General features: G+C 49.1%; 1 protein-coding gene across 1 annotated transcript; it reads left to right on the top strand.

Annotated features, from left to right (window-relative positions):
• Positions 1–40533: 40533 nt before the first annotated feature.
• On the top strand, positions 40534–60605 carry RBBP8NL (RBBP8 N-terminal like). The gene is made up of 15 exons (XM_005524815.3): positions 40534–40619; positions 44660–44823; positions 47395–47537; positions 48838–48880; positions 49253–49348; positions 49695–49807; positions 50831–50903; positions 52149–52315; positions 52785–52873; positions 53788–53951; positions 55117–55897; positions 56314–56422; positions 58381–58442; positions 58762–58882; positions 60042–60605. The coding sequence occupies exons 3-15, from the start codon at positions 47471–47473 to the stop codon at positions 60158–60160; spliced, it is 2004 nt and encodes a 667-aa protein (XP_005524872.2). The 5' UTR covers positions 40534–40619; positions 44660–44823; positions 47395–47470; the 3' UTR covers positions 60161–60605.
• The last annotated feature ends 343 nt before the right edge of the window (positions 60606–60948 follow it).

Consider the following 60948-nt stretch of genomic DNA (forward strand, 5'->3'; position numbering starts at 1 on the left):
TTTTGGACAGTTTTCATGGTCAGACTTGGCAAAAAGCATCTTCACCTACAGTTTTCTACTGCCCTGGGACTGCTGGGGTTTACCAGCCTTTGCCTTTTTGTTGCAGGCTCTCCTTAACATCGTTAGGAAATGCATTAATATTGGAATTTCAAGAGAGATTTTATAGCAAGCGTTTCCACAGCAGCATTAAATGTGGCCAACAGCAGACCTTGACCATTGCGCTGTTTGAAAATGTTGGAGTCTGAGCTGCTTCCAGGGCAAATTTCTCAGCTGGTGCAAGGTAACACCACTCAGCAACTATCCCATAGAAACAATTACCCTCATAAAGAGGATGCTATTTGAATTTCCTGATGATCTAGAAGAAAACAGGAGGAAGTAGGAAAATTTTATCATTCAAGTAGAAGATTCTGTCTTGGTTTGGGTGCAAAGCTAGTTTCATGCCTGGGAAGCTTTGGAAGGCCTTGTATTGGGAATGAGTGCACATAAGCGTACATGGGGGGAAAGCTGGATAGAAAACAGCAAAGTGAGATTCTTCTTATGATTTTTTTCCTCCAAACCAAGCAAATGACTCCAAGCAAACACTGGTAGAAACTTCTAGCCCTTGCTCCAGTTTCAGCTGTGCTCACATTTCCCTTCCCTAGGGAAAGGCATGGGACTGACCCTTCTGTGGGACCACCTGAGAGACTGTTGGGAGAAAAAGAGAAGTGGGCACAGACAGGAGTGGAGCAGAGCCCTCGTGTCACTGTTATTGCAGGTGTTGGTGTCATTCCTCCCATCTGTTCACTCCTTGCTTGCAATAAAGAACAGCTCCAGTTCATTAAATGAATGGAAATGATGGGAATTTAGCCCCAGGAGCCCACTGTGACACCTGACTGGGGAGTGTTTAAGCAGCTTTTAGTGCCGTGGCCTCAGCCAGGGGGTTGGGAAACACTGCTGGAGACCCCACCCCTCCTGCATGAGCAGGACTAAGGTGAGTGCCAAGGTGGAACAGGAGTTAATCATTTACCCCTGGAGGCTGTAACAGACACTCCATGTGTGTCTGTAGGGATCTGCAACAGGAATGTTCAACAGGGAAGCTGCTGCTGCTCAAAGGGCACCAGAAAGTGGCCTTTTGGGGAGGCAGTTGATTCAGATCCACCTTTGTTTGCTTTGTGGGAGAACGTTCCCCATGCTGTCACTGGCAAGGCCATCACTGCATGGGCACTGCAGGGTGATTGCCACTCCTGAGCCTGACCTTGACATCTTTCCTCCCTGATTAATAATGTCACAGCACCAAACAGGAGCAGGGAACTTACAGGGACGGTGATAGCTTGTGGTGAGTCAGGAACGACGGTGGTGTTTAAGCCTCACGCCATGGGAATGGCTTTGGAAGCATTGTAAACTGGCTTTTCTGCTGTCCTAAAGCATTTTTAATGTATTAGGTCATCATGGATATAAAAATGTATATATTTCTTATTAAATAATACTGTCATAACAAGTTAAGGTTTGGGATTGAGTTGGCACCCAGGTGTAGCTGAGCATGTTGCCATCAACTTTCCTTCAGGAGGAAAAAAGTGACAAATACAGGCTGTCATTTCTCCATCTCTGCATTCATCTCAGCCAACAGCAACCCAGAACTTCCTGTCTTCAGCTTGGGTTTCTTCAGTTCATGCCCAAAACCATGTTTTCCTGCAAAGAAAACCTTTCCTCTATGTTGAGGTGCAAGAAGGATCTTGGAGTTCCTTGGGAGTCTGTAGAAAGCCCATGATAAAAACCAAACAGTAAAGGGACATAATTCCTGAATGTGTTTCTCTCTTGGTTCATTGCAGAGCTTGCTCCTAAATCCAACCTTGCACCCACAGAAAAGGCTCTGTGAGCACGAGCCTGGTGTGCCAGCTTCATCCTGTGCTCTGCATTCAGGGTGAGTGCAGTGTCTGTGGGTCACAGGACAGTCCCAACACTTGAAAGATCCCTCACCTTCTCTGGAAGGAGGCTGAGCACCCAGAAAAGCTGTTCCAGAAACATCTCTCCCAGAAGGAAAATTTGTCTCATCAGTATTCCTGCAGCAGGCTTTGCTACACTCCCAGGAGTGATTGACAGTGGCTTGAGCTTTGCTTTTAAATCATGCAGCTTTGCCTCATATTAACACGCGGCTAGAGAGGATTTAGCAATTTAAAATATTAATAATGGATAGCTCATTTCTGAGCAGACAGTTTTAATAACAGTTCTCCTTCTCAGATGGGCTGTGCTCTGAGGTCATTGACTCTGACATTGCTGCTTGCCCTCACCTCCTGACAAGGATGCAGAGCTGTGTCCTCATGTTCCTCCCTTTCCCTGCTGTGTGGGGTGCCCTGGGCACTCCAGTCTCAGGGACAGGGATACCTTTGTGGTGTTATGGGCACCAAACTTGGGGAGAGAAGAGCCACACCTGCCCCATCACCCCAAAGTCACAAAGCTGGGAGAGCAGAAGCACCCTGAGGTGCTCATGGGCGCTGGACCTGCCCTTGTTTCCCACCCCTGGAAATTTTAGACATATCTAAACCTAAGTAAAACAGGACTTTTATAAAGCACTACTCTATACCATTCTGGGACATCCAGCACAGACTGGAGACACCACGAGCTGCCTTCAGATGTTGGCACCTTCTCCTCAGGAGCTCCAGGTTTCAGAAGATCTTTGTGCTCAAACAAAAAGTTTTCTTAAACTTTATGAAGCCTCTGAAATGTCGATACCTCTTCACTTTTCTTGGCTTGCTTTGCCTTTGTGGCTTGGTTGGTGCCTCACCAATCATTTTGGCCACAGTGGTGTCAATGAGGCTTGGAACATAACCACAAAATCAGACACATTTGGAGAAAGCTGAGTGAGGTTACTGGAGATGGAGTTTTTAAAGGCAGCCTGGATAAATGGCAACCAAACCCTCTTCCACTTACAATAGGCTAAAGCCAAAAATAAAACCACAATAGTATCCACAATTTCTAAAATAGCTGGCTTCCACTCCTGTAATTAAATTTTGTTTTGATTTTTCAAAGAGCAACTGGCTAAAGATCAGTCCCTAATTCATGGCAAATTGGTTTGCATAAAATAGAAATCTACTTACCTCTTAATCAGAAAACAAATCCAAACAAAACCAGAATCTGATCTGAGGTTTATAAGCTTTTTTAAACTCAGTATTTAAGTGCTTCTGAATGTCTCACTGAAAGCCAAAACTAGGAGGGGAAAAAAAAATGTCAGGGAGAAATTGCTGTGGTTTCTCAACCTTACTCAGAAACAGGAAATCTGGGGACTTCCTCGGAAGGTTTCTTGGGAGACTGACATGCTTTTTGTTATCACTGATGCCTTTTATTGAAGTGCACAATTGGTCTGCAGAAAACACAAGGCAAAGGTTTAGGTTATTTTTCCCTCCTGAGTCAGGCTGCCCAAATGTGGTAATTCATTAAGCACATTCTGTTCCTGCTAATTGCCAGCTTAGGTCTAGGCCTCAGTGTGGAGCATATCCTTGGAGTGGAGGCTTATCTTGGGAGCTTCCTGAGTCTGCAGAATTGAATGAAAGTCTCACCAGGAAAAGTGGTTTGTTTTGCTTTTAGTTTGTTTTGTAAGAAAGCTGAGAATTTCCCTTCCCAGCCAAGGCTGAATTGACCATTGGGAAGCTCACAAATTTCAACGCTTTGGATCATCAGGCACTCTGGGCTCCAGAAGTGCTAAATACCTCTTGAAAAAGTATAGCTGTGCATTTTCAGTCCTCCACTGAAATTATTAATTCTGTTCTAATTTGGAAAGAGGCTGTGAATATGTTGCCTTGCTGTCAGTTGATTCCTTCCTTTCCCCAGCGAGATTTTTGGTCAAACAGAGGTAAAATGTTTAAACTCTATCAGACTTTCAAGCTTGGCTCCCCATCTTTAACTCCGTAGTTGTGAGAGCACTTTCTGGTGTCATCTTCATGTCAGAAGTCATCTGTCACATCCACATTTCATCAGTCATTGGAGCTGGCATGTCATGAGGCAAAGTGACCTGAGAAAGGTGCAGCAGGAGATCAGTGGCAGAAATGGCTCTGGTTACTTGGCTCTGGATTTTGTCATGGAACTGGGCTAAAACCAACACATATGATAAAGTTTGGATTGTGTTTGAGAAGTGAAACCACTGCTAGGGGACAGTGGGCTTGTCCTGCTGAGGGACCTGAATCTACAAACCCATCCTATAGTGGAGTTGAGCTGCTGCTGAGGAGCCCTGGCCACCCCTGCCAGCACCCAGCTGTAGTTCTCCAAAATCTTCCTAAAAAAGGTCATTTCAGGCTGAAAAGCAACAAAGCTTCTCCATTTCAGACCAAAAGGTGTTTTTCTGGGGGGATGTGGGAGAATAAACTAAATTTGGAAAACACTTAACCAAGTTGCCTTAGCTTAACAACAGCTTTTATTAGATTGCACTTGTCCGATGAGATTAATGGACATTTTCCTTTGAAACTCTGGGAGTCTTTCCTAGACACTGGGAATAAGTAGGTTCCTTCAAATGTTCTGCTTCCTACAGGATTTACTGGTGAAAGATTTAATACAATTCAGCACAAACATTTTAACCTTTCCATCTAAAATGCTGAATTCAACCGCTTCCTGAATGTGTATAATTTAAAGGCTCGTGTTTTCCTGTGTCATGCTCCCTGAAGCATTTTATGTCGCCTTGCTCCTATTGACTCTTTTAAGAAAACACTGCAGGAGTATACAGTCACTTTCAGATAACTCAGATTGTTTACTTTATGAATGAAGGAGGAAATTGAATACTCAAATGAAGTTATGCATCTAAGTGCCAGGAGCTAACTGCCCTCTTAAATTTGCTTGTCTCCTTGAAAGAGTCTTTAAATACAATTTATGACGTAAAGAGCCTTTCTGCAGTGCTGAGAGGGATCTCCACTGTCTCTGTTATAAATGGATGCCCTCAGCAGCTGCTGGAGTCTGGGCCAGAGACAAATGCTGGGCTTTCAGGAGCTCTTGTGCATCCCATTGATCTGTGTAGGGTGCAAATAAGCAGGGGCTGCTGCCTGGGCCACTGTTTGATGGAATTCTCTGGTACAGACTGCAGAAAATAAAGGAAAATAAGTTTTTCTAGCACCATCTAACCGTGGTCACACTAAACTTTAATACTAGGTTTAGATGTCACCCCTGAGGAAGGTGGTGTGTGACTGCCTGTGTGAGCAGTGCCATTTGTTGTCCTGTTTCTCCTGTCTCTGGTTTGGAGCTTTAATCTGGTTTGTATTTAGGGATATAACTCAGACCAGTCCCAAGTTATCCTTTTCTCCATGGTGTCTTAGCACCCCAGGTAATTGTATTTTCCTTAAAACAGCTGACAAACATGATTGAATTTGCGCTGAATTAAAAAATAAAGCAATTCCCCAGGGAATTAACCTTGCAGACTCCCCAGCCTGTTTCTCCACCCCTTTCCTTCGAGAGAATTTCTCTCAGGATCTCATTCCACTGCACTAATGAATTGCTACAATAATGGGAATATGATTGACATGTTAAATGTCCCTCCTTGAGCCAGAGTGGTTAGAGAAAGATAAATATGAGAAGCACATGTGGCCAGTTTGGCTCTAACAGCTACAGGCAGGGTTTTGGGGGAGGCTTTGGGGATGCCAGGGTGCCAGAAGGACTGAAGTGCAGCCCTCCCAGTAGAGATTCAAATTCATAAGCCATCATTTGGCACAGGGCTTTTCCAGGTTCACATCCAAGTACAGTGCTTTGACATATACATCCCTTTATTTACAAAAAGAGGAAAGATTCAGAGTCCCTGTTGGCTGGGATTTGATGGCAGGATGAGGGAACAAGGTGAATTTCATGGATCCCAGTTGGATGTGGGAGTTTAATGGCCTTTAGCTCTTTTCTCCTCAGTAAAGCTTTGACATGCTCAGAGGAGAGAGTGACCATGGAAAGCTGCCTTCTGATGTCCAACATCCTCATCCAGAAGCAGGACCAGGGGCCAAACCCTGCTTCACACAATAACCTTTGAGCCAAGGGCTGTCATCACCTGCACTGTGGGCAAGGAGTGCAGAGATTATCCTTGAATGGATTTTTCAGGCGCCAAAAAGGTGAGGTCCTTGAAACCTGGAGTAATTGAGAAATTGTAAGATAAAGGGCAGGAACCCAAATGAGATTGTGGCCTGCAGAATGGGGAAAAGGACCATATTTGGCAGGTGGAATGATGGAGAGAGGCACTGATTTGCATCCAACCTTCACTTCAGCCCCTCCACATCTCCCCAGGATAGAGTTCTCCACATTTCCCACATTCCTTCCTGATGTAAATTTGGGAAGCTTTTGGGGCATGAAGGGGACTTTGAGAGATCTGATTATTCCCATAATTTTCCATCTGATTCTCCTTCTTGAGAGCACTTTGCACAAGCTCAGTGACTGGGAAGGAGGTGTCCTTGACCTTCCTCTCCCCTCCCAAAGTCACAAATCCCCCTGTCTGAGGGAGGTGCTGGGGGCTTAAGGCAGGTGAGCCTCGCAGAGGTCACTCCCAAGGTGCCACCTCTCCCCCAGCATGGGCTGCAGCAGCAGCAGGACCTCTATCACACACTAATATTGGATTATGATCGTGGGACTCCACAATGTCACACTGATAAGGGTGAGGTTTTTTTCCCTGTACGAGCCTGTTTCATTTTAACACGTAGGTATGTCAAGTGAAGGGAATATTTTCCCTTCTGCATCAGACTCCAACTTTGCCGAGGTCGGTCATGGGAGAGGGTGTGCAAATGTCAGGGAGACATTTGTCTGGCAAGGAGAGCAGTTGTGGGGTGCAGGGTGCTCCAGAGCTGTGGAAAGGAAAGTGGCTGGGAATGGGATAATGTGGATCAAGACATGGTGAGGATAAATCTGATTTTCATGACTCATGATGGCAGAGCTGCCTGCCTCTGTGTTTCAGAGGTTTCTGCAATATTTACAAAGACAGTTAAATCATGAATAGTTACCAGTTTTTCCATGCTTATCCAGGCAGTGTTTCTGGAGTGTCTGGTAGATACCTTCACTCTTATTTTCTCAGTTTCTACTGAAGCAAGCAGGAGCTTGGTACAGCTTGTGAGGGTCTCTCACATCTCCATTTACATTGTCCATCAGTGGCTTCAAAACATCCTTCAAAGGCAGAGAGAGACCAAGAGTTGATGTTGGAAACATCATACTGCACGGACTGAATGAGAAAGCACTTTTTGCAATCCTAGATAAAAATCTTCACCAGAAAGTGATGATACATCACAAATACCCTGGGCACTGAAAGACTTGGTGCTGCTTTATCTTGAACACAGCCTGCTTGCACAGTGCACCCCCAAGCCAGGTAGTGTTTGAGGAAAGAGAGGTGGGGAGGAATTTAAAGGAGAAAAATACAGTAGCAAAAAGCAAATATTCATTTTTAAACTCCATTGTCTAGGGCTGCTCCCACACAGGCAGTGTGATCACCTCCTCTCTCCCTCCGAAAGCAAGGGTCCCTGGGGAAGAAGATAAAGTGGTGCTTGAGGAAGTGCACCAGTTTCCCTTGGGCTGAGCTCGAATTAATGAATTAAAATGCAGAAATGCATCACAGCTTGTGTTCCCTGGTCACTTCCTACTGAACAACCCCTGCAGAACCTCTGCCAGCTCCATGAGCATCCAAGTCAATACATGCACCAAAATGTCAGAGGGGACAATAGCAACTAAAAATAGGCAAAGACAGGAATTTGCCTATAATATTTTTAACCTTGGAGGATGGCAAAGTTATATATAGCTAATATAGAAAAATGGGGTTTGTTACTTAAATGAGGAAAACAAAGTGTGTCTGTTTAGTTGGGTTTAGTGTCGGTTGAATTTCAAAGCTAAGGACAAGTTTTGGCCCTGTACCCCTGTGCACTTCTCCTGTGTGGTGTGTGGGCTTCCTGGGGGAGCTGGGGAGAAGCACAGCTCACATCATAAAGGCACAGAGTGTTGGTGGAGGATTTCATCTCCTTGTCCTCTTCGCTGTTCAGCCAAGTGCGGAGGGCAGGGCTGGGTCTGCAGAGAGAGTTTGGAGCTGCACTCGCGCAGTTGCTGCTGCCTGGTCTCTGGGCAGGGAACCAAGACATAAGGTGGCTCCTGACATCATCTTTAGCTCTCCAGTCCGTGCTGGAAATTTGCCATCCATGCTGCTCCTTGGAGGGACAAGGAGACAGGAGCAAGCCAAGGCTGCTGCTCCATCTGCCGACCCCAGGGCGGGCGGGAGGCTGAGCTGGGGCGAGCTCCAGGGCTGAGACCCAGCAACGCCTGTGCCCAGCCAGGGTGGGAACCCTCTGAAGGAAGAGCTGCTTGCTAAATACTCAAAAAGGCACATTTGCCTCACAGCAGAAAGAGATGAATAAACAGGAAATAAGGGGTTGTGCAACTGCTCTTTTTTTTTTATGTATGTCTACAACAAGCTATGACTTTTAGCAAAGAATATCTTGATGATAAAGCATTCAGGATCCAGCTCCAAATCAAAGAAAATTTTACCATTTAATTTAATGGGAACACGTTCAAGTCTGTAATCTGCAACTAGAACTCTGCTTTTTTTTTTTTTTTTCCTGCAGATCTCTTTAATCCTTTAGCAATCGTGTATTTTCCAAAGATGTTTTCGGGATGTCCCGGGGGTATAAAATCACAGTGGGAAAGAAGTGCTGCTCATAACCTGTGAGCAACTACAATCCGCCTCCCACTCTGCTGGTAACACCCAGTGGATATTTGCTTCTCAGAGATTAGAGGAACAAAGCAAGAAGAGAGCAGCGTTCCATTATGGTGGAGCATATAATATTGTGATTATTACTCATGCCCTCTGTCTAATTAATCATTTTGTGTGTTATTTGAAGGCAAACAGGGCTTTTGGTTCATTATCGCTTATACATACACACAACTGGAGTCACTTCAGTGCTGTCAGACTTGGTTAATCCCTGCCTGGGTTTTGTACATGTCTGGGTATCTGAATCATGTACATGGCAAATGATCTACTAATATGTTTGCTCCACCAGTTTGTTCATATGGAGCCAAATATATGAAAGCATTCAAACTCCGGAAAGTGCAGATATGGTCCTAATGGATTTGACAAAGGCACCTAATGTTAAAGGTTATGAAAAAAGGGTTGCTGATGAAATGCCTCTTTTTTTTTTTTTCTTTTTTTTTTTTTTCTTTTTTTTTTCTTTTCTTTTCAAGTATTTTGTTTGTGTTTCTTTTATTATTTATATTTTATCTTGCTTGGTGTTTTAAACTGGGAGGCAGGAAAGGGCATCAAGAAAACTCTGAATTCTATGAAAACAGACTTAGGGGATGAAACCGTCAATTTAATCTGAAGTAAAGGGTGGTTGGTAAAGATGGGTGTTTTGTGGTACCCAATCCAGGAGCCATCCTCAGTTACCAGAGTTACTGGGATGCTGCAGTGGTGGAATAAAACACAGTGGCAAAGGTTATCCAGGTGCAGTTATCCTGCCTGCCCGCCCTGTTGGTGCAGTTGCTTCCATCCTGCCTCATTGCATGGCAGCACTCAGAAAATCTGGGCCATGAATTTTAAAATTTAAAGAATCTCTGTATCCTTTTTCCTCACTGCTCATTTGTACGAGAACAGAGACTGCTTTGAAGCTCTGCACTTGGAAGACTTCACATTAAGACTGTAACATTTTGATTACAAGTGATATAAAATGCAGTTCACTTTATTTCCTAATTAATGGCAGTACATAAGGCAACAGTAAACTCAATTGCTTCCAACAGCTTTTTATATTCACTTGGAGGCATTTACAGAAATATGACTCGTGTACCCAGCAAAATCTTCCCTTGACCAGATGTAGAAGGAAAGCAGTTTTATTGGCTCCATGATAATATCACTAAAGAGGAAACAAGCTATAAAAATAATAAAAAAACACAAGCCACACTGAATTTGAGTGTTGCTAAACTGAAAGATACAGTAACAAATACAGAGAAGATAATAAGGCCTTTTACTGATAGTGCTGTCCTGTGTAAATAACGCAGACACTGAATAAGTCCCTCTGCAGTGAGACTCATTAGAAACACGTACATCAGCCCTGAGCAATTACTTTGATGGTTCCCCAGATGCTTTTCACAATAAATGTCCTCAGACCCACCAAGGTTGGAGTCATTCAGCTCGCTGCATGTCCTTGCAGATATACAGCCATGCTCAGAACAGGGAACGGCCACGGATTTCCCACTCAGGATTCTTGGGCTTGTTGCTTTATAGAGCAGATTTTAGGAGAAGTGCTGGTCCAGGGGAGCTGATTAAACAAGACTGTTCAGACAGAGAATGAAGCACCCGTTTCCACAAGGAATGAGCATGTCCAAGGATTATATTGGTCCACGGCTGTCCGGCACATAGATCTTGCCTTGGGTTTGCATCTGAGGGGTGAAATGTTCCTGAAACATGTGGATCTTGTCCTTCTGGACATCAAGCCTGTTCAAAGATTACTCTAATTAATACTTTTTTGCTTGAAATTAGAGATAATGGAGTGCTGCACACATTGGCACTCCAAGAACTCAGCAGTGGATTCTCAGAGATGAGACTTGCCTTGCACATGTATGGCACAAGTACCCACACTGCAAATCATCTGTCTCCTGGGGGAGCTGCAAAAAGTCTAGAGAACTTTTTGGCTGAAAGTCAGCAATGAAAGCTAAATTTCCTAAGGTAAATTTTCTTTTTTTTCCCCTTGGTTTTAAATATTTTGCCTGGGGAAGGTCCAATGAAAGAATAAATTAACATGGGAGACTACAGCCTTTGCAGATAGAAATGTAATGTAATAACAAACATAAGCTGAAAGCCAGTCAGAGTGAAAATACATCCATTTGGGACACTTTTGTCTTTGTATTTGGTAGTTTGAAGGTAAGGACCTGAGTAAATGGTAACACCAAAGAAAGCAGAAACACTAAAGCTGATTCTGAGGCATAAAATTTCATGGGTGCATGGAAAAAAGGTGAGTGGTGAGAGTCAGCAATGAGCAAGACATCAAATAAATTTGTGTATCATTGTTCTTAGGTGACAATAAGCACCTTCTCTCCTCTTGCTGTCACAAGTTTTTTCTTCTCTACACAAGTTTTACAGAGGCATGGGACAAAGCCAGCCCAAAGACTTTCTTAGCAGGAATGCAGTGGCTGAATGTCCAGCTCCTGAAAAAAATTCTTACTTTGTCATGACCATCCTACCTACAGAAAGAAGGACACCGCCTTCAACAAGGCAGGAAAATGGGAACTGCAAAGCATGAAAATATATATGGAGAAAATTGAAGGGAAAGCAAAGAGACATCTAGGATTTCCTGAGATCCCCTTCCCTTGTGAGGCTGCAGTTCTTATGAATCAGAACAGGTATTTGCTCCAAAGAGTTAATCTTTATTAAGAGCCCCAGAATGCCCTTCAGCTGGTGCACAGCCTGGTTCAAAGGTTTTCCAGAAAAACAACATACCATAAACCAAAGGGCAACACTAATTGGAAGCAGTGTAATTCTGAAAACAGCAATACCTTTTTGTGGGTTAATAACCGGAAATTAAATTTCATGTATGTTAGCAAAGCCCGTCATAAAGCACCAGGTGAATGAGGGGCACGGGCAATGAGGGCAAGGGTTTGGAGCAGGCACAGTCACCATCCAGCAGCAACCCCTATTCCCTGGTCACAGCCAGTATTCCCAGAGGATTAGTCCTTAGCCTTGAACCCCTGGCTGAAGGAAATGATTTGCACCATGTGGCTGCTGGTTGTTGCTTTGGTGGTGGAACAAGGAGTGACATGAATTCAGCCACCCCCAGAAGCAGAATTGCTCTGCTCACGCCCATGTGGAGTCAGGGCAGCAGCAAAGGGCTGCTGTGACTTGTCCCTCTGATTTGATGTTCCCCCAGTCCAGGGCTCAGGCTACTGGTGCTGTGAAGGAGCTTGCCATCTGTGCTGGATACACAAATGAAGGACTTGTCTGAACAATTAATGGGGTTTCAATGTTAAAATGTCATGCAATGGAGAGCAGGTACAGGCGCATGCTGGGGTTGGGCTTGCTGCTGATGGCATTGCCTGAAATGGAAACTCAGCTAATATTTGGACTGCAGGGTGTGTGTCTCTTATTAAGGAAATGGCTTAATCTGGAAAAGGAGGCAGAAACACAAGGTCAGATCCTCTCTCCTCTGCCCTCATTTCCTCTTCTGGTTGCACTGGCTTCCCCAGCACTGCAGAGGAGTCAAGAGATTGATGTCTCCAAGACCAGGCTGACTCTCTCCAGGGATTCCTGCAGTGCAAGCCACCACCTCAAGCCAGGGCTGTGTGGGGTGGGTGCTGGGCAGGGATGTCAGATCACCTGGAGTTCACTGATATCTTGCAAATAGCACAACTCTGAGGAGACGGATCCCATCCAGAAGTTGTCCTGACCCTGCCTGACATAATAAAGTCATCTGCTGGTCAAGCCAGGCTGATCACAACTGGAGATACCCATGGACCATCTTCATTGCTGGGAGCTCATTTGTGAATAACCAGAGCTGTGGCTTCGGGCAGGTATTGTGTCTGATCCCCCACCTGGGCACTCCCTCCACATCTGTGCTTCTTGACACACTAGAGAAACATTTGCTGCTATTTGTTTTATTTCCAGCTCTTGGTGGTTAAGATGAAGAGAGGGAAAGCCTGAAAGCCAGCATATACCTGGGCAAGAGAAAAAGCTCTCAAAGGACACCACAGGCTGCAGAAAAGGATGGTGACAACCAAATGTCCCTGAGGAGGGACAGCCCTTTGCAGCTCTGAGCCACAAACTCTACTTGTCACAGGCTGCTGCTGCTCAGGGTCTATTTTACTTTTCACTGTTGCTGTGTTTGAGAGACTTTTTGTCTGAAGGCTTCTCTCCCACTGAACCCATCCATCACCAGTGCTGACAGAGGTTCCTGCTGCCCAAAATGGCCAGGAAGACTCGGTGGAGCCAGAACCTCAGAGGTCAAGTCCAGGTTGTCATGTCTGAGCAAAGGCTGCTCCGGATACACGTGGCCCAACGTCATGTTTGGAAGGCAGTGGAAGACCAAGAGGGAGGAGAAGGAAGGATAGGATGTAATCTTTCATCCTTAGAGCAAGCATGTGGGATGGGAATATTTCACTTTGCTGTTGCTGATGGTTTTGCTCCAAGGGGTGGAGGAAGGGAGTCCCCAGCCCAGGCAGGGAGCAGCCGCCCTGGCACCGCTCTCCTGCTCGCTATTTTTGGCTGCAGGAAAAACACAAAGGCAGAGAATGCTGGGGACATCAAGCTGAATCAGTGATGCTTCTTGTGTCACCAAAGAGGGGGAGATCTAAAGGTACAAATGCCCCATGGTCTGGGCCCAGACCACATGTGTGAGCAGAGGAGGAAGGCTGTAGGCACAGCACTGAAGTGATGGACACAGAATGAGCTCAGGGTACCCCAAAGCAGCTGCCTCCAGCTCACCTGATGAGATCCTTTCTCTCCAGGGTACCACCACCATCTTCCTTCTCTCTCCTGCCAGTACCTCCAGCTGCAGCAGTAATTCAATATTACCTGCAGCTGGTTTCACCCAGAGCTATTGCCCAAAAAATTGCACCACATCCCTCGATACTCCTGCCAGTGTGACCCACAAACATCACCTCTTGTTGGGGCTGAACACTTATGGGCTAGCTGATGGGGACAGTGACATGCCACAGTCCTCAGCACCCCAGTTTATATCAGACAAACCCCATAAAGTGATCCTTGCTCCACACACGGTGCCAGAGATGGGCACCCACTGAGCATCCCTGGATCAGGCACTGCAGCCGTGGCCCCCTCCCAAATTGCACTTTCCTCAGTCCCATGTCCCTGGGAGAACGCTCTGCTCCCCACAGGGCTGCCCTGGGAGCAGCCCCAGCCATGAGCACCAAGTCACACTCACATTGTTTCAACACATTTGCTTAATTAGTTTATCAAGAAATGTGTTTGGCCTCATCTGAGGAAAATGCTGTCTGTCATTCCCAGGCATCCTGCAGGGCCCTGGGGAGCTGACAGATCCTGGCTCCTTCCTATCTCTCCTTAACTCCATTTGCTGGGCCTATTTCCCATTACTTTTTTTTTTTTTTTCCCATGTAGCACTCCCTCACCATTTTGGGATTAAAGTAATAGATAACAAAATTATGTCTAAAAGAAGACCATGACAGGTAGGCAAACAATGTAAGAACTGGGAAGATTATTTGGAAAAACGTTAAATCTATGAAAGTGTAGGAACCTGAAATTACATTTTTATCACTCTAGACAAATTTGCTGTAGATTGGACTCACTTCATAGAAGTGGCAATGAATGAAAAATTACTAATTATGCACAAAATATTAATTCTGTGCTTCCCTACAGGGAGCAAAGGATGCTCCATCAGTGTTGTGTGGCCCAAATGAGAGGTGGGCACACGAGCAAGATATCTCCCAGCCCTGGCTGGAGGGGCTGGGCTGTATAAGGGGGGTTATTTGGGTGCTTGGATGTTTCTGGAGCAGGGAGATGAAGGCACTGCAGGTCCCAGGTGGGCTCAGGTAAGCAGCAACCTTCAGTGATGTAGCATTTACCCCATATGAGCACTTGCTGCTCTCCTGGTGTGCAGCATTTGAGTTTCAGAGTCCAAGCAAGCCCAGGACATGGGAGAGAGTGAGAACCAGAGACCTGCTCCTGCCTGGGGCCCCTGCAGTGTGTTAAATCATGTATTGTCTCAGGAATGCAGCTTCAGGGTCTGAAGTAACCCTGGCTTCTTCTAGAGATGCTTCATTCATTGTTGGAGAAGCTTGAAATCTTCTCCCTTCCCTCGTGGTGATGGGGTCTGACCTCCTTGTTCCTGTTCCTGTTCCAACTGCTGATGAGGACGGGGCACTGCCAGGGTTTCTAGGCTCAGCTTTGGCAGGTCAGGCCCAGGGAAGCTCACCTGTTGGGCTGTACCTGGAGCTATTCTCCTGTACCTGGGGTTACTGCGGGGATGGAGGCGGTCCTGGCTGCTTTAGTAGTTTCGTTGTGATAACAGCTGAGCACTTTTAAGCAATTATTCTTATTCTAATCCTTCCCATGGTTCCTGCTGACAGTTTTGGATGTATCTCACATTGTTTCCTGTTGCTTTATAGCTGTCTTCTATCAAATTAATAATGTGTGGTTTTTTCATGTGTAGAACATAATCCTAGGGCTCTTACTGGTTCTCCTGTCACAGCTGTGGCAAGCTGAATGTCTGTGTGACAGTGAGGAAATCAGCTCTGGTGGGCACTAACCTACTGCAGCTGATCTTCTGTCTATGGTAGCCTGTTAATGGCAAAGCCCCATGGTGTCTTAACTGAGTTTCCATGGGCTTAGTGCCCTTTTTCCAGCTCCCTTCATGTCTCAGACCCAGTGAGTTGCTGTCAGCTCTGTGATCCTTGCACAGCAGCCAGCTCATACCTGACATTGCCACCACCAGAGCAACTCCACTGCTCTGAGCAGGGCTGGGGCAAGAGGGCTCTGAAGAGGGGGAGCTCAAAAGGCTGTTCTCGTCTTGGTGGGCTTGATGCAGATATGTCTGTTCTGAAATTATGAGATTTGACTTTTGCAAGCTGCAGAAAACAGCAGGACTATGGTTTTTAACTCCTGGTAGTCATCCTACTCTGTTAAACTAAGCCAAAATAACTCTGGTTAGGGGGAAAAGAAACTTATTCAGTTCAATGCCTGAAAGAAGAACATAGGATGTGTTTTCAGACAAGTTCTCTCTTCTTGGGTATGCTGGCAGCCCAATGCCAATGTTAAATCCCTGCCCACCAACAGTAGGGTGTAGAAAAACATCTTTAACTGCTTCTGTTGAGAGTCTTAATTGCACTGATGGGTCTACTGTGTGATAACTCAGAGTGCAGTGGCAGCTCTGCTGCCTTTGTCCAATCAATCCTGCTCGTGCTGGAGGCAGTGCACCGTGGCTGTGCATCGGACAGGTGGAACTGTGCTCTGTCCCCTCTGTCCCAAGTCAGGAGACACTAGAACTCATCCCTCTGGACAGCAAGGGATGGCCTTTGCTCCATGGGGAGCACATCCCCTTTGCTAAGAGGGATGCAGTTCCCCTGTCCTGGCTGGGACTGGGAGGAGCTGCAGTTATCACCTGTGGGATGGAGCCAGGGCTGCGGTGTCGGGTGAGCCTCACCAGCTCTGCTGGCACTGCCAAAGCACGCAGGGCTTTACTCCAAATGCTCCCACCACACAGAAACACGGCCTCTGCTGCCAAGGGGGCTGGAATGTGGCTCAGCTTGGGGACAGCAGTGTGACAGCCACTTCAGCAGTCAGTCCAGCAACGCTCTGTGAAAACAAAAGGTGTCTCCATGCCAGAATGACTATCTCCACTCCCAGAGGAATACATCAGATGTCTGGCAATTTCTGGGAGCCTTCCTCAATAAAAAACATGAGGGGATGGGAGTGATGAGTTGCACAGCAAAGTTCAAGGCATGCTGGCTAAATATATGTCACATTCCTATGGCTCTTGCCAGGGTAAAGGCTGTACAAGCTACATCCAAAGTCTGCTTTCCTTCTCCATCAAAGGCCCCTCTAGATCCAAAGCTATCTGAGCCACTTACACCCTTGGATTTCTTTTGGCTTGATTTTTTTTTTTTTTTACTTTTTTTAAACCAAATGAATAATGGTGGATGCTTGCTTCTCAGGCAAATATAACACCTTTTCTTTCACCTGTTTTTATGTGCTTCTCTATCACAGTATCACTTAAACACCAGAGCATAAGACAAGGGAATCTTGTCTCCATTTTAGCAGTACAAAGCTTGTGTTTTCCTTGTCCAAAATTGCAGAACAAGCATATGGGGGTGGAGAAGCACTGAAGAAACACCAGTTCTCAGTCACAGGTCTTTAGAAAAAAAATAAGTTATCAGTTGGAGCAAGCTGGAATGTTCACTGTCCAAAAAGGAGACAGAAAGTAACAAAATATCACTAAAATTTCCTGTAGATCTGAGACCAATGCGTAGCTCTCTGAGTAACTGAATATCTCTGAATAGAGCTTCTCTTTATGAGGAGGGGCCCTGTTCTCACTGGAAAAAATTCAGTGCATCCTGTCCAGTCTAATGCCCACAGCACACTTCCTAGTTTAGTGAAATTTAGACTGGTTTAAGTACTCTTTAGGCCCTTGCCTATGCTCAGCACATGGAGTAACTCCACTGATGGCTCTGCTGTGGGCAATGTTTGAAGGGTAAATGCTGCTGCCCTTCAGCAGGCGACCAGAGCTCTCTGCCTGTGTTACCAGTTCCTTACTGACTGGTCATGGTCCCCAGTCCTGGAGGGATGGCCAGCAGATATCTGAGCTCACCTCTCTTCTGGAGTGGTTGGTAACAAGCACACGAAAGGCAGATAATTAAAACACTTCAAAGAACCTACTAATCCAGACTGGGATTGAGAAAGGAGCATCAGTCTGCCACCACTGCTCTGCTGGAAGGGCTGTTTGTTTCCTTCTGTATTCCAGATTTCCCAAGGCTGTCATATTGTCAAACACTGCCGTGATCTGTGAGTCTTTATTCCCAGATAAAGACGTGAACTCCCTGCTCTTGTCACAGATAACGGCGCAAAGCGTTACAGCGACAACACAAAGACTTGAAACTCAGCTTCAAACACCATTTGTTACTGTCCTCAGCCCAGGCCAGTCTGCTGCAGGTTGTTCACAACTGGGAGAGCTGAGCTGGGAGAGCTCATCTCGATGTCCTCAGGTTCCTTTGGGATTTTCATCCTTCTGTGTTGCTGGGCCAGTGCGTCTGTCCCCGCCATCCGCTGCTGCAGGGCTGCTAAAGGCTGCTTACCAAGTGAGGATGGGCAGCCTTGGGGTCCCTCATGCCAAAATGCCAAAATTCCTCATCTGGGGCCCCACAGGTATCCTTGCTGGCAGCAGGGGCCTCATCACTGCTGTCTGATTCTGTGCACATCTGGCCCGTGGGTTTCTCTCCTCTTGTACTGCAGGTCAAGAGCTGAGATCTCATTTTCCCCTTGCAAGTGTCAGACCCATCTCCACTGGGAGCCTGTAAGTCTGGTTCATTCACTGCATCATAGGAAAGTTCTCAAAAAATAAAAGTGCCAGCTTTTATAAGAAAACCTGTTTTGAAATAAGTTGTTAAATGAAGATATATCTGGAGTCTTCTATTTGAAATGGCAATGAGTTTAGAGTAAAATTCTATTATCTATAGTACACAGCAAGAACTACATCTTCTGAAGGTTCTTCCAAGTAGAGTTGCAGCAGCTCTGGGCTGATTTTGGGTGGCTATTTAAATTTCTGATGATGTATTTCATTACCTGCTTAGAGCTAGAAAAGCTCCTTCCCTCTGTCCCTGGTAGAAAACACTTCAAAAATAATTCCCTGCTCTACCAGGATGCAAGTAACCATGGAGCTGGAGGCTGGTGGTCTCCAACATCCTCCCTTAGCTCAGCCGGGCCCCGTCCTTGTGACCGGGCAGGGAGCTGGGCTGGAATTGGGATCCCCAGCCCGGGGCCCGGCCGGGCTCCCATTGTTCCCGGCCTGCCAGACAAAGGGTTAAGTAAATGTTTGGAGAAGATAAGGTGCCCTGTTGACAAGCAGCAGGCTCCAGCGGTCTCAGCAGGATCTCTCCCAGCAGTGATAAATGGGGAGGTTTTCAAAGTGGGATCAGCAGACGCCACGGAGAGGGCGGTTGCTGATGCCGTGATTGGCAGTGGGGAAGGAATCTGAAGGTGTTTAATGATCCCACACTCTGCCGCAGCTTTTTTAAAGACTCTATGTCTAGCCAGAGGAAAATCCTCTATCAGGCTCTCGTTCCTGGCTCTTTTTTGTTGTTGTTGTTGCTTTTTTTTTTTTTTTTCCCCACTAAAACATGGGAACATCCACTGAAAGGGATCCTGATAAGGACCCTCTGCCATTCCTCATCCTCTCATATCGGTTTTGTCTCTTTTAATTTTCCCTTTGAAGTGCCCTGTGTATAGTAGGTGGACTGTTTAGTTTGGCTAACATTGGTCAGTGACTGTGTTTGGGGAAAATAGTGTCTATTAAACTAAAAATGTGGGTCTTTTCTTCTCTGCATAGATGTGTCATTCCAATTACTGACTGGTCATTCCTTTGCTCTAGTAGATATATAATTAAATTATAACAAGAATAAAGCCTTTGGAAGGATTTGAATCCCTGATGTGACATTATTTGGTATTCAGATGATTAGAGGGTTTCTTTCCTTTTAAATAGATCAAACTGACCATCAAACCTTTTTTTCCAGATAGGTGAAATATTTTCTGTCCTCATCTCTGTCTGAAGACTGCCCTGGGCAGTAGGAAAAGCTGCAGCATTGGTGTGGGAGATAGAATAGAGCAGGGAGGAGGAAGTTTTGCCATGTACATCCATGGAGTGCCTCTCAATCCAGGATTTTGGTCAGCTGTATTCCCTGTGGAGCCGGAAATGGATATAAAACACTGCCTGACCCAATCTATAACAGATTTATGTCAAGTGAGACAGCCAGAAACATTGATGGATAACCAGGATCCAGGCACAGAGAACGAGCTCATCCTTTGGGCCAACCTCATCCTAGAAAGACTGGGATGGGTGGATAAGTCTGTTCTGGGGGAGAAAGCAGTCTGGGCAGTGCTGGTGCTGCTGACCTGGGCGGGCTGGAGGGAGCCAGGGCTGGGAGGCTGCTCCATGGGCCGAGATGAAAGGAGCTGGGTACCCCCCAGCAAAGGGCCAAAGGAGTCGGGACATGAAAAGCAGCGGGAAGTATCTGAAGAATGTAAACACCAAGGTGGAAGAGGAATTATTTAGCATGTTATGGGCTTGGAGCTAGGTGCCAAGGGATGGAACAATGAGGAAAACTCCCTCTTGCTAGCAGGGAAACTTTGCTAGTGGCTGGAGGTGGAAAGGGAAGAAATGGTTTAGGCAGAGCAACTCAAGAAGTTTTCTTGTCTGGAGGTTGCTGGGGCAGGGGGGCAATTGGAGCCACTGGCTTGCAGTGTGCATTCCCACTTCCCCAGCCTGGGCTGGGAGCCAAGGGGGGTCACGCCAAGAACAAATAGGATTTAGTGATCGTAAGAAGGGAATGCGAAATGCCCCGAGGAATTTTGATTGAAATTTTATAACTTCAAGAAAAATCTGTCGCAGATAAATCAGGAGGTGGTTTAATAAACAATTTAAGAGATTAGTATTGAAACAAATCCCAGTTAAGTCTCAGCAGAAGAGAGGGTGAGGGAAGACCACTGCAGACAAAGAACGTCAGGGGTATTACAGGCACTAAACAGAAGGCTTTCCAAATATATAAACAATCTGGGGAGGGGGCAGATTGGGAAACCTGTAAAAATAAGCAGAACCACATTAAAAGGCTAAGCAGTGGAGCACAATCAAATATTGAACATGGGATTGTGAGGGAGCTTTCATCTCTCAGCATTGGCCAGACCTTTCATACCTGGACAGGAGCCAAGGCCAGGTCCCCAAAGGGGGGTGTGGGGCTTGGGGGGCACAGCCTGTGCTATGGTGGGACCCTGGTGAGATGTGGCAGCCTGCAGATGGACCGACCAGAATCCTCCTCCAATGGTCACACGTGAAGTACCAGGGGAAATACCCCTTTAATGAGTATTCTAAATGCTCTAGACACTAAACAGATATCTTCTATACAAGATTTTCTATTATCTGAAGTACTAAAAGGAGTTAATAACTGAAAAACTTCATAGCAAAGCCCTGAAGATCTGCAGGACATGGTGATCCAAGAATAGATGAAGGATCTGGCGGAGTGTGTGCAGGTGACTTACATGGAGTGAAAGCTGGGCCAGCAAAGTCTCTCTGTAAGCAACAAGTCCAGGAACAGCTCTGCTGGGATCTCACCCACTGGGACGAACCCCAAACCCATTTCCACCACAGAAATCTGCACCTTGGTCAATAATGTCCCTAAGAAAAGGAGATGGTGTGGAGGCAGGGATCTCTGGCTTGGGAAATCATTTGAAGCCAGGCTCTAAGATGAGCATGTGATACAACTCCAGCCCCACAGCCCACTTTCTCCAAAACACCTGTGGAAGAACAGACACACGGCTCCTTGCCCCAGACTCTGTGTCTCTTGCCTGCCTGCAATGAAGCCACAGAGATTCCCAGGTGGACTCACTCGGAACTTCAGAGCCATCCATCAGGTACATTTGCCTCCCAGCATCTCTGTACCACATCCCTGTCACCAGTGTGAGCGTCCCTGTAACGAGGGTCTGTGGGAGCAGGACCCCCTCAGCCAGAGCAGTGGAGAGAGCTGCACACTGATGCTGCAGACACGTTCCCATGGGTGATGTCTGGCAGAGGAGCAGGGTGTCCTGGTGGAGCTGGAGGCATCCTCAGGTATCACTGTGACATCTGCCAGGAGCAGACTTGCTCCATACAGCTCATCTTTAGTCAGCTTTGCAACTCTGTCACCTGGGCTTGAGCAGTCGGTGCCTGAAGCCCCCAGCCCACCCTCAGAAGGGAAGGGAAATGGCCCCTCCTTGGACAGCGTGATTCCTGCTGAGGGGAAATAGGCACGGGCAGGAGACAACTGCAGAGAGTGATGGAGATGAGACCAGGAGGAGCTGGTGTCTCCATCCTGATCCTCTGGCTCCCCAGCAGCAGCACAGTGACAGACCCTGGAGATGTTCATGGAGGGCCTATTTTTAATCACCTTTCCACTGGGTTTTTGCAACGCCCCGTTCACACTTGCTCTGTGAAAAAGGATGTCAGAGCAGATTAACAGCTGGTTCCTGCCTGCTCCGACAGCTCTGACAATGCGTCCCTTCTTCTCAAGGTGACAGGAACATGCAGCTGCCTAATGGGTACAGAAGTGTCTATTCTTTCCCAGTGACATTTATTGTGAAATATCTGAGTGGGACTGAGAGACATGCAAGGCTTTCCCTCCCTTATCAGGCGACCCTGGTCAGTGTCCTGCTGTCAAGGACTAAAGTAATTTATGTCAGAGCTGCAAGTGTTTACTTATCTGCCCCAGCGCCCAGCTCTGCCGAGAGCAGCCAGACTGGCTCCAGTGGGGCTCACCAGCCTTTTCCTGCCGGTGGGAAAAGCTGGGTGCCGGCCCTGTCCCAGCCAGCCGGGGCAGGAGGGGCGAAAATGGGCCAGCAAAAACCTTCCTGTGGCTCTGATGCAGGGGGACAGCGGCAGCACAGATGTGAGAGGCACAGATATGTCAGCAAGAAGTGACATCCCAGAGCAGAAGGGACTAAAACAAAGCCTGAGCAGCAGCACGAGGCATCTGCTCACAATGGCACGAGCTGAGGTGTGAATTTAGAGAGGGTTTCGTCAGGTGGAGCAGAGCATCCAGCCAGTGGAAGCTGCAGCAGCTCCCTGCGTGGTTTTCCTGGGCATCACACCTGGGAGCCCACAGAAAGCGCTGGGGAAGGCTGGGAGAGCTATTTGACAGCTTCATGCCTCCTTGTTTTCTCATCTTATGGGTCCCTGGGATTTTACTGAGTGGAGGGTTTGTGAGGGCAGAGGGGCTCCAGTTCAGGCACAAGGACAGCCCTATATTGGGGATTGATGGCTCTGCAGCAGCTTGGCAAGAGCATCCCAAATCCCTGTGAGCCTCACAGGTGGCTTTAAAGGACTTGTCCAGTGCTTCTGTCTTGTGTCATGGCAGAAACCAGAGATTTCGGTGCATCTGGTCCTTAGCCTGTACAACTTCCCCTCAGATTTGCTTCCAAAACTCTGCAGTTTTTGTAAAGCAGCACAATTATCCCAGCAGTCCTCCCCCACGCTGGCCACCATCTGTCATCCCAAACAGGGGAACAGCTTTCATCTCTCTGGAACTGCACATCCTTCGTGGCACAGGAGAGATGAGCACGGGCCTGATAGCTGTGCTGCCGGGGGTGCCTCCCTCCTGATGGATGTGCCCAGAGATAAATATTAGCCTGTGCTGCTTTCCTCTCGAAGCTCACAAGCTCTTGTTGTTGGGCGGGAAACCTTTAACCAGTAGGAATGTTGTGAACAATAGATTAAAGGAGAGACAGTCTATCTCTTGTAAATGAGCTGTTATTTGAAATCAGCTTTTTCTTCTTTTTCTTTCTTTTTTTTTTTTTTCTTCAACCCAGGGCACTCCTCAGAAAAAAATATTCCACGGACGTTGTATTTCTCTTGACAAGTATTTTTCTGAGCTGTCTCCCCTTCCCAGCCATCAGGGCACGATCAAAGGGCTGGTCCTGCTCCAGGGAGGAGCTGCGAGTGCTTGGGGTGGATGTGGGGATTCGGTGCTGCCATCCCTGCCTGGTGGCACTGTCCCAGATGCTGAGGGACAGGGTGTGGCTATTGCAGGAGTGCAAAATCCCTTCGGAGAGTGAGCTTTGTGTCCATCAAAGTGCCATTGGTCATGCTCACCTCAGGAGTGATGCCAGAGGAGTGGCAGAACCAGTGAGGCTCTGCAAGGTGCCTTTCACCTGTGAGAAAAAAATGTGTCTGCACTTTCAGGAGCCTGGTGTCTGCTCAGCTTCTTTTCAAAACACTGGGAGATTTCTGAAGTGCAAGCTGATCCCATGAAGTTAACCTCTCCTATTTTTTGCTGAAAACCCAAAGCACAGCAGTCAATAACACACAGCCCCAGCGCTCATCCCTCCCCGCTCTTGACAGAGGCTCATAGGCAAAAGTACAAAAGTACAAAAGCCTCACTTAAAAAAAAAAAAAAATCAGATATTTATTATGCCTTTGATGTTCCATAAGAACAGTTGTGGCTTCTGCTTAGTCTCCAACATCCGATTGACAATTGTTTATTAGTTTTAAAATAGCTGAAATTCATGTCAAACATTCCGCATGTTAGAAAAATGTTTATGAAGTGTTATCATAGTTTATTTAACTGTGAATGTTTAGGAAACTGGCATAAAATATAATGGACCACACAAGGCTCTGAGCAGCCCAATAATGAATGGTAGGCACGTTTTATGGACCGTGGGGAAGAGAGGTGCCACCTTATCCTCATGGAGAACCCTCCTGGTCCTTGGGCATGCTGTGGTGGCATCAGGAGTCCAAGAGAAGGGGGCTTGGTTTCATTTAAGGATGTTTCTCCTAAAAGGTTTACAAGAGCAATGCTCACAGCTGCAATTTTTGGGTTGGGCACAGGTTTCAAGTGCCAAATCTTCTTGTGGGCCATGAGGGTTTGCTGATGGATGTGGAGTGCCCTGAGAGAGGTTTCGGATGCAGGGCATTGATATCCGCTCATCATGAGCAGTCACACCACACAAGCACAATATTCTCTCCAAGACATTGCAAATTTGGCTTTCTAGTTGAGATAAAGATGCCTTTCTAAGAGGTTTGAATGGAATTTTAGTCCTTTTTGCTCCAGATCTGCCATTCCCAGGCTGGGAATGCTGGCAGCCTGGCCAGGGAGCCCAACTCTGTTCACATGGTCCTTTGTGTTTGGCTGGAGCAGGGCAGGCAGCATCCTCCAAACACAAGACCTCAAATGCAATCTGGGAAAGCAATGCCCATCCTTTTCAGACCCTTCTGCTCTGCTTTGGAGCAAAATCTCTTCATCTTTAATGAATAAGAAGAGCTGCAGAAAAATGTCCTAGAATCCTGTAACGGTTCAAAGGGATTTAATCTCATTTCACCCCCTGCCATGGGCAGGGACACCCTCCACTATCCCAGGTTGCTCCAAGCTCCATCCAACCTGGCCTTGGACACTTCCAGGGATGGGGCAGCCACAGCTTCCCTGGGTAACCTGTGCCAGGGCCTGCCCACCCTCACAGGGAAAAATGTCTTTACTCAATATCTCATCTAAACCTGTCCTCTTTCAGATTAACTCTCTAAAGACGCGTATTAAAGCAGCAAATGATTGCAAGCCAGCTCAGGATCATCCCAGTACCCTGATTCTCTTCAGAATTATGTCAGTGAAATTCATATTAGAGCCATGCTGTCAAGCAGTGGCCAACAACAGCTGCTTGCCACTGAGAGTTGCACATGGGCTCAAATTTTTAGAAATTCCCCATTTTTGTGAACGTTCCCTTGAAACCTGCAGATTTAGCTGCAGGACATGGGAAGGAAATGCCAGGTTATTCTTCCCAGCAGCTGACAGAGAAGTGGAACAATAGGAATGGATATTTTTGTCACTGGGTTAAAAATGCTTTTTTTCCCCTGATAAAAACGAACTCGTGGGACTTTTTTTTGTTCCAAAGCCCAGATGAACCCAGGAAGCAAAAATGCTCCAGTGCTGTGAGCTTTTCTATAATTTTTCTCTGAGCTCAGAATAAAAAGAGAATAATCCATACCCAAGTTAATTGATTTTATCTCTAACATTTGAATTTTACATCAAAATCTCATTTCTTTCATTGATTTTATTTTTGACCACTGGCACATAAGTGGATCTGGTTTAAGCAGCTTTGTTTGCCTGTTGTTTTACAATCCAACATTATTTTGTGCTTGTATCTCTGGGGCCTGGCCATGATCCCATATAATAAAAAATCCTACTGGTTCCATGGCTGCAGAATGGGTGGAGGGAAGGGTTGGCACACCAGGGTCACTGCCCTTGGTCACTGCAGCACCACCAGAGGTACCAGTGTTTTATTTATGGGCTCTTGCTGTTCCCATCACCTTCGTCTGAACACTTCCCCTGAATCATAAAATTTCCACTTTTGATATTTAAAAATCTTATTTCTCATAAAACCCCAAAGTATGAAAATTTCTTTTAAAGAAATATACCATTAATGTATCTTTATGATGTGCAGCTGATGCTCACAGCATGGGCTATGACTTTTTTATGTTCCCTACTTGTCCTTGAGACATTTTATTTTGACACCATATCCATACATTATAAATTAAAGCATATTTTTATTATCTGTTATATGCCAGCAGACAGCAGTGCCTTAAAGATGTTGTACAGCTCCTCATGTCCATCTCAGGCCACCTTCCCCTCTTCCCCTCCACTTCCCCCATTGCTTCACCTCTCCAAAAAAGCAAGGATTGAGTTATCCATGCTGACAGCAATTTACAGTGCCCATTAACAGTCATATAAATTCCAGTGGATCAAGGAAGCTTGGAGTATATGATATTCAGGCACAGCTAATAGCTCTGGGCTAATTGCCATCTCATGTTTCTGCCCTGCAGCCCCACTGTTTATATCTCCAGCACAAGCAGGCAGTAAAACAAGTTTCCAGGTTCCCCAAGCCCAAGGAGGGCTGGGAGCCGCTGGCTCCAGTAGCAGGCGGAGGGCTGGAGGTGGCAGTCACTTCCCATATTTAATGTCAGCTCCTCTGATCCTGGAGGAAATGAGGCTGCTCTGATGGAACTTCTGCAATGGTTGTGTGGGAAACAGCGGTGTCAGCTCGGTGTCATCACGGTTCTTATCACGGCTTGAGGGAACAGCGAGGGGCTGGCGGCTTTGGAGAGGTCTGTTAAATTATCTACATAAAATCTACACTTTTCTTTTTTGGAGGTCAGTAGCTGGAAAGGTTGATTAATAGGGATATTTGTCGTGGGATCCTTGTTGGCTTGCAAAGCTGGGTGAATAGGGATGCTTACTGTGAAAGCTTTGCTGATAAATAAAAGCGATTAACGGTGTTAATTGTCAGAGGAGTCTGGAAATGGGGACTTTGCTCACTCAGTGTTGGACTGGGGTGCTGGTAGCACCAATAAAGGTGTTCCCCTTCCTCCATCAGCTGCCAGCAGAGGGGTTGCTCGTGCAGGATCTGGGATATCTGTTCTGAGCACTGCCCAGCCAAGAAGAGCTCATCTGTGTTTAACACCTTTTTTTTTTTTTGAGGAAATGAAAATTAATCCTCTCCAACATGCACACTTTTAATGAATTATTTGTGAGCTCATGCCTTTCATGTTGGTGGGGTCTGTCAGTGGTGTTTGCTCTCAATTGATTCATCCTGCCCTGTGCTGGGGTGGAGGGGGGACAGGTTTGATTATGGCACAATTAAGCCTGACAGGGTTATCAGATGACCCCTGGAACAATTGTAAAGCACTTTCCATCTTTTGCAAGATAGATAGATAAATCTTGTGAGGCTGCTTAGGTGCAAGAGCTGGAAAATCCACCTGGGGAGGGGCTGCTGGGGAAGTGGGGAGGTGTAAGGGGAAGGACAGGAGTCCCATCTGCGCCTGGGGTGGGTCACGTTCACGTTGTCAGAGCACACCAAGGTGACACCGGCCCCTTCACAGACATCCAGGCTGCCCCACGGGTTCCCAGCAAGGGTGGAAGCAAAGTGTGCTGTTTATAAAAGTGCAGTGCAAAGGCTGAGGGATGGCGCTGGCCACAGGCTGGGACAAAATGGGATTTAAATAAATTTGCCCATCACCAGTGCCAGCACAGCATGTACAAATCTTCCCTCTCACACAGTCTCCATGTCTTTCTGACCACATTTCAGCACTGAGAGTGGGCCAAAACTGTTAATATCAGGTGGGAGTTTCACCCTCCCACCCCAACACACTCTCCTGCTCCTCTCCTTCCCAGAATTTGCTGCTATCCCCAGCTATTTGCTGACTCACTCGTTTCAGCTGCTTTCATCCTCCTCATCGCTCTCCAAAACATTTGCTTTGACTATTTGTAGAGTCGACCCAGCCCTCCTTCAATATTTGGAGAAAAATGGTTTTTCTCCTACATTTTTTTTCCCCAGAAATTATCAGCCAGGCTGAAATTCTCTTTATATGAAATACTTGGATTGACAGAGAGCTGGGACTCTGGGAGGTGAATGTGTCAGACTGTGAAGGATTGGGAAAGTTTTACCATCACAGCAGCACAGCCACAAGTCCCTTCTGGACCACTGCTGAGGGACAGCAAGCCTGAAGATTTTTGTCCAAACTCTTTGCACTGCCTTCTACTAAATCTGTTCAAACATGCATTGATTTTTTTTGCCTTAAAAACTCAGGAAATTAAAATAGAGTGGCTACATGGGAGCACTAGGTTGCACTGAATGATACCCACAGAAGTGTCACAGCAGAGCAACATCTAAGCATCTACTGTTCCTTTCTTTCTTATTATTATTTTATAATTTTGACCATTGGAATGACTAACACAACATTGCAATATTGTTTTGCACATGCAGATTTGCACTTTGCAGCAGATGATCCACACATGAAGTCCACATGAATGATTTCACACACAGGATCCTTTCAGCAGCCCCTTTTCTCAGCCATATCCTGCACCCCCATCCCAAACTGGGCTCCTGAGACAACCAAAACCCCTGCCAGAGGAAATTGGCCATTTCCTTTTTATTTTTTCTGTTTTTTCAGGTTGGACTCTTGGCCTCCTTGGGGAGGTGCAGTGAGAGGGACTCAGGTGGGCAGCCAGGCAGGGAGGGAAGTTTTGCTGGTGTCAGGAGAGGAGCTGGGGAGGAGGAAGAGAGCAGGGACACATCTCTCCCCAGACACTGGAAGGGAGAAGCAGCAAAACCCTGGACAACAAATGAATTCAGCTTTTCACTTCTGTGATTTTGCAGTAAACCCAAGATCAGTAAATTGATTTTTGTAGTAATAAAAGCTGAACACTCATAACCCCCAAAGCGATAAACATTTTACTGCTGTTTAGAATTTATATTTTTATTTCCAGTCTTTTCCTTGGAAATGCCCTGAGGGGGAGGATTTTATGTGCAGCTCTATAAATGAACTGAGTGCAAATATTTTTGTTTTCTGCTAAACATCAAAATTTTGATGCAACCTCATGAGGGTAAAAGCACTTCTTAAAAGTACAGTGAGCCAGCAGAGTAACTTGGCTGGACTTTTTTTCTGAAGGAAAAGCATTATCAGTAAAAAAGCTGGGCAGCAGCCACTGGGCAAAACAGAATGGCCACAATAACTACCAATTTCTGATTTTGACCCTTTTTCTTTCTTGAATTTGAGTTAGAATTAATCAGGTTATTTTCTGTGTGTATGAGTCCTTGTAATTCCCACTCTGAGAACAGAGGAGAAGATATCTAAATGCCTCAAGAAGAACCATTCTTTTCCTCCTGGTTCTTGGATCAGTGTTCCTTGTCTAGATCTCAGGGTCAAGTCTTCTGCTGCTGTACAAGAGCAAGACTTGATGGCTTGGGCTGGTGCTGGGCTGATGGTCCATCTTCTTAATTGTGGTTTTCTTAATTGTGGTTCATAATTTCTAGGAGGGTGTGAAAAGAGAACAGGCAATGCTCACTTGGAGCCTTGGGATATCCCAGGGTTTTGGAGTTTAAAGTAACAGTGCAGTGATGGATGAAGAGACCATTGCAGGTGCATTTTAGATGTTTCTGAAATGTTTGAGCTTTAACTCTGCTCTCTGGCCAGAGTTCATGGCAAAAAAAATACACCTGGTTTTTGTGTGAAGGGGTAAAAGAAGCAATACATATAAAGGATATTAATGCTCTATAAAACATCCTGGAAATACTTCTGTAAAATATATCTATAAAACATATTGATGGCATCCCATAATGTGACCCAGCTGATTCAGCACTTCATGAGGGATGTCCCATCACCCTTCCCATGGCAGAAACCTCTTTGTGCCATGGAATGACATCCAGGAGAAGATCCACAGTGCTTTGTGCAGGTATCATTGAAGGCTGGGGCACCCAGATGCCAGATTTTGGTGAGCTCTCTTAACCATGGTCCTGTATCAGAAACCTTGATGTGGGCAGGAGCCTTGTTTGTGCAAGGGGCCATTCTCAAATGCCACCACTCTTGCCTTGCACCCCCAAACCTTCCCATTTGCACCCTCTTTTCATTTCCACTTAAGTTTAAGATCCATTTCTATCCTTCACCGGCACAAGAAGGGGAGAATGGGAGACGGAGAAACTTCCTCTGCTTGGCACCAGCTCCTAAATTGCTTCTCATCCATGAATCCCCACCATGAGCCAAGCTTAATGAATCAAAGTGTTAATTAACACACACATAAATTCAGCAGCCCTGGATGGATGATGCCTGGCCCCCTCTGCTACTCTGAATTCCTCCCCCTCATCATCATCACATCTTCTGGCTCTCTCCTTCATTAGTTTTAATTTGGTGATTTAATACCACTGTTAGTCAAAAATTATCAGCTCCAGCGTGCATGCACAGCAAGCTGCAAGTCAGGGCTGTAAACCATGAGGCAATTCATGCTGCAAAGATATCACACAACTAAAGAAATCGGTCCCTCATTTCCACTGAGGACTGGGTGGACACAGAAACAAAACCCTGGGCAGTACCCAGGGAGAGAACTTGGCTCTCGTAGGAAGAGAAGCATAAAACCATCAGGTAAAATGAAATAAAAAGTGGCTTCTTTGCAATGAGTCTGGGTATCCTGGCCGGGAAGAAAAGCAAAAATAATAGGAGTGGCATTTCAATGTGTTTTCTTCTCATGAGTGGACAGTTCCAGCAAGAATGATGGACTGCCCCGGTAGAAACCACTCCCAGCCAAGGGCTGAGGAGCTCTGGGCTGAAAACAAAGCCCTGGGTTGATGTGTCCCCTCCAGGTGCCTTCTCCTGCCCATCAGCATTCACTCAACATGCTCCTATCAGTTTGAATTTTGGGGACCCAGCATCAATCACCAAGGGGAGAAGTATTTGACAGCACAACCTCTGGGTGGGCTCAGACCAGTTGCTCTTTTTCGGTAATTAAGGAAGATTACACAAATGATTAACCTTTATTTACCATTAATGACTGGAGTTTACTGAGCTGTGGCACTGATCTGTCAGCTCCACAGGCTGGGGACTCATCCTGAGCACCAGGAGCCAGAGGAGCCCTTGAGCAAGCACAGAATTAGGATTCAAAAAGGGACTTTTGGGGAAGGATGGGTCCTTACAACCCTGGCTAAAGCTCTTGAGCTGCCAATGCTGCTGCTGCTGCAGCCACTGCCTTTTCTGGGATTGCCCTGGGATGCTGAGCAGCAGGGAATATGTGAAGTGTCCCAGGCACTGACAGATAACACACACACAGCCTGGATGGCTTGTGCACCAGATAAAGGAGAGAAAACACCTCCTTCAGAGAAAACACAGGATTTCTCCCTCTGCCATCCTTCATCTCTGTTGACTCCTGATTGCAATCTCCCAGCCCCCCGGGTGGGTGGCTCCCAGCTGCCATCCCTTGCTCACAGGGCTTCCAGAGACACTTTCTGCAGGGTTGAGCAGCCTTCCCTGCAACCCATGTCCTCATCAAGGTTTCTTACACACTGTGTGGATTTTAGGGGGGAAAACAGCTGGTTTTTATTGAGTCCTAGTGGTGGCTCAAACAGGACAAGGTCCCAGGGATGTGGCACACCCTGGGCCACCCTTCATCCCTGCTCTCTCTGAACATCTTCCTGCATTGTGCAGTACAAAAAAAAATCTGTAAATGCCTTTCCTTTGGCTTTGAGCATGTGAAGTGTTTCTGGATCAAACCCAAATATTCAAAGTCTTGCTTTCTGACATCCAAAATCCAGAGGGTTTTCTTTTGCGAGAAAGAAGAGAACTGAAAAGTGGTCTGACAGGTTTAAAAAAGGTGAATGTGGGGGGTTAAAGAAGAAAGCACCTTCAGAATTTAATTAAGTATTTAGGACTAAATGCACTGAATGATACTCTGGAAAATTTTTGTCCGTCAGACGAGGGTTTGGATCAATTTGTTCTGCCTTTGCACCGCCATCGATTTCCACTCCTGGACCATTAGTGCTGCCAGGGGCCTGCCTGTGGGTGGGGTCTAGAGGCTCTGCTGGAATACTTCTCATCTCCCCTCTTAACACAGGAAAAAACCCTCAGAGCTGTGCAGCCCTTCAGAAACAAGTCCCTTTACCTGGCTCCTACGTGCCACTGATGGGTGTTGGCACCCCAGGCAGACCCCCGCATTCTGAGCTGCAGGAAAACTGCTGAGCCAAAGTCAAGGATAGATTGGGTGAACAGGCACAAAATCTTCCATTAATGGCCAAATCCTGCTGCCAGCGCAGACAGCTGGAGGGCTGCACATGTGCCAGCGTGGGCGGACTCACTTCCCAAAATAGCTTTGGGATTGATGCTTCCAGGGCTCAACATTTCCCAAGGTGTCAGGGCAATGCTTTGTTCTGATGCCCTGCCTTCCCCAGGAACCATTGCAGGGACCAAACAAGCTGCAGGGAAATTATTTGGAAATCTCCCTCAGTCTCCCCCAGTCTCTCAACCCCATATAAACACGTACCCACAGTAATGTCACCAGATGCCCACAGCTACAGCAGTGCAGAGATCTCCTAGAAAAGCAGAGATTTCAGGGATTTCCTTCACTCCTGCCCCAGGCAGGGCCAAAGTTCTCTAGAATTGTGTTAGTGGGAGTCATTTTCATTTGATCACAATGTTGGGAAGGATTTCAATTCAGGCTGCTTCCATCCCATCTTTCTGATTTTATTTCTTTAATACAAATGATAAACCTGAAATGGAATATTTGTACCCCACAGTCCTTGGATGTCAGGAATCTCTCCTAGAAGTTTTATAATGACAAAATATCATAGAATCATAGAATGTCAGAATGGTTTGGGTTGGAAGAGAACTTAAAGACCATCTCATTCCAGCTCCCTGCCATGGCCATAACACATTCTATTGCAGGTTGCCCCAAGCCCCATCCAGCCTGGCTTTGGACACTTCCAGGGATGGGTCAGTTATGGTATCTGTGGGCAGCCTGTGACTCACCACCCTCACAGGAGGGAATTTCTTGTTAATCCTTAATTTAAACCTATGTAAAAACAGCCCCTGCAGTCCATCCTTTGGGACAGGGTGACATCACAGTCCTGATCCACCAACAGCAGAGGAAAAATGGATCAACCACTTCCAAACACTGGGACCAGCATCACCAATTAAGTGAGAATTGGTTCTTGTTATTTCTCTACAGCCTTGGGGTTTTTGTTCTTCTTTGGAGTGGGGTGAAGCTGCAGGGACAGGTTTCCTGTATCAACCCAGAGACAAAATCCTGCTGGGATTCACACCCATACCCAGGTCCTGTCAGAGCAGCAAGGTGGCCAGCACACAGAGATGGGGGAAGAAGATTATGGAGAAAGGAAAGAGTTCCACTGCACCCAGATATAGATTAATAAGTGAGCCATTCATCTGATAGGGACACGAGGGAAGTTTGCAGGTATTGAGCCCCGCTACAATTCAGTAATACCACTTGGCTTTATCTCTTGCCCGAGTAACACAAACATTTATGGAATTGCATTTTAAAGCTTTTAAAGGTGTATTTAGAACGTGTTTCCTTTGAAGTGTTATCTTTGCAAGCTCTCATACACTGATAATAGCTGTGTTTAGCTGCCTCGCAAGCAGCGCTGGAAAACTGTCGGTTCAGAGATTTTTCACTCTCTTTGGGCAGGACAGGGCAGCCTTCGCGGGGCCGTGCTTTGCCTCATGCCACTGGCATCTGCCACAGCCCTTTCCCAGCAGAGCCACGGTGTTTGCAGGAAAGCAGCAGTGGGAGGTCTGTAGTGATGGGACCGAGGGTGTGGGGCAACCTTTGGAGTTGGGTGACGTCCTCGGAGGCTGTGAAGCTTTAACACAACGGAACGAGAGCCCTGGGGTTTCGCAGCCATCGCTGCCTGTGAGCTCCACTTCATTCCCTGGGAACCTTCAGGAGGGGGGAAACAAATGACTTCATTGCAGGCTGGTTCCAGTTAGCATCCCCATCCCTCCTCCCAGCCCTGCCCAGAGATGAAGACGTCGTTCAACAGCTCATCACTCACCGGCAGGCTCCGCGCAGGCAGCCAATGCACAGAGCCCAGGCCTCATCCCACAGGCAGAAGACTTGACCCAAAGCTCCTTGAGACCCATGGAAAGGCTCCAGTGGATTTCTATGGGTCTTGGATCTCAGCAAATGTTGGCAAACACCGCCAAAGCTAATGGGAATGTTGCTGGCAGCACAGACTGATGGGTCAAGCAGAGGGAGAAAATTAATTTATCAACCAAGAGGATTTGTCTTCCCTTGAAGTTTCCAAGGAGTTTCTTAACAGGATGCTCATTAACATACCTCTGAGGGAGGAGGGACGCCTCTCTACGTGCCATTTCAAATACCAACAGCTCCAGATTGGCAGTGGCCACATGGCAAACAGCTCGAGGCAGTGGAAATAGCCCCATTCCCTTTGACCCTTTTCTGGTCCTTCCCAGCTTCATGCAGACTGTCTTGCTTCTGACCTCCCCCCTCGACTGGAGCTGAAATCTTGGTGCTGGAGCTGGGCCATGATCACTCCAGCCCTGCTCCACTGCCTTTTTGGAGTTGCTTTCGTTCATTTTCTTCACCCCAAGCACCACCCCCCCACCTCCAAAATCACCACGCACAACTTGTCTGAACGTGTGCCGAACCCGATAAGCTTTTGGCAACCGCCAGAATAAATTGCTTTAATAAAAATGAAAACCATTTTGAGGGGAGAGCAGGGAGGGAAGGGAAGCAAAAGCAAATACAAAAATAATGTGCAGGCAAGGGCCCATGTGATCACCTGGCAGGAGGAGGCATTCCCAAATCAAAGCATAAATCATGGGGCTGGGAGCAGCCAGGCCAGCATGGGGGCAGGCAGCAGAGCCCTTCACTCCTAGGTTCACACTCCTTGCTGCAAAGAGCAGGGAGCGGGTGTTGCTTTTACCAGGTGATGGAGAGGAATGTGCTAAAATGCTTCCCAAAAGGAGTTGTATGAGGGGCAGGCTCCTGGGGGGCACCCAGGAGCGTGGGGCTGCAATGGTTTTACTGGACTGGGTGTGCTCAGAGCCCTCCAGGCAGGATAGGCAGATGTAAGGGAGAGGAAAGATCTGCAGGATCCATCCTCCAGCCACCCCTGTGTGCCAGGCTCCATCCCATCCCACAGCAAGGCAAGGGAGCAAGACAGGCAAGGGGAGCCTGCAATAACACGTGCCTGGAAGGTTCTGAATTGGACACAGCCCTTGTGGGGGAGAAGTTGGCCCAAATATAGCACATTCCACAAAGGAGTTTTCACACTTGGAGAAGGATTTTGCAGAGGTTCTTTCAAATACTTGGGATGATGTTGTCTTTATCTGCACTCAGGAGGAAGGGACATAAATCCCAGACACGGCGCAGCTGTGTGCACCACACTGACACTGCCACACTTGGTGGAGAGCTACTGTAGATTGTATAAAAGTTGATCACCCACCTCTGCAAACCAAAGAATTATGTTTTCTAGGGTGTTTTCATAAAAATAATTATTATTTAGTTAGAGATTGGTGAAAAAACAGTGATGGATTAGTGGATTATATGCTCCACAGCTGGTTCAACATTTGGTCTTTCCACTTCAACTGGACTCAGGCAGATCACCTCATTCCTGCTTTTTACTGAGGCATGAGCACTTTGCTGCTGGTTTTCCATCATGGGAAAAGGAGATGGAAACAGAGAAAAAAACAACTTTGGCACATTCAGGGTTCTTATGCTGGGTATTCAGGTGTTGCCACACTGGAGATAACACATCAGGGAAAGCCAAGGAGAGCTATGGAGCATCTTTCTTTACAAGGAACCCGTGCCAGAAATGAAGTTCAAAATAAGTTTTCTTGTCTTTAATACTATTATTGATTCATTAATTACAGAGGGATAAATTAAATAGTTGTGTGTTATGGGTGAACCATTTAAAGCCTAAGAGCTGCCATCCTTCTCCAGCTCTTGAGAGCAGGAGCCTTTCCAGTGAAAACTTTGCTAACAAAGCAATTGAGAAAAATATTTACTGCCAGCGTTTCTTCAATTGACATTTGCATCTTCTGTAATTTGCAAACTCCGTGCAATTTGAGCCATTTTCATGGGACTATAATTTATGGGAAGGGTTTTGCCTTCACTTCTCAGTGTCTCTGTAAAAAAACACAAAAGCATCTTTTGCTCTGAAATTCACACTTAATTTTTTACTTCTTTTTGGCCAGGGGAGGAGGGAGAGGCAAAGGAAAATGGATATTGCAGGAGACAGAGCAGAGATGGAGGAGTAAGAGACAGGAAGGACTATTAAGTGCAGAGTTTCTCAAACTATGGGTCATGACCACTTAAAAGAGAGCCAGGATGTGTCAGAGGACAGCGGGGTCCTCCTTGGTTTAGTCAAGTGGGAGCCAGCTGAAAAAAGACCTGGCTCTCCTCTACCCATAGAAAAAAAGATGAATTTTGGGCAAGATTGGCATCCTGGTCCAGCCTGGATGGGATGCAAGTTGGAAGAGGGGCTGCCTGGCTGTCCTCCATCCCTGGGCAGCAGGAGCCAGCTCTGCACTCCCCCTACATGTTTTCATGCTAGACAGAAAATGGTTACAAAACCCTAATTGCATTAATCTCCTCCTTGCAGGAGGAGGGGGAGGCAGAGGTGAAGAGAAGAACCCCAACAGTTCAACTCATCTGTGTATCCCCATCCTGGGCTGAGCCACTGCTGGCTGAGAGCAGGCATGAAGGCAGATGAGTCAAAAAATAACATGTTTGTAAAGTTTAAAAGTGTTTGTTTCAACTCCTGGCACAGCCCACCCAGCCCTCAGCATCCTCAGCAGGGAGCCAGGCACCCTGAGCTCTGCAAGCCACACCATCCACTCAGACAATTTTTTCAGGGTATAAAATACTTGAACTTTTGTTTATTGGCAAAATGTGAGCAACGGCAACAGGAGTAGGTGAATTTAGGTGGGATCACAAAAACTTACAACGTTTCCTGACAAGACATGTTGTGCCAAAGCCTGACATCGACAGCTCCCTTCCCACCACCCCTTTACACCTCGTTGAGAACAGCTTCCACCCAATTTGATGTCTTTGTACTCTCCTGCACATTCCCAGCACCTTGGAAGGCAAGAGCTGCACACCCAGGGCGTTTGCAGCCCAGATGGTGCAGGTTGGAGAAGGTGAAAGAAACCTGAGCCAGAGTGGAGAGGGCTCATCTGCTTCTCCTTCCAGCTGAGAGAAAACCCTCACAGCTCTTCCCAGCTGATCTGGTTTTGTATGTTTTAGCAATGATAATTCAAGGTAGCTTTTTCTATGCATCTTTCTGAGATCTGTGGGTGTCCTCCAGGGTTAAAGCATCTCTCTCTCACCTGCACCCTGTGTCACCCTGTGTCACCCAGTGCCACCCCATGCACACCCAGTGGCACAACCACAGCCCACAAAGGCCGTCTTTGTTAATTAGTGTAATTTAAATGCTTATAACGCCAGAAAACTACTGGTTTAAATAAGCCTCTCCTTGTCTCATTTTTACAGAGCCTTTCCACCTTTCCAAGGTGAGAAAAGCAGTCAGCAGCCTCCTTGCCCTGGTTCCCCAGGTAATGATGCTCCATCCCTCGGGTGCAGCATCCAGCACTGCCCAGGGTGACGGGGACCCTCCGGGTTTGTGAAGCCTGACCCGGGGATGTCCCGGGGCTGTGTTCTGTGCAGGCAGCAGCAGCAGAGGAGTGTTTCAAAGCCATCGAGCAGCCTCTGGTGGAAGCTGCCTGCTATGTGTGTGCTGCCTTCCGTGCGAGCCCTGCCAGAGCCCGCTCGGTATTCCTGGCTCATCGAGGGAATATTTCCTTCTCTCATTGCAGCACCCGGCTGGTAACGCTGATCTACCTCCTCTTTATATTTCTGCTTTTGTTTCTGTGTCTGCTGCGGGGCAGCGTCTGCCCAGCAGTGTTGTTACCCTGTGCTTGTTCTTGCTGCAGGAACTCTTTTGGGTTTGCTCAGATGGGATTTGATGAAAAGCCCAAGAGGATGAGGCTGTGAAGTGTCCTCAGGCTGACATGTGATGAGTGACAGGACCAGGCAGAACGGCTTCAAACTGAGAGGCAGAGGGTGGTGTTAGAGTGAGTCTTGGGGAGGAATCCTACAGGTGCTGGCACACATTGCCCAAAGAAGCTGATCCCTTGTGCCTGAGTTATTGTTGATGATGTGGGGATGTTTTTGTCAGCACCCAAATGGACTTTTACAGCATCCTCACCTGTGGCCTCCATCCACATCCATGGGCAGGAGCCCATTTCAGCCCAGCCTGTCGGCTCCTGTCCCAGGGGTGCTGCAGGATGCTGGTCTCCAGCTCTGGCCATGTCACCATGAAATCACCTGGTGACCTGGGCTCTTGGATGCATCAGCATTTGATCTCCAGCTCCGCTCTGTGCTCAAGCACTGGAGCCCAGCCCATAGGGAACATCTCTCCTGGGTGTCTTTAGTGCCCTGTGGTGTCCCCTTCGATGGGAACAAAGCTTGTGCTTTCTTTCCTGACACAAAGGGGTTTTCCATTCTATTGATCCTATGGAGTGAAGGATAAGTTGCATCCATAACAGATGTTAATTTTGTTGACCAGCTTTTCCTGAAAGCCTAACTTTCTCTTACCCTTTGCTTTTGGGTGGGGGTCAGTATGACTCAGCTCTGGGGATGAGTTCTCTCAGCATCAGAACAGATTCCCCATTAGGGGAATATCCAAATAAATATCCAAAAAAAAAGGTTGGAGCCTATTGAAGGTCCTTCTTGTCTTGCCCAGTAAAGGTGCTCTGTCATGTCTCCAGCTTTCCAGTGCAGACACCTGTCTCAGTCTTGGTCAAACATCTTCACATTGCATCAGTGGATTTGCATTTCTTTTCTTATTTTATTGTTTTCCTTCTAGAAAAAGGGCTTGATTTTTTTTTCCCCAAGTCCCTAGATGTAGAGAATCCATTTCTGCCCAGATCTTTTGGCCCTTCAGGCAGAAAGCAGAGAACCTTTGGTTTCTGTGAGCAATCTGTATGATCATCAGTAGACACCTGCAAGACAAGAGGAGGTTATATGGAGATGATTCCCAAAAATGTCCATTTTGCCTTCTTGTGCACCAGGATACTTCCAGACAGCTGCTGTGCCTCAATCCTCAGACCCACAAGCAGCTGCTCCCTTCTTTTGGTGTTTCTCTCCTCGATGCTCCAGACAGAGCTGCCACAGAGCTGTTGGAGACAGGTGTGTGACGGTGCCAGTGCCCCCATGGCTCGGTGTCCCAGGTCCCAGTGTCACTGCTGGGAGGTCTGGCTGCTGCAGGTGATCTCCCCACGCCCCACACCTCCCAGTTACTCCACTGCCCCTCCCACGGTGTCACCAGGCTGGGCTGAGCAAGGATCTCTCTTCCATGTGGTTGCCATTAATTCCACCACCACAAGCATCAGCCCTATCTAGCAGTCGATCTCTAAGTGTCATATCCGACAATAAAACAAAGGCCTTAAAAGAAAAGAGGGAATATTAAGGCCAAGAGCTTCCCTCTGCCCACTGCAGGTGGCTCATAAGAAGGCTTGGATGGAAATCACCCCCATAACCTTGTGCTGTGTCCCTCTTGCAGAGGCATGAGTCAGGAATTTCATGCACGTAGAGCAATCACCAAACAGTCCCTACAGGTCTGCCCAGGACCACGGCTTGCCTAGCAGCTGCTTGTTTACCTGCCACCCATTTCCATAGCATGGGTGTGCAGCCACATTCCTGGGAGCCCCAGCTGCTCCCACCTGCCCAACCTGTCCGTGAGCGGGAGCAGAGCTCAAAGACACCGCTTGAGAGATGTGATTGCCACAGGGAAACGCAGCCAAGGATGCTCAGTGCTCTGCTGGGATGACTGAGGAGCCAGCTGAGCAGCTGGGGTGTAAGGCAGCGTGGTGGCATCGCCGCTGGAGGATGGAGGGGCTTTACACCAGCAGAGGGTCTGAGCTGTGGCTGGGCACCGAGCTCTGGGGATGCACAGCGTGGGATGACTCAGGAGGAGCAGCTCAGCCTCGGTGCTCCAAATCCCCTTCCACAGGAGCTCTCCCTATCCGCTGGCGCTGGAAATGTCACAGGGAAGCCACTCTCCTCAGGTTACGTGTCCTATTAAGCAAGAAGGACGCGTCCCTCCCGAGCCAGAGCCGCGCTCGGAGGTGGCTGTGCCAGCACAGCAGGGCCCAGCTGGCAGAGCAGCTTTTGGCAAAGCAGGATGTGCTGCCTGGGCCCCAGAAACGCAGGCACCAACTTTCTATTCCTTTCTATCAGTGCCGTGATGGGGTGCAAGTGCATCTCTTGCTTTTTCCTGGAGCTGCTGCTGTCTTGCAGCACTGCGGGGGAAGGCTGTCCCTGCCCAGCCTGGGCTGGGGAATCCGTGCCAGCATTTTCCCCAGGGGATGCTGAAGTAGCTGCACTTCAAAGGCTCAGGAAGTGTCCATTTTGCCTTCGGCTCCACCAGCCCACGGTTTAGGGTGAAAACTGCTTGTGTCAGCAGCTGGAGCTGGGAGGAAACCCGGGCTAAGCTAGGATCAGCTCCCAAGCCACCCAACCCTTCCTCACTTGTCCCTAAAGCATCCCCAGCCGCTGCAAAGTGCCCCCAGAAGAAAATTCAGGATGATCACGGGCTTTCATCCTGCATTTGAAGCAACAATACGTGTCAATTTGGGCACTTTCCCTCTCCCGAGTGTTTGGGCTGGGAGTTGTGTGCCCTGGCTGTGTCACTCTAATTTAGCAGGATGCTGCTGCTGCTGCTGCCACATTTCTTTTTCTTTTTTTTTTTCTCTTCTTCTCAAAAAGTGCCAAGTTTTATAAAACAAAAAAACTTCCCATCTTAATGCTGGATGAATTATTTAAAAGGGTCTGTTTGCTAATGCGATTGACTTCAACCAACAGCGCAGGTTGAGCCGTAATTATGGGAAAACAATCAAATCTCTATCTGGGTTCACACCATACTGGTCCTGCCGCTTTTTGTGTTACAGCAGAACCGGTTGGGCAGCTTTAGCTAAGCTGAGCCTCCTTTCTGCTGCTGGGGTAAAGAAATGCAAACCAGTAGAACCAGTCAGGCTGCAAGGAAAAATTACGGCTTATTGTCTGTGCAAGTTCACCCACACTGCTCACTGCTGGCTCCCGTGTCCCAGATGTCCGTCTCCTGATCACCACCCAAACGCAGCTCCAGGAGCCGAGGAAGAGGCACAGGCACAGTCCTCTCCGTGAGTATTGTGCTTGCACTGGTTTTTATCTGTCCCCCAGCATCCTGGGCAGTGTTGTGTAGCTGGGAAGGGAGCTGGTGTGAGACACACATGGAGAGCTGCCCAAAATTCGCTCAGCACGGCGCCGGGAGAGCTGTCACTTGGTGCGGGCAGATGGAGCCTGGTCCAGTTCGCATCTGATGGGCAGAGGTTGGTGTGTCACGGGTTTGCTTGCTTTTCTGTCCCCTCTCAGAGTTCGAGGAGGAAATCTGGGTTTGTGGGAGCCTATGGTCTGTGGCAAACTCAGGGGGGTCGGTGGGGAGGGGTCCTGAGCCCACCCAGGCTGTGCGGCGCTGCCCAGCCACGACCCCGGAGCTCTCCTCTTAACAAAAACTTCCTCTGGTGTTTTCCACCTGAGCATGAAAGGTAATGGGATATCCCTGCCATCCAAAACGCTGAGAAATGGCATCCAGTTCTGCTCAGATGGAGTGAAATAGATGTGGAGGGTCAGAGCACTTTGTGGGTGTCAGAGTTTACACGAGTACCAGGGAGCCCAGTCTCGTTTGCATCCAGCAAGAGGGGACCAGAGGCAGGAAAACTTCTCTGAGCAAACATCCAGCAGTGTGACAGCCATGGGGGAGCAGAGTTGTGGCCATGTGGGATGGACAGTGGGACAGTGTGGGATCCAGGATGTGCCCATCCCGGCCAGGCAGCACCTGGGTGTTTGTGCTGGGTGCTGGGGGGGCAGCACCCCCGTCCACACCTGATCCACCTTCCATGCAGCATCTCAGCCTGCCCTGAACTGCACCAAGCCATGCACATGCTGGGCAATAAATAACTTTAAATGGAGTTGTGGGTCTCCATTCCCACCCCGTTTCACACCTTGAACTCATCTCTGTTGCCAAAGCTGAGAACAAATTTGCTGCTTTTTCCCTCAGTGGCAGCTTGGAGCTGGGTTGTGGTGACCCCTACTAGCTGGATGGCCATCTGTCCCCGTTGTGTCCCTTGTGGGACATCCTGACAGTGCCCTCCTGGGTTGTCCAGATATGTTCCTTCAGGCAGCATAAATATGCAGAGAGGCTGAAGCTTGCTGGGCTTCCAGCAGCCCCAGGCACGAGGTGTAATGCTACCCAGGGCTGGCATCCTCCTTCCCTATTTTAAATCCAGGAGGAAGGAAGTGATGGTGGGGAGAGACTGTGCCCACACACGCTGCCTCCCTGCACTGGGGTTTGCTGCTGTGGGTGGAACTGTCCCCACTGCCTGCTCCTTGTCCCTTCTGTTGGGACAGTGCCACCATGGGGAAAGTCCTGAGAGCTCTTACAGAGGAGATGACCACAGATCCTCCCCTGGAGGATGCAGGACACTGATGCATTGATTCAAAACCTAGCCTAGGTAGCAATGTGTGTCACCAGGCATTTGGGACATGCAGAGATGCCTCAGTCTGTAAAAGTGCCCAGCTCTGTCTGTCCCAGCTGCTGGACAGCACAACATGGGGCTGAGTTGGTGAGACTCATCCTTGGTGCTGCAGCAGGGCTAAACACCCAGGAGGGTTTTGCAGGGCTAGGTCTTCCTAGCGCATTTCTCCTTTTTTAAATGGTGCTGAAGAGAAAAGCTGATCCTCTCCAAGACTTCATCATCTGGGGATATCCAGGGATATCTCCATACCCAGGGGAGAGAGATCTGTTCTTTTCCATTTGCATGGCCATTACCTTGACTCAGGATGCCCATGCACCCCTCACACAGCAGGAGCAGAGGTGCCAGTGTATGGAAGTGTGGTTGAGAGGAATCTTCGTGCCTGTTCTCCCACACAAGACCTGCTTTTCCATGAATGATGAATTCCCCATGTCAGGAACAGTGTGGGCTCTGAGCCATGCTGCTGGGGAGGTCCCCTGCTGTGGAGGAGAAGACAGTGAGACCAAGATGCTCTCCAGGCAGCATGAGCAGCGTAACGGGATCACGGGCAGAGTGTGGGGTGATAACACCACCTATCAGAGATTCCCAGGGTATTTTCCTGCCACTTTGCCCAGCCAGGGGCTCTGGAGCTGGGGGTGGCAGTGGAAGTGTTTTGGATGGGCAGTGACCACATGTCTCCAATCCCAACAGGGCCTTGAGCTATTCCTGAGCCTCACCACTTCTCAATTAAATCACCCAAAAATGCGATAATGCCTCGTTACCCACTTCCCAGAGCATTTTGAGGTGTTAACTGAGTAATGTTTATAGAACCTGTGGTTACCCCAAGATGCATGGGCAGATAAGTGGATACTTTTAATCATCCTCTGAATCCTTCTGTGGGCAGACAGGCCTGCCCCACTGATCTGCCCAAAGCCCACCACACTCTGGGGAGCATCACGGCACAGCTGCTGGCTCCAAATGTCATTTGTCCTCAAGTGGGGAGCAGAACAAATATTTACTGTTAAACCTCAGCAAAGCAGCAGCAGTTGGGGAGTGGGAGGACAAAACCTCCCTCCCAGATGGAGCCAGAGCAAGGAGAAATCCCCCAGACTGCTCAGCCTGCTATGTAAAAGCCAGTCAGATCCCTAGGGGTATTCAGGTATTGCAGAGGACCATCAGCTCTGGGTTTAGTGATCCTGCAAGCCCAGGGCAGCCAGGACTCTGTTGGGAGGAGGGATGTCCCTATTGCAAGGAATAACAAGGACTCTTGAGCAGAAATGAGGTAATGGAAGAAAACTCAAACTGGGGGTTTGATGATGGCCACAGCAATTGGAAAAGCAGAAGCTGCCTCCACAGGGCCAGGGTGGTGGGGAAGAAATTGAGATGCTGAGTTTGTGATCACCAGGGCTGTGCTGTATTATGGCAACAGAGACTTTATGGGGTAGAAATAAATCAGTGTACAGGTTGGGACTTGAGGCTGGAGCTGCATCTTGGAGGGTTTGCTCCAGCTCAGCTCTCCCTGCAGTGGGACACGTCTGTGCACACACAAGCAGGGGCAGCATCTCCCTGGTGCTGCTGATCCTGCTGAGCTGGTTCAGGGGCTGTGACCAGCACCAGTCCCCACAAACACAAAGGGCCATTGGGGCAGGTCACAGCCATGCTGCAGCTCCACATCACCCCAGTGGGACCCCCATGCAGCAGCCGGCAGAGGAAACCCTGGGGCTTGCTGCAAACCGGGTCCTGGGCTGGTGGAGCAGCACGGAGCAGCTGCTCTGCTCCAGGGAGGATTTTCAGGTTGTGCAAGGTAGAGGAAGGCACCAAATTCCTCCTCCCTGGAGAGGCAAGAGCCAAGGCTGCTCCTCCTGTCTCTCTTGTTGGGAGGTAATTTTGCAATCTGGCAGCCCACGTGCAGCACCCACAGCAAACCCAGCACGGTGGAGAGCAGGCACTGGGCTCCATTTTAGGGCAGTCTGTGCCATGTTAAATCATGCAAATAAATAAATACCCGGCAAAAAAGAAACCCTCAAAGTACCAAAAAAGCCTTCTTCAAACTGCCAAGCCAAGTACATCCGCAAAGAGCATTACTCCACACCGGCCTGTGAAATACTCCTGGCACTGCAGATCTTCCATGAGTGATCAGGCAGTTTTTCTGAGTACAAACTTGTTTTATAATTCTAAAATTAGACCAGGAACATAGTAGGATAGCCAAGGAAAGAAAGTTTGGCTGGTCAAAGCAGCTCTGCCCAGCAATCTCCCAGAGAAAGGTGTATGACATCAATCCAGCCTGGAGCTGAGCAACTCCAGCACTGCTGATGGGGAAATATCTGCTGGTAAATCCATTAAGCTTCACTGATCCCACAGTATCAGAATGTCACAGTCCTGCCTTTTTCTTTTCTGCCTTTTTTTCTTTTTTTTTTTTTTTAATGACTTAAGCTCATTTAGCTAATGAGCTGCTTTATCCTCCTGAAAAGAGACAGAGCTCAGGGTGGGGATGTGCTCACTGTGAGTGTGACAGGCAGTGCTGGGGATGACACTGAGAAGTCAAGAACTCCCTGGGGACCAAGGAATGGGGGTTGGCTGTGCTGTCAGAGCCAGTCCACATCCATCCCTTCCCCAGCCCCCTCAGATGGGACAGAAAATAACCTCCCTGCTGCTTTTCCTTTCCCCAGCCACAACAGGAGCATCCTGGCCAAGGAGTGATGCCATTGGCACCCAGGAGATGATGGGGGCTGCTCCAGCCCCGTGTATGAGAGCAGACATCCCAGGGACCCTGTGCCCCAAACTGGAGCCCTTTTCCCACCCTGAGCTGAGCATCGAGGGATGCAGAGAGCAGGTGAGCAAAGCCACAGCACTTAACAACAGCTCACCCCAGGCCCTGGGCTTTCCAAACCTTCCAGATTTAGGGGCTGGATGAGGAGTTTGCCTTTGGTCCCCAACACTGGGGCTCTGTTTGCAGAGGGCACACACCACTTTGAAATACTCCTGGCCCTGCCAGGATGCCAAAGGGCTGCTCTGACCCTGCCACGGGCCAGCACCACCGGCTCTATATCCCAGTGACAGCTCTGCAAAAGGCCTGGGGCTGGAAATGAAATCCCTGTCTCAGGGAACGAGCTCCACACTGAGGGACTCTGTGGTCTGGGCTTCAGCGATAAATCTCCCTCAGTAAATCCTCCAGAGCAGGGTAGAGGAGCAGGGAGCTGCAGCTTCACACCTTCACCTGTCCACACCGGGTGAGAGGGAGCAAAGCTGAGCCCCTCAGGGAGCCTGGGCTGTCACTGGGTCTGTTCTGCTGCAGCAAAAGGCTGAATCCTGGGAAAAGACTTATAGGGAGTGATGCTCATGAAGGATCTCTGTTGCCATGTGAGTGCACAGATGAGAGCCGAGGTCCTCACCAGGTTTGCCACAGAGTGGCTATTCCATCTGCAGGCAGAGATGGGTTCTGGCATCTCAGAAAGCACCAAAACTGGCAGCTTTTCCCTGCTGATTGGATCTGCAGCAGGTCACAGGCCCCTACTCACCTGAGGCCTCTGAGGAAAAGAAAATCAGGAGTAAACCCCAGCCCTGGTAGCACCACAGCCACAGCCTGAGCAGCGGGCTGGCAGCACTCCCAGCCAGGCTGTCACCTTTCCTGGATGGCTGAGCTGCATCCCTGTGTCCCCAAATGCTGGCTCCAGCCCTCCAAGACACCAGCCGTGGGGAGAGGGCTGTACCCCTCAGTACAAGGCAGGCAGGACCTGATCCAGCAGCAGCAAGTGCGGTAGGAGCACACAGCCACCGACTCCTCTGCTCCCAGTTACAATCCCTTCCCAGATTACAGCCCTGGAGAATGCAATGGGAATTAGTGCCTGAGTGCTCCAGAGCCTTCCCAGCTGGCACTTGGGGTGTCAGTCCCGTGATGGCAGTGCTTGATCTCACAACCTCCCTTCAGCCCTGGGGAGGTGCTTTGCCCAGGGCAGAGACTAATTTAGGACCCAGTGATCCTGGGAAGTGCATCCCATTAACATCAAGAGGGTTTTTTTCCTGTTTTGCAGTAGAGCTGCACGTTATTTCCCCTGGCTGGCTTTCCAGCTGTGGCTCTTGGGGCTGAGATCAGTTCCCAATCCCATTTCCCAGTGGCAGACCTCAAGCTGGACGAGCCACACTGTGCTTTTATTTGCTGGGTTAGATCACCCAGCCCTGGGAACGGGTGGGTTATGCTCAGGGAAGCAGCAATAATGAATATTTTTAAATTGTTTCCCCAGAGAGTAAGATCTCTACTCTGTTTGCACCAGATTTGCTCAAAAGCCAAAGGAAGAGGCTCCGGGATGGTTCGTGTTCAGGCAGCTGCTCCGCCGATCCGAGCGTGCCGAGCTCGCTGCTCGTGCTTGCTGGCGCGTGCCTCATTTCTTTTGAAAATCAGATGCTTTAGGGGAAACTTTCTTCTTCCAGCTCTGCATGCCCACATCTTGCATATGCAGGCGATCTGGCACATCCCTGCTCCGCATGCAGATAAAGGCACGGGCAGGAGCCGGGCTGAGAGAGCGCTGGAACAAACCTTCCCTGTGGGGCTACAAAGCCCAGCTCCCAGCCCACTCTTCACTTCCCAGCAGCACAGGGGAGGTTTGCCCCCTGCTCATCTCTTCGTGGTTGAAGGCTGAGTGTCCGGGTGCTTAGCTGGGATCAGAATTACTTGCCACAACTCAATAACCCAGGATGATTTTGGGGGAGAAGTTCCCATGTGGAGATGCTAAACGCCTTCGTGTGAAAGTTCCTCTTTCCCTGTGTGGTTTTGGTGGTCCCAGAGGACCCCATGGGTGCTGTGCCTGTGCACAGCTTCCTGCAGCTCTTGGCTCAGGACACCACCTCTCCTGGTTTCTCTGGTACCATGGGCTGAAAAAGCTCTGCTGGGTGTCTCCCAGGGGTTCAGAGCAGCTACAGCCAGCGAGGTCGTGCAGGAAGCCTGGGCAGTGGCAGTGGGTGGCCAAGTGCTGTGTGCTGCCCCCATAAAACTGTGCATGGTGCCAGAGGGAGGAGGGATGCAAGGGAGTATTCCAGCAGGAGATGAGTCCATGAGAGTCAAACACCAAAACTGCTGTGAATTTCCCCATCATCGGTCCCCATGTGGTCCCAGCACGAGTTCTGCAGTCCCTGCTTTATGCTCGAGAAGATGCCCTGCCCCACCTCATCCCAGAGAAATGCAATTTAAACTGCTCAACAAGTAGAGGAAAAGCCTGATTTTCCAGCTGGGTTTCTCTTGGTATCTAAGACATGCTCTTTGCTATGCTCAGTGCTGAGGCAGGGTGGACAAAAATGCATCCCATGGTTTAGCAAATGATTTCCCTTCCTAGCTTTGGGCTTTGTCCTTTCCAGAACATCACATGCACCAGGCACATGCCTTTTGTTGGACTTCTTCTTTCTATTTTAGGCTGAAACCTGAATAATTTGAAGCAAAAGGACATCCTCACACTGGACACAGCTTGGTTTGTGGCTCAGCCCTTAACATGACCACAGAAAGTTTTGCAGAGTTCCTGAACAAGCTCAAGGAAGTCCATGAGAAGGAGGTCCAAGGTAGGGAGACATCATTTTCTTATCAAAAACTGGGCAAGATCCATTTCTTTGTAATACCACCTTGATCTGTTTGGTGTCAAATAATGTGAAAGGAGGAGGAGCAGGTGTGGATTAGGGAGATTTGGGGATTAGTGCTGAGCAAGCAGCAGCCACAGGGAAGGACTGGGACATGGGGTCACAGCCTGTCCCTCGGGAGAACACCCACTGGCATGTTTGTACCTCTGGTTGGCATACTGAGAACAAACTAACATTTTGAATGATGAGAAGGAGCAGAAGAGAGAGGACATTCCTGCACTCCATGCATCTGGAACACAAGCCATGGAGATGCTCAGTCCTTGAGCATCCCAGAATCCCACTTGCTCCAAGCATTAACCACGGGGGATTTGGCTCCTTTCCTGCCCCTGCTGCCAGGGTCTGTGATAAAGGCAAATTGAGAGGTTTCTAGGGGTGACACACACACCTGCTGGGCATCTGCTCCAAGCAGTCAGGATTGGTGTATATCTGCACACTGAGGGATCAAAGGGAAAGCGGAAAGATGCAATAATCTGTACGACAGAAGTAGCAGGAGATGAAGCTCTGTTAAAGAAAATGTTTGAGTCAGGTTAGATAGCTTATTCCTCTAGGGAATAAATTATTTCTCAGGCCATATATTATTAAAATAAAATCCATTAGGTTAAGCAACCAAGTTCCAAGTCCAATTGTTTTCCTATTAGAATAATTCCCAGTATCAATATTATGAACAAAACTTCAGCACTTTTGGATGATTCTGGCTTATGAATTCATTCTTCTCTTGTGTAATTTCAAGCTGTGTGAGAGTTAGAGGAAACTGTTGAGCAATTTAAACCACATGTTTACATCTACTTTGCATAAAATGAATTTGACAGGATACAACGTCTGCAGATCCATCAAGGAAAGCCTTTCAGCTGTAAATATTCTCCAAGATGCTTTCCAGCCCTGAAAGCTATAAAATACTGCCCACCTGGGAAATGCAGGCTGCAGTGAGAAATAAGTAGAAACAAAATGAAACCAGACTTTCTGTGTCTGTGAAGGAAATGCAGACTCATTAAATAGTGGGGATACAAAAGGAGCTCACATTTTGTACAACTTTCCCTGTTACATTAAACCGTGATTGTGTTTAACACATGCAATGTGTTATTCCTTATCGGAGATAAGGCTCGTGAACGGATGAGATTTCTGCAAAGCCATGCACCTTCCTGAAATTCCATCAGTGTCATTTGCTTCTGAGTGCTGGGGAGCTGGCAGTAACCACCCTCCTCTCTGTGTCTGTTCATTACCCCAGGTCTGCACAGCAAGGTGACGGAGCTGACCACAGAGAAGTGCCGGTGAGCGATGCTGGGGCAGAGGGGAAGTTACACCACTGGAATTTCAGACTTCCTGCCCGATTAGAGAGCACCATCTGCCTTTCTGGCACTGCCAAATTCAAGCCTTTTGGCTCCAGGCGGGGTTTGGGGTGATCCCAACTCCAGTTTGCTTTCCCACTGGCCGGTGATGTTTGTGCCACCCGGTGCTTTCTCCCTTGGAAAACAATAAGTGGGAGGAATTAAGCTGCTCACTCCAAGGAGGGCATCCCAGGGAGGCTCCAACACATTTGTTTCCCCTCCTGCCACACAAGAAAAAGGGCACTGTGGATGAAGGCAAGAGTTTTGGAGAGAAATCTAATAAACCTCTTTTCTTTGTTCTGCTTCTTCAACTAGCGATGCTCAGAGAATTGAAGAGCTGTTTGCTAAAAATCACCAATTAAGGGAACAACAGAAGGTCCTTAAAGAAAATGTAAAGGTGTTAGAAAACCGGTAGGATTTGTTTTTAAGTGGGGTGCTGCTGAGTGGCAGCAACTGCACGGTCCTAGGGGGAGAGTTTGGGATTTGCTGTCTCCTCAGGAGTGGGATGTAGAATATGAACCTCTATTTTTCCTTTACTCAGCTGCTGGGAGGGCTGGAGGAGTCTGGGCACATGCAGAGGAGCTTTCCTAAGCTGGTGGTGGTGGGGCTGCATCTGGAGGGGTGCAAGGGCCGGTGCTGGGCTGTGGGGTGATGCCAGGGATGATCTGGGTGTTCACACTTCCCCATGAGCAGGGCAGGAGCTGATTTCTCCCATGGAAACCGTGTGGTAACAAGCTGTGGGGTTTCCTTCCTCCAGGCTGCGAGCTGGTCTTTGTGACAGATGCATGGTCACACAGGAGCTGGCCAAAAAGAAGCAGAATGAGTATGAGACCTCTCATTTCCAGAGCCTGCAGCACATCTTCATCCTCTGTACGTACCAACACCCACTGTGAGCTTGGCTTTGGCAGGCTGAGTTTTTGCTCTGTTAATCCCTCTCCCAGATATTTGCAAGTGAGCCCTTGTGGTGAGCAGGAATCTGGGAAGGGTTTGGGGATGGGGAGAAGGGAGGGAGCAGGACTGTGGATGGCAGTTCACGTCCCCCCAAGCAGACATAACCCTTCACACAAATCATCAGAGCTGGGGGTTGCAGCCCTCCTCACCTCCTGAAAAATGAGAGATTCCAGGCTGTGTCACCTGCCTGGAAAAAGGATGCATTTGGCACGGCAGAAGCAACACTCTGGCAAAGACAGGAAAGTCACAGCAGCAGCTCAGCACGGGTAAATGAAATCAAGCAACACATGTGATGGAACCTCTCCTGAGCCTTTGGCAGAGCTCCCAGCACCGCTGAGGCACAGGGTGTTTTTCTCTGGGGATCTGACTGGCCCAGGGAGGGTCATGGGTGTAAAGGAGATAAGGCATTTAGGAGGGATGGAGAGGTGCCAAGAGCCCTTGTTTTATCTCCTCTGCTATGCCACTGTTCCCCGAGTGCTGCTTTCGAGCAGGAGCAAGGCAAGGCACCCTGCCTGGGAGCCCAGCCGTGCTCCCCTGGCCTCCTCGCTGCAGCACCCGGTGCCGGGTGCTCACATCACCCTCTGGCCTCTGTCTGATCCCCCCCGAGACCCCCCAGCCCTCCCCCTAACACAGCACCCACTCATCACCCTGCCCTGGTGTTCAGGGGCAAGATGTTCACTGTGCCCAATCCACCGCTGCCTCCTCTGGGTCATGCTCTTCCCCTGAGCTGGGTGAGCTGCAAGCAGACCTAATCCTGATGAAACTTGAGTCAGAAAGTTGTTCCCTTTTATCCCTTAGCCCCGGCATGTTTACAAAGGAGGAAGGAAATTCGGCATCCCTCCAAAACTCGGTGCCATTCCCTCCTCCTCCCCCGGCCACCCCAGCGAGCTGAGTGGCACCCTGGCAGGAGCTGAACTCACATCACCACCTCTGTCCCTGCAGCAAACGAGACCAATCGCCTGAGGGAGGAGAATAAAACTCTCAAGGAAGAACTGAAGAGGCTCCGGAGCCTGGAGTAAGCACTTTCCTGGTTTCTTTCTTTACAAGGGGTGTTGGCAACAGCCAGGGCATCCCCAGAGCTGGCAGGGAAATGTCCAGACTGTGGCATCCTCAGGGGTATTTTAGCATCTAATTCCCATGGCTTCCTGTATATGTTAGACATGGAAAAAATCCCTAATAATCTCAAAATCCTTGTTGACCTTTGCTCACTGCAGTGTTCGCCAGCATCCAGCAATTCATTTTTGGGGAACAAAGATATTTAACCCTGTGGAAACCAAGCCCTGGGCAGCTTGCAGGCACCTCAGCCTGGGATTCCATGGCTTTTCCATGGCACCAGCTCCCCTTCTGCAGCAGCCAGAGAGGGTCTGCAGGTGGTTTTGGAGGAAGGAGAGTGACACACAAGGGACAGTGATGGGGTTAAAGAGGGAGAAGTGAACTGCACCAACAGGTTCACAGCCCAGCAGAGCACTGTGCTGGAAGCCAAGTAACCTGCCAGGCTGGCCAATATATACAAATCAGCTCATTCCTCAAGGGTTTAAAGTCCAGAGGAATTAGCACTGAGGGATTAGTTTAGAAATGTGTTTTCTTTGGAGCACAGGAGCACCATCCACTTAAAGAGAAACTCTGGCTTTTACTCCCCAGTGCTTCCCAAGAGCTGAGTAGCTCCAGAGCTGTGGGCTGGGCTGAGCTTGCTGAGCACTGAGTGATTCTGCTCTGCTCTGCTGTTCCCTGAGATGCTGGATAGGAAGATTTCCAGCCAAACATCCATGTCTCAGCATCAGACTCCATCCAGGACTCTGTGTGTGTCTCCAAGGCTCAGACACTCCCTCTGTGTCACCAAGAGCATCAGCCTCTCCATCTTGATTTGGTGGCAGGGGGCAGACACCACATCCCTGTGCTGAATCCACCCCTCCATCAGGCTGAAAGCCCAGCCAGGGACAAGTTCCCACAGAGCTTTTGCAATAGCCACAGCTGGGTCCTGGCTTACCCAACATCGTGGCTTCCTGCGACGTTGCCCACAAGCAAGTGGGGCAATCACACCTCGGGCTGTCATGCTGGCTCTGTCCATGCTCCAGACTGCAGCTGGGCTGCTGATAAGCTGCAGTGGAAGGAGGTGAGTCTGAGGATCCGGTATATCCACATCCACACTTACATAAATACGTATATTTATATATCAGGCTCAGAGCTCTCAGTACAGTGGCTCCAAAACCTTCCTTCTCCTGCCCCTTCTCATTCATTCATGTCCATTTCCTTCCAACAGGGACAGGACAAGGACCCCGGGAGTTTCCTCCAGAGAAAGCTGCTCCACACCAAGCTCCCCTTTGACTGTACTGTCCCCAGTGAGCAGGAATGTCAGCACAGAGAAAGCAGAGCACAGGGAAGCAGAAGAAGCCCAGCAGGATGTGCCTGACCTCAAGCTCAGTGAAGGTGGGTGTTGCTGGCTCCTGCCACCCTTGAGGGATCTGGGGATGGGAAAGTGACTGAGCCATTGTGCAAAACTGCCCTGGGAAAGGGTCTGGAGAGCAAAGACCAAGCTGTTGGCAGCTCAGATGGACATTGCCATGAGCAGAAAAGCTGATGAGGGGAAATGCAGGTCAAGGGATAAGCACCCCGCTCTGCATTAGAGCAAAAGAGTGCTCGGGTGCTCTCACTAAAATAAAATTCATGCAGAGACCATGGCATTTCCTTCCTGCCACCCACACATGCAATAAAGGGCACATTCAGTCAGGTGCTAGCTTGAGCCAGAAGGTAATTTTGACTCAAAATCTTCACTGAGAGGTGGTTGGTATCAGCCAGTGACATCCCTGGGAGGCTGCATGGCTCCAGCCCACTGCAGAGCAGGGCTGCAGCAGCTCTGGGGGACCATTACAGCAGCTGGTTGTGTCTTCTATTGCAGAAAAGCCTCCAGAGAAACTCCAGAGAAGCTCTCCAAGCAGCAGGACTTCTCCAGGCACCGTCCTCCAAGAAGTCAGCCTTGCAGAAATGGTGAGTTGTCATAGGCAGCCTGATGTCCTCAGGCCTTCTCCCCACTGCTGTGGTCATCTGAACAGGATCAAGACAAGCAGATTGGGATAGGGAAAGAGTAGGAGGCACCTGGGGAGTGGAAGAAGCCAGAGCTGGTAGTTTGTCATTTCCAGAGGGCTGACATTCAGTGGTTGCAAGGACAAACACAGAGAGGGTGTCAGCCAGCGACACTGGGCACTGGGAGGTGAGACTGCAGGACCTGGACCTTGTTCCTGGTCATGGCAACTCAAGCCAGTGTACACACCCACAGACATTCTCCTGTTTTGGCACAGGTTTTGCTTACTCGACCTCCACAAAAAACTTGAAAGAGCAGGTGAAAAGGGGTTTTGGCAAGGCTGCAGGCAGGCTGTGGGGATAATTAATAGGGATCACAGGAAGGGTTGGTGACATCTCCAGGTGGGCAGGGGAAAGTCAAGTCAGAACATGTGGTGAGCTTTTCATGACAGCTGATGGAGACAACCATGTCCTGGCCCAGGTTCTCCACCAGAAATACACCCACCAAACCTGTGTGTGCCAGGAGCTTGCATGAATAAAATCTTGCATGAGTAAAAAGGCCTGACTATGGGACAAGGAATTTGCAGGGTCTTATCTTGGTTAAGCCACTGAATCATGACTTAAGAGAAGATGAAAAACTTCCTGTGCTACAAATCAGTGCAGCCAGAAAACAGAGAGTACATGAAGGGAAAATTTCCTGGAAAAATGAACAAAAACTTAATAGAGCTGTTGACCAGAACCATAATCAAGCAGCACACTCAGGAGCTGTCTGTCTTGTTCTCTCTCACTGGTGAGGAGATGTGTCCCAGTTCAGCTGGGCTCCCTGGAGCCTGGGGCACACTGCAAAATGACTCACCTGGACTTTCTGTCCTCTGCCACAGGCGTCCCAGAGGATTTCCAACCAGCTGCATGGAACCATTGCCCTGGTGAGACCTGGCTCCAGACCCTGCCTCTTGGAAAAGAGTCCTTCAGGGGCCGCAGTGTCTCCACCAGTGAGGAAGACTCCTCTCCCTCCGGAGCGTGAGCACAGCCCCAGCCTCGAGGCGTGAGTAGCAGCTTGGGAGTCATGGTGTGGGCCTGATCCAGCCCACTGCAGCTGTCCCTCAATGGATGGATGGCCAGTATTCACTGTGTCTGTCCACCTTCCTCTCCAAACTTCTCCCACAGCCTTGGGAAGGGGGGGATATCCCAGTTTGCACCAGTGAAAAATGACTGGAGTCCAGCCCAACAAGATCAGGCTCTCGTTATTCCAGCTCCTCAGGCAGACCCACAGAGTGAACTGAGTGCCCCCACATCCAGGCAGGACTGTCCCAGGCAGGCAGCAATTCCTGCTCCTCCTTATCTGCTCTAATGGGCTTTGCTGCAGGGTTCAGCATTTCCCAGGCTTATCCTCCCCACTGATTTCAGGAGCACAGAGGGCTGAGCAAGGCCAGTGAGTTCACCTGTAGAGACAGCGAGTTTCCCAGAGTGTGAGTAGTTCTGCTGGGCATTCCTGGGAACAGCTTACACTCATGGAAGCTGCCAAATAACCAGAGCAGCAGGAACTGGGTTTGCAGAGCAGGCTCCTGCACTGTACCAGCCTTCCTAGGATGGCTGTAAAAGTTTCCCACTGAGTGAGATTAGGGGAGGGTGGGCTGTTCCTCTGTCCTGGGGATCTCCAGGCACTAAGAAAGCCCAAGGGGGGTAGTTAGGATGTTGCTGGCTGTCATTATTCAAAAACTGACTTAGTAGCAGTGCTGATCTGAGAGGTCGCTGCATCCTCACCTTCACTCAACCCCCTGCATTGAGCTGCCATGGCCTAGGGACAGGGGATTGCTGCTGGATGCTGGGATGGGAATGGCTTCCTGCGCTGTGTGGAGACCCACTGCTGACTGCCTGATGCCCCTGGCCACCAGCACCGTCCTCCCCAGCACAGAACACAAAGACAAACATGATGTGCTGGCCAAGAGCTGTAACAGGGCATGGAAAGAGCAGGAGAGACCACACACATCCCTGCAGAGCTGGGAAACCATGCGAAAACTCTAATGCTAATGTGATGATCTTTTGATATTTTTTTGTGGGTTTGGGGTTTTTTTATTCTGTTGTTTTGGGGGGTTTTTTGTTTGGTTTTTTTGTTTGGTTTTGGTTTGGGTTTTTTTTTTGCACTTGTCTTTTTTTGCTAACATGATCTACCTAACGTAATTTTTATTTTACCCCACGCTTTTTTTTAGTTATTTAACAGCGAGCAAACTGGACTCCCCAAAGGTTGCTCCATCCTATGAAAATCTAAAGCTGAGTGCCCGGAGAGAGCAGCTCTGCCTCCTGCACAAGCACCTTTCCCTGCACCAGCTGGGGCTGGCGGGTCCCTGCGCCCCGGCTGACCGGGACAGCTTCCCCAGCCCCCTGCTCCGGGCCAAAGCTGCCGACGGCAGGACGCGCTCCAGGGACAGCTGGGATGACCACGCAGCCTTGCTGAAGCTTCCTGCCACCATGGTGTACGTGAGGGACCAGCAGCTGGAGGAGAAGCTGCAGCTCCTGAAGCAGCGGGAGCGGCTGCAGCATCTCCTCCTGCAGCAGTGCCAGCCGGGCCAGCGGGACACCAAGCTCCGGCCCGGGGAGCGGCCGCTGTCCCCCTGGCTGGGCATCGCGGCAGCGTGCAAGGAGGAGAGCTTCTTCCTGGAGGATGCTGCGGATGGGAAGGAAGAGAAGGAGCTTTGGCCGGGCCGGGAGCGCTCCGAGCTCCGAGCGAAGGTGAAGGAGGCGAGGGACGATGATGCGGACGCGCCCCTGGATCTGTCGGACTCCGGCCGCGGCAGGGACGGGGGCTGGCACGGCCGCCGGGAGCTGCGGGGCTGCGGCAGCCCCAGGGACAGCGCTGGGGACAGCCCTGCCGGGGGACACAGGACACAGAGGGACAACCTGCGCTGCCCCTACCACTGGCCCAGCGCCACCCGGCCTCTACCCGGCGCTGCCAAGGAGGAGGAGGAGGAGGAGGAGGAGGATGCAGCTGTGGTAAGTACAGCTCTTGCTGGCATCGACTGCAGCCCCCACCCCTTCCCCACCCCAGCACTGCCGCTGGGACCATTGTGACCACGTTAATCTCCTTGGGAGGATGGGTTTGATATGAAACCCACAAATTGGCACAATGAAGCCAATTTGTGCACAGCAGAGCCGTGGTTGCTCAGTCCTGGCTCTCATTCCCTTCCAGTGCCCAGAGTGTTCCCATCCAGGCCCAAGGGCAGGCAGTGCCTGTGCCCCCTCCCACAGGAGCTGCTGAGCTCCCTGCAAACACACCACAGTGCACAGCAACATCTCGGTGATGTTTGTCCCTGTGGGTGTCACAGTCACCAAGTAAGGGCTGGGACAATCCTCTCCTGCCTGGTGGCTGACAGCAGCGTTTGTGTTACCTGTACCCCTGTGTCCCACAGCTCACACTTTCACGGGCATATCTGACAAACAGCTCCACACCAAGCGACCCAGAGGCCCTTCCTGAGGCTGGGATGAGACAGGATGTCAGTGCACAGAAGGGAGAAGCAGGTAAGAAGCCCCAGGCAAACGTGACATTTGAGAGGGCAAGAGTGAAAGGTGCCTCTTGGTGAAGGCATTTCCCAGCCCCGAGCTCTCTGCTGGGCTCTGCACACATTTGCAAACCCACCTTCCAGGGACCAAGTGCTCCTGCCTCCCAGCTCTTCTGGGTCTTTGTGGGGAGCTTCACGTTTCACATTTCTGTCTTTGAGAGCTCAGTTTTCTACCCTAGATATGTCCAAAACTGAGGCTCAGTATATATGGGGAGAAAGTAATCCTTGTTCTTCTGCAGAAAAGCCCAGTCTCTGTCCAGCACAGACAGGAGCCACCCCTGGGCTGTCCTTGCACACTCAGCAGAGCACCCTGCACTCCACGCTGGGGACATAAAATTCTCCAGGAGCTAAGGAGTCAGTGTAGCTCTGACCTCTTGGCAAAACCCACCCCACAATGAGCAGTAACAAGGCAATGTTGCTGCTCCAGCATTTCCCACTCCTTTCAGGGAAGAAGCAGCTCAGAATTTCCCAGCAGAGATGGGGAAAATGCAAGAGGTTTGCAGGACTAGCACTGGAAAACCATCCCTGTGTGTCCCCTTGCTCCAAAGTGTGTCCTGTGATGACACAGCACATAGGGTTGAGCACAAAGGATGGGATGCTGGTACCTGCAGCAGGTAGATCAGAACAGTTTCCTTCCTTTCCTTGCTCCATCCTCCAAAAGAGCCCTTCCAAGGCTTTCTCCCTGCCTGATCCCCTTGAGACACAGGTGCCAGGTTTGTCCAGGCAGGTGGGAGGCAGCAGCCATGTGGATCAGAGTGGGAAGCACGTCTGCTGGGAGCTGCTCAGTACCAGACTTACTGGCTTGGCTGGAAAGTTGAGCTCACCTGGATTAGTTGGTCTGGGCGTGTCGGAGTGGTTTGGGAACACTCTCTGGAGCAGGATTTTTCATGGGGAAAAAAAAAAAAAAAAAGTTCTCCATGATTTGCATGCTAAGAAGATATCATCATGGCAGAAGAATTTCAGATTATTACATTCTGGGTGTGGGGATACAGAATTTTCTTCAGTTCTCACCTTAAGGTTGACACAAAGCTCGGGAAACAATACACAAATACTTCTGCACTTTCTAGTGAACCTCAGCCTGCAGAAGGATAAGGTGAGGATGGGATCAGGCTACAGGGAATCCAGGAGTGCCTGGAAGCAGCATCACCTGCTCTCCCACCTCTGCAGGGGCAGCAAGAGGGGGCTGCCCTGCTGAGCTCCATCCTGGCTAGACCTGGGTGTCATGAGCAACAGGTATTGAGCTTCTGGGGTGTCCCTGCCCCTCAGAAGAGGGCGCAGCTCTGTGCCCAGTCCTTTCTGCCCAGCATGGCCAGCCGAGGTGTGTTACTGTGTGTGCAAGGCTTGGCCCCCAGCCCATGGAGATTCAGTGTGTGCAGAGGTCGGGTGTGTGCAGGTACACGTCTGGGGCTGTGCAGCCCCGGGTTCTGTGTGCAGTGAGGTGCTTTTGCTGGGAAGGGAAGTGTCTCCTCTGCCTTTCCTCCCTCTGCTCCTCAGCACACATTCCTTGCCAAGAGCCTGAAGAGACTGAACCAGCAGCAAACGTGGGATTGTCCCTTTTGGTCTCTTCACCCCAACATGCTTCTCCCCACCTGGGGCAGTGCAGTCTGGGGCTTAAATACCCCCCAGTTTTCCACCTGTACGTAGCCACAGATGTTGGGACAGCTCTAGTGACCTTGGTGTAGCAAAGTCCTCCGGATCCACCTTTCCTGGGAGCTGGTTTCCCAACAGAGTCTTGTTGGATCACTCCTAAACATTCATTCCAGGCAACGCAGCTTGCAGTGCCTCTGCTTCACAACACAGTTTATTGCTGAAGCTGCTTTCTGGCTCTGTGAGCCACTGGGCTGGTGGCTCTGCTTCTGCTCATGAGCTTGTCAAGCCTCCCACCAGCCAAAAACCTTTCTTTTTGTGTTTCTTTAGATGACAATGATGCCGAGTCTGGGAAGCAAGAATCCGATGAGCCAGACACGACGGACAGCGAGGTTTGTTGGTTTGTTTGTTCTCCTCAGCCATCAGCTTAGGCTGCTGTGTCCCAGAGGCATCAGACAGGTTGTACCAGCCCAAGCTCCCTCCAGAACGTGATGGCTTTTCCTGCACCATGTGCCAAACCTCATTCCCACCCTGTTGCACAACTTACTGCTGAGGGATAGAAGTGCCACTCTTTCCAGACAGTCAAGACAGTGTTTATAATCAATAGCATTTGTCATCACTCCATAGCAATTGTCACAGAGGTCCCTGGCAAAGCCACCAGCTCCCTGGGAAAGCCAGTTTGTAGACTGACTGTTCATCTCGTTGGTGTAGGAGAAGTATGAAGATGAGGTCCTACAAGAATCTGAGGCTGACGGGAAATACTTTTGCACCAAAGACAAAGTTCATGTTCAGCAAAGGAAGAGAAAAAGAGAACAGGATCCCTGGATGAAAGGTAGGGAGGAGAAGTCCTTTGGGGCATCATCTCAAGGCTACAATTTCTGCTGCTTCCAGAGGGACTCCTGTGAGACATTCCCAAGGCCAGACACAGGAGGCTTCTCCTCCATGCTCCTCTGAGCCATGTTCTGGCAGCACTTGTAATCTCCAGCCAGAGGAGTCCCTGCTAATGGTTAGCCAGGACAGCCTGGGCAGGGTTCCCAGGAGAGCACCCCAAGCACCTAAACTAACAGAGCTTAGTCCCTTGTGTTTGCTTATCTGGTCAGGGAGGCGGTGACTGGGGAAGGCCAGGTTCCCAGGGGTGAGTTATTGACATTCAGAGAAAGGTTTCTGCCAGCTCTGTTGATCTGCCAGTGTGGCTGTGGAGGTTTCCCTGCTGACAGAGGAATGTGTTGTACCCACATTTCCTACAGGTGAATAAGAAGAAAACTGCTCCTGGTAAGGGCAAGGATAAGGGATTTTGTCTGTCAGGCCTTAAAAAATGCTCTGTCAGAAAAACCCTGCTGCTCACCTCCTCTGTACTGGTGGTAAAAACAGGGAAGTGTTGGCCCAACCATAAATGCAGAGAGGGCTGTTGCTTAAACTTGAAGGGAGCTTGTTTAACAGCCTGGCCTTCAGAGGGCCCTGCTCACTCAGGGGACTCCACCAGAGCTGGGTGACAAGAGGATCTCCTGTACAAAACCAGCCACTTGGGGCAATGGGGAGAAGCTGTCCTGTGCAGCCCAGGGCAGACACATGTGACCCCCCAGGACTGGATGGGGATGTCCCAAGTGAGGGGTGGGTGCAGCTCTGGCAGGAATGGGGTGATGGAAGGGCATAGCACCTCTCTCAACATTTAGTGTGGGCCATGAACCACACTGGAACGGGAAGAAATCCACAGAATGCATCTTGCTGCTCTAGGTACCCTCCCAGGGACGCATCTGCATCAGGTCAGCTCTCTGCCTATTTCTGCTCTGCGTGTTTTGTGTCCAGGATCACAACAGCCTCCCCTGGATACCCACACATCTCACATGTGAGGGGTTTCTCTCTTCATCTTTCCTTTGCTGAGCTTTGCTTCCCCCTGCGCTGTGCCTATTTTGGGATGAGACCATGCTGACTTCAGAAGTGTAAATCCATTTCTCTGTGGTTAACTCCTGCTGTCATCTGGCTGTTTACAGGATCTAAGAAGTCAATGAGAGGAAAAAAGAAAATCAAAGTGGAGCAATGCCCAGTGGGGATCACAAAGGAACTGGAGAATTGCTCCGCTTCCCACACTGATCCCTCCAAGGAGAGTTAACATCAGGGCAGGATGGAGCAACTGCAGACCAAAGGAGAGGGCTCAGAGACCTCAGAATCCCACCCATGCTGGGAGAGCATGCAGTGGGGAATTCATAAGGACTCATTTATGAGCAGAGCACCCTGAAACTCTTCACTCAGCTACAGGAGAGGCTGGGCAAGGATGAGCCGTGCAGGTGCCACCTGGAGCAGCCAGGTCACTGCTGGTGGAGCCCCACGGTCAGTGAGCCCAGCCCTGTGCCAGAGCAGACCCTCAGCCTGGAGCTAGGAAGAGGAGATGTCTCTTTGTAACCCTCGCCCTGCATCAGAGCCATGTTCTTCCCTGGGATTTCGAGCTTGGACAACGGACTAGAGACCCCTCTCCTCATGAAGGATGTCCCAGTGGCTGGCTGAGGGGTGGTGACCAAACCAAATACTGCAGAGTCCCATGCACAAACCTGCTTCAATTAAATCCCTGCCCAGGTTTCCTACACACGTGGATCTTGTCTGACCTGGGGAAAGTCCATGGTTTTTTTTCTGGTTAAGTGAGGAGCAAGTACATGGGCAGATAGGTGGGATGTGCTCCCGGAGAGGGCAGGGAGAGGAGCAGGGGAAGGGAGGGTTTGGGTGCTCCCTCTCCCCACAGTGTCCTGTATTTCCATCCTGGAAAAGACCAGTGTGTGAGACCCAGCTGCAGCTGACAGCAGAGCACCAGCTCAGCAGCTCACACTGACCTTGGCAGGATTGCTGGGAGCTATTTTTCACGTGGATAAGCTGCTCCTAGTAATGTTTTTCTGATGGGATGAGATG

The sequence above is a fragment of the Pseudopodoces humilis genome, chromosome 19 (genome assembly GCF_049639895.1).
Source record: "Pseudopodoces humilis isolate 2021_Gansu_Grassland_sample_001 chromosome 19, ASM4963989v1, whole genome shotgun sequence".
Taxonomy (NCBI): Eukaryota; Metazoa; Chordata; class Aves; order Passeriformes; family Paridae; genus Pseudopodoces; species Pseudopodoces humilis.

Excerpts from the sequence above, each read along its gene's own strand:
- RBBP8NL (XM_005524815.3), top strand. The coding sequence starts at position 47,471 with ATGACCACAGAAAGTTTTGCAGAGTTCCTGAACAAGCTCAAGGAAGTC. Across the intron at positions 56,423-58,380 it reads TGCACAGAAGGGAGAAGCAG|ATGACAATGATGCCGAGTCT; the intron begins GTAAGAAGCCCC and ends GTGTTTCTTTAG. Across the intron at positions 58,883-60,041 it reads ACAGGATCCCTGGATGAAAG|GATCTAAGAAGTCAATGAGA; the intron begins GTAGGGAGGAGA and ends GGCTGTTTACAG.